This window comes from Grus americana, chromosome 4 (genome assembly GCF_028858705.1).
Source record: "Grus americana isolate bGruAme1 chromosome 4, bGruAme1.mat, whole genome shotgun sequence".
NCBI classification, from domain to species: domain Eukaryota; kingdom Metazoa; phylum Chordata; class Aves; order Gruiformes; family Gruidae; genus Grus; species Grus americana.
Window position 1 is genome coordinate 65,090,693 of NC_072855.1, and position 71,749 is coordinate 65,162,441.

The following is a 71,749-nucleotide window of genomic DNA, read 5'->3' on the forward strand; positions in this document are numbered from 1 at the left end:
GTGAGTGTCCCCACAGCTGCAGTTATTGGGTACGGGTCCAGGCACTACCCTGGCATTCATGTGAGTGCTTTCTTGATGTGGATAACCAGGTATGCTGTAAGGCTAAAACTAACTCTGGCGTTACTTTGGTTTCACATTAACAGCAAAAATATATGGAAATTTAACTGGCATAGCTGGAGCTTTTATACAGTTTCTTTCACTCTATGAGACAAATATATGTACGGTACACCATTGCTGGCTATTGATCTTTAAGCAGCCCCCCATGGAAATCATCAGAGAGAGCTTTGCTTAGAAATTGTTGGCACAAGGTGGTCCAGTGTCAGGGAACTGGAAATCATTAAATTGATGATCTAAATGGGGACGAGAGGGAGAAAGTGGCGGCAGTAGCTATCATTATGTGCATATTTTTATGATTTTTAGAAAATCATATTTCAGCATTTTCCATCACATCAAAGGCTGACAGGGCTGCATTGATTAGCAGATTCAGAGTAAATGATAAGGGAAAATCACTGAGAGCGGTATACTTCGTATCACGACTTTGTTTGAGAAAAGATCTTGCTTGCTTCGTTTCAGTTTCAGTGTAACAACACGTCGAGTGGCATCAGCGGTGTGCGGGCGTAGGGAACGCTCAGGGAGCGGGGTTGGGACACGGCGGGTCCCGGGAAGCCCCAGGCGGTTCCCTAGGAGCGGGCGAGTTCCCGGGGCTGCAGCCGGTCGCCAGCGCGGTGCTCGCTCCGGCAGCTCCACCTAGCGAGGAGCTCTCGCCCCGGCCGGCGGTCCTGGCCCTCCGCCCACTCTCTGGCGCTGGAAACGACAGCGTTGTGTCCATAGGGCAAAGCAGGTCCTCCCTGTCTTCCCCATCCTCCTCAGTTCTGGTCCCACCAACCCAGGCCCGGGGTCTGGCAGAAGCCGGAGTAAGAGTAAGATACCCAGCATTTTTCCCTCTTCTACCTTCAGACATGTTCTCGATGCTTTGCTAATTTGAAATAATTTCTTCCGGTAGTAGCTTTGGTTAGCTGTCATGGTGGCATGAAGGATGCTGTTCAGAAAGCACCTTCTGAGCATGTTAGTACAGCAGCTGGCTGAAAGTGAGTCTTCTTGTATTGGTGAACAGGGAATTTCTTTAGTTTGCAATTGTATGGAAAAACCCGGATCTAAGAGTGAGCCTGAAGATACAGTTCTGGACTTCTTTCTCTTGTTTTGGCTTTGCACTGCAGGCTTCAGGTAAGCAGGCAGCCATCTGGCACAACAGTAGAAGCAGCAGAAAGCCACTTGCTGTGGTTGCTCTCTATTCCCATTTCGGCTCTTGCTCTTCCAGCAGTACATGATTGAGGACCAGCCAGTTTGCTCAGAGCCCCAGAGGGAGCTAAAAACACTAAGCAGCAGAACTGGTGCCTCTTTTGGGCAACCAGTACTCGATCCTTTTGGTGTTACAGAACTCTCCTTCACCATGATCTCAGCATGAGACAGGCAGTCAGCTGAAGGGTTTGGGGGACAGGTAATAGGCTGATTGACCCCAGCTTCCTTGGCCCATTTAGCACACAGAGCATGTCTCCAGAAGCAGCTGTCTGTTCAGGATCAAGTGCTTTTCCAATAAATCTGACACCTCTAGGTAAAAAAAAGAGACATAAGAAGAACTTGCTGACAGCTGCCCCCGTGCGTGCTGGCAACTTAGGGAGAAGTGAGATCAGGAACAGGAGTGCTATGGCATACATCCAGAAGTCACTAGTCAAGATTTGCTGAGACACTTTCAACCACAATCCTGAAAACTTAAAAAAGAGAAGAGGCCTTGAATCTCTGTCTTTTGTACCTCATGTTTTCTTGGCTCTTTTTAGGTGAGGGGAAGACACGTCTCTCAACCTGTATCTGGTGTATTTTTATTACTATACCACTGGAAGACAACTCTCAGAGAATTCACCTAAGTGAATATGTAGGAGCATCTTTGTAAAGCACAAGATGTACTTCAGTCTGAAGACTACCAGAGCAAAATGGCAGCAAACCAGGACTTTACAGGGCAACCTTTCCAGATCGTGACTGTAATACTTGGCTTAATTGCATCCTGCCGACTGCTTGCCACTTATAAAATACACTCTCAGTGTGCCATAATGCTCTGCCTGTCCCTTGAGATAAGATAGCAAGATGGTATTGCTGGCAAAACAGAGTGATATTTCATAAACTGCTAAAAATCAATGGTGATATGCCTGTTCATACCTTAGATGAACTTTTCTTATGAACTGGAAAGTAATAGGGTGGGTAATACTAGAGTTCGATTAAATGAAATGACATAAAACTTCTTGAAAGCAGTATAAAAAGGAAGGGAGCAAATCCAGTGACAGAAAGCAGAAACAAGTGCAAGCTGTGCTCCGTGCCCCACAAATCAAGTAAACAGTAAATACTTCACGTTGAAGTGTTACTCTGACCTGAGAATGGGAGAAGATGTTGCTGAAACTGCAGAACAGCTTTTGCCTCAGCGTAAGAAGATGACAGAATACCCACTGATGGGACTGGGGCTTGGCCTCGTATCTGGCATGTCAGGGAGCACGTGTCTGTTGCAACAGGATGAAATGGGGATTGTTCATAGCGCAGTAGTAAAGCCTCTTCCCTGAGAGCGCAGCCGTCAGAGAGCTTTGTGGTCTGCTCAGTTACATAGAAAGAACCAGAATGACCTGAGACTGAAGAGGGAAAATAAAGTTTGGGCACAAGCAGGGTCCCCTTGAGATCACGCAGAAGGGATTATCTCTTGCAGATGAAGACAGCTGGCTGTTAGATGCAGGCACTTGTGGTGTTAAGGCTGGCGCAAACCATATATATGTTAACATACATGGTCTCCACCTCCAGTGAAACCACTCGGGAGTGCACTGGGCACAATAAGTTTGCTTGGCCAAGTTTCTCCTGCCAAGGAGGTTTTGCCAAACAGAGTGGTAGGGGCTGTGTAGGAGGCAATAGGTCTCCTCTTCCTCCCTCCTGCCGTGCCCACTGCAGGCTGTGGGTTCCCAACCTTGTCCTGTGAGGGACTGCAGGCTGTGTGTCCCAGCACACCTTGAGTCCCTGCCAGGCTGGTACCAATCTGAAGGTGCTGGTGACTCCAGCTGTGGGGTCACCCAAAGGAACTATTGTGTATCTGGTGAGGCCTTTTTAAAAGCATCTTATAAAACTTTATGAAGAGTGGTTTGCTCTTCAGTCCTGCCCAAAACACCCAGAGAGTAAGCTAATTTATCCAAAGGCTTTAGACTGAATTAGGTGAGGAACAGCTGATTCTGTCGGTGCTACATTTCATGGGACTTGTCTAGAACGGAGCCAGCTCCTCTTTTCTCCCTGGCAGTCACTTGCATTTTGACAGAGTGGTGCTGTCAGTCCCTTTAAACAATCCAGTGATTACACCTTCAGCCTTAACCAGCTGCACTTGCAAAGGTAAAGTCTCTACCTGGTCATCATCCAGTCTGTTTCCTCATCAGGCTTCTCCCCGCCTTTTTCCATGCTCACACACTCCTTGCAAAAGGTACCCCTACCAGCAGCGAAGAGTTGCAAGCTGATAAATTATGGTATTCCAAACAGAGGTTTGTATTAAAAGAAAGGATCTGCATGGATAATATAACATACGGTGTGTGTGAAATCACACAGGAAGGGTGTGTTGCAGATTCACGGCATGCTCAGACAGCCGCAACAAGTAAGTTCAAGAATTAATTTCACATCTTATATGAAAACAGCAGCAGCTTGCCAAACACCCACCACATATGAACCCTTTTTTTGGGAAAAAGCAAGAGCATCCCAGGGATTATGGTAGGAGGGAGGGATCAAGAAGAACTCAGTAGCTGTGCACTACTCAGCCGCTTGGACCAAACAGAAGGTGACAGCTGCCTGGGGCAAAGGTTTCTGCAGCCAGAACTTTCACAGTGGTCACTAGATTATGTTTCTCAGACTTTGGTGCTTAATTTGGAAATAATAAGGTCACTTTGTTTTGTTGTTTTGTTTTTTCTGGCATACAAGTGGCCTACTTGATAAAGTTCAAATGTGCAAGTAATAAGCAAATAATTCTCGACCACAAATACCATGGACTATGATGTTTTTATGCCAGACTAGCAAACGTAAACAGATTACATGACATGTTAACTAAACAGAAAAGAACAATTCAATGCTGTCAGTGGATTTAAATTGCTAAAATATAGATATGTATGCTCTATTCAGGATGTCTTGGCAAAGCATCATTGGCTTTTGACCCATGTTAAACCCAGCAAGACAGTATTAGAGCTCATGCTGTATTCATTTAGAGGGGGAAAAGCAGCCTCTTGATTGACTCATACACTCCTATATTCCAGTGTGGCTTTCCTTTTTTTTTCAGCATCTGAGTCTAGTGCTTAGAATTGGAGGAGGATTCATCTCGGAATGCACAGGTTGTGTAATAATGAGCTTCTGACCTGGAATTTCAGCTTCGAGCGTATCCCGAGTACCTGGGCTCCAGCGCCCTGCTCCCACGCGCCGTCTCAAGGCAGCGCCAGGCAGTGTTTTGCAGCTCTCGATTTTGTCAGGGGAGCACAGGGTATTAATAGCTCGCCTTGTGCTTTGGAGAACAAACATTCGGCATGATCTGAGACTGTTCTATCACTGTTCTCTCTGCTTCTTTCTGGCTTGGGGTTATCTTTATAATGATCTAGGGATGCAAAAAGATTATAAATTGATTAAATGCAGCACATTACAATATAATTCATAATTAATACTATCTGAGGGGATACTGAGCTGTTGTGAACACCATTTGGCATTGCTGTCTATGCTGACCAGTAGGTATCGACATTTTCCACTTGTCTTACTTGTTCTGTGCATTAGTAGGAATCCATTTAAAAAACCCAAAAGCTGAAAACAACTTCTGTTTCTGAGACTGCCAGCAATAGGGCTCCTCATTGTTACATCCACACATTTTGAGCTGGGTACCTTCTGTTCCTCAGCCTCTGAGCAGACAGGGGACCAGTTCCTTCCATTTGCTTCTGCTGCAGCAGCATCAAAGCAGCCCCGCTTTGCTTCTCTCCTGCACAAGGGGCTTTCTGTTGGTCAGCAGAGACAACAGCAACTCCTAGCCGGCTGCCTTTCTCTCGGGAGGCTGTATGCGGCTTATGTAAATGCTTTAACGCAGGGCTTATATAACTGTTTTAATGTCAGGGCTTTAGTTTTGCATCCGCCTGAGGAGAACTCCCCCTTCTGTACCTAGGTCCAGGCACAACAGCAGAGAAGCAGCTCCCGGCTAAGCAGGCGAGACATATCTGCCTGCTGTGGATAATTCGGCAGGGAGGAGCATAGCCACGGCAGGTCTTAACTTTGGGTACCTGTGTCTTAACTTTGGGTACCTGGGAGAAGTGCAGAGATGTGCTCGTTAGGGGCTTTCCCGTGCTGCAGAAAATGTTGGGCCAGGTTGCCTTCTGGGTTGTTTGCTAAATTCACTTGGGAATACAAGAGGACAAAGCCAAGACAGAGCAACTAAATCCTCCGAGGCCTCACACATCAGGATACTGAACTTCTGTACAAGAGAGGTGATAACATTTGCATGTCAGAAAAGCCAGCGGCTTACATGCTAATACCTTTGTGCGCAGAGAACATGGAGGTTTCTGCCACGCGTGTTGAAACCAGGCAGGGTCACAACATTTGCAGAAGCAATGTTACGTTCCAGCCAGTGTAATTACTTGCCCCAAAGGAACCTGAGTAACAGGGTGTCTACTTGGAAAATTCCCATCCAACCAGTCTAACCAGCTGCAACTCAAGAGATGCACTGGGCTCCCAAGACTGCAAGGGACTGTGACCGAGAAGCAGGACAGCCACGCTTCCACACTCTGCTTGCTCTCTAAGCCCTCTGCCCCGCAGCTCTTCTGGGAGCCCCTTGCCTCTTTCCTCTGGGCTGGAGAGGCTCGAAACGCTTTCCTGTGATACAGCTGTTTCACTGACCCTCCTTGCATTTCTGAGCACTCTGTGGGTGAAAAGGGCTGTGGCAGCAGCAGGAGCACCCAGCTGGGAGAGAGAAGGAGCAAAGCTGGGGCTGGGTTCCCGCCTGATCCTGCCAGAGCCTGGTCCTTGTTTTTAATTCCCTCTCTCCTGGTGGCCCTGCCCAGAAGATTGCTCAGTCCCTCACCCCACTATCACCTGTTGTTCATTGCTTGTTCTCTTTCTTATTCCCAAAATGCAGTGACTCATCTTCTTGCACTCGCCTTGCCTCAGCTCATTAATATGTTTCAAGTACTTCACCTTTTCCTCCTTTGCCATAATCACTACTTTCTTCCATCACACCATTTCCTAAACAAATAGTTTTCCTCCAAGCTTTTCCAGGTGAATTCTTTTGCCCTTCACTGTTTAGGTTAAGGATGGAGCAAAGATGTAGGAGAAATGGAGGTTCTTACTCCTCTCCTGGATGGGATGTAAAGATCTGCTTAATGATCTTTATGCAGCTATTGAAGCATTGTCTCTGTCTTGCTGGCCACAGAAGGGCCTTTAATAGCATCTAGTCATTCTCAGTGCTGTATTTGTTAGGCCAGGTTTACCAGGAAGGTCTATAACAAGGCATGTACTTCAGCTAGACCCAGCTGCTCTGTGGTGGCTGTAGGGCAGTCAATGTCCAGCCCACCCCAGGATACTGACCCACATGTGGGATCTGCACACTGGGGGAAATAGCCTGGATGTCTGTTCCATGCACCACAGCCACCATGGGTGGTAAAGCTCTGGAGACCAGACAAACTACTTCTTATTTTCTCTGCACAGAGAAAATACATGTTTATGCTTTCCTCTAGACAGCTAGTCCCATTGCAGGGCCAACAGAGTAAATGCACATCTTATGCTTGAAGTAAGGGAAACCATGGTTTCTTCTCAAAGCTTTGCTGGAGAAATGCTTGCAAGAGAAAACTCAACAGTAGAAACATACCGAAAGAGCAGAGAGTGGAAAGGACACCTTGTTACCCATTGGGATACACTCTGTGCCCAGCTCACCCTGTATGGTTTAGGTTTCTTCCCTGCTGGGGAACTGTTTCCCACACTTGCATATTCTGAAGGACAGCTGAGGTTTGACTCCATTTTCTCCCATGATATTTCACTGATGGAGAAAAACATTTAAAATTATACTTAGTAAGAGTGAAGCGTTGGAGGATCCAGGCTATACAGCCACAGCGCTGATCTGCAGTGGGCTGCCGCTGTCACCTTTGTCCATAAAGGACACCACAGTAGAAACTGTGCCTCTGTGGCCTGCCTGGTCTGGCATTGGGTCTCTGGTTTGCCTTCTGCTGGAGCAGCCCTCTCATAGCACATCAGGTTTTTGCACATGCTTGAGGATGCCGCAGCCATGCTACCTCCTGATGCTGTCAGTGGTGCATGGGAAAACATTTCACAGAAATGGCTGTTCTTCCTGAACTCCAGAGGGTCTGCACTTCTCGAAAACGAGATCAGAGTCGGTTTAGCAATGCCATAATCCATGTCTGCTCACAGTGGCTCACTCTAACTTCCTGAACTGTGGCATTGTCATTAAAAACATGCCAAGCATACCTTTGGAGGGACATAATAACAATGTTGTTTACATAATAAAACTAAATCATGAAATAAAACCGATCAAGCTCATTGAAACCGGTCACCATAGGGATAATGTAAATGACAGCAGATGAGGCTAGACGCTGCTTTGCAAGAGGTGCTAGCCCTGTGTTTGCAGACACAGTAAGCCAGCATGTGGACCAAGGTGACATTTAGACTGAGTGTCTTTATGGGAATGCTCTGGGGCAGCCAGCTGTTGCCATGGCCAGACCGTCAGTAGCCATGTAAACATGGTGGAGCGGGACAGGCACTGGTAGCAGGGCAGCCAGAGGAATTCAACAAGCGTTGGGAAGCGAAGGTAGTGCTTGCTCTCCTGATGACCCAGCAGCAGTGTGCTAGAGCTGAGAGGCACTCTGACACGGTCATCTGAACTGGACCAGAGGGCCGGGATGACACCAAATTGTAGCAAGTCTCAGCAAACAAGGGTGATTTCCAGACAGCTGGTGAGGTCACGGTGTTCAGCAGGGTCTGCTTGTCCCGCTTTGCTGCCTACCCAGGCCTGCCCCCAATTTCTCCTGCACAGGTGCAGCTCCGGTGAAGAGGGCCTGTGCATTGTGTGCCTTTCACACCCACCCTCTGCACAGCTCCTGGGGTAGCCTGTCTAGCAAACAGCGGCTATTTTGAGAGGAAATTAGAGCTGACAGCGTAAATCTGTTCCAGAGCACGTGTAACTGCCCTTGCATTTTTCTTGATTGTGAAGTCTTAGGCAGGTGTGTAACATTACTGTCAGGCCGGTGTCACCATGCTTGGCAGGGCACGTGGCATGGTGGGGCAGGAACGGGCCAGGCACCAAACCTGTGTTTTTAAATGGACATACGGGCACAAGTATGCCAGAGGAAAGCAGGGCACTCCACAGACAACCAGCGATGCCCATGTGGACCGCAGCACCGGTCTCCATGGGTGTCCACACAGAGCTGGTACCAAGGCTGCGTGGAGATGCCTGCCTCCGTCTCCCTGGGGCTTTCACCGACGGACTGCAGGCACGCAGCATGCCGGGGCCATTCTGACACCCAGGAGAAAACAACCATGAGATCCACGCCCGTGTTGCGGGGGTTTGCGGGGAGGCACGGGAGAAGGCACGCCAGCGGGTGGCTGCCCGGGCGTGCGCTGCGGTTGTGGGTGCCCACCCACCAGCCATCCGGCCACTGGCCGACGGGAAGCACCGCCGCGGGCGGGGACCGGGCCGGGAGAACCGCCGGCTGGGCCGGGCCGGGCCGGGCCGGTCACTGCCCCCGCCCGCTACCCGCCGTCGGGCACGCCCCGCCCCGCCCCCTGCGCCGGCCGGGGGCGGGGCCAGTGGGGGGGCGGAGCGCCGGGCGCACCTGGGCGACACCGCCCCGCCCTCTCCGCCCCAGCCGCCGCCGCGGGGACGCGGGCGCTTCTCCGCTCCCGGGGCGGTGGGGTCCGGCCGCGCCCCCGAGCCGTGGCGGCGGCGTCCGCAGCGAAAGCGCCCCTCTCCCCGGGGGGGTAGAGCGCCAGGCTCCTCAGAGGAGAAGCAGGAGGCGGAGGCGGCGGCGGCGGCCGGGCTCCGCGGCGCGGCCTCCGCGCCCTCCCCGCCCTCCCCGTCCCGATCGGCCCGGTCCCGCATGCGCCCGCTCGCCGCCGGGTGGGAGTTGGGCTCCCGCGGCGCGATGTCGGCACGGCGGCGGCGGAGGGCGGCCGCCGAGGAGGAGGAGTCGGAGTCGGAGTCGGCGGAGGCGGGTAGCGACAAGGTGAGGGCGCGCGGCCGGGGGCCGTTGGCGGCCGTTGGGGCAGGTGGGCGGGTGAGGGGGGGGCGGGGGCCGGGAAGCGGCGCTGCTTCCCCCCACGGCTCGCCGGGCCCTGGCTGCGACGCGCGTGGGGCGCCACGCTGCGCCCCCTGTCTCGGGAAGAAATCCCCCGCGGCCCCTCCCCGTGCCGTAACGCTGCCGTTCGTTCTCCGTGGCGGGAGCAGGGAGAGGGCGACGTGCCAAGTGGCCTCAGCGCCCGGTGCGCGGGGGTTAGGGGCCCACGCGTGTCCTGCCCCACTGGCATCCCTTTCTCCCCCGGTTTCTCTCCGGGCCCGCAGCCAAAGCTCAACGCCGCTGACCTGTCAGGCTGCGTGTTGTAGTTCAGCCCTTGCCGAAGTAGCTGGGCCAGGCAAAGAGCGCTCTTCGGCATGGTTGGGCCAGTGTGGCAGCGCGGAAGCAAACACGGGATGGTGATCTGCTCCGGTTAAAGGCTGGGTCAGCATTTCCCCAGCAACTGTTTCTGCTTTATGGCCTTTTAAGTGATAGGCATTCACCTCTGGCCCGGAAAGGACTTACAGTATGGTATTTCTGCTAAGGCAAGAGGTTTTCGAAATACTAAGTCTATGCATCAGGTTCATTATAGTGGCAAAACAGCCACAGTGCTGTTCTTTTGTTTGCTGTGGAGTTAAGGCTTATCTCTGTAAAGGCTAAGCACGTCACGGTTGTTAATTGTCTGAATAAAATGAAAGAGATGTTCTCATTTGGGTAACTGGAATTTTAAAAAAAAAAAGCTTTCTGATTGCTAAATGGAGTTTGCAATACGTGGTGGAGGGCTTCCAAATCAGCGACTATGGAAACCTGCATGGATGTTGAAGTTGCAGGGTGTGCAGTCTGCCTTAGGTGTTGTGGCAAGGAATTGGAAAGTGAAACTCAATAGTCAGTTTTTATTCTGTGCTTTGGTTGTGTGAACTTAAAGCCAATGAACCTGAAAATGTGCGGTACTCTGCTGCATTGAGGGCTGTGATCAATTAAGGTAACGTTTAGACTATAGCTGTGCAGAGAGTATTTCTCTGTAGATGAGAATTAACTTTTAGGTGTGATTTATTGTAGCAGTGTGCTCAGAAAGCTGTTTTTCTGTGGAGTTGTTCAGGTTTGCTTTATTTTGTAGGCTAAGTTCATTTCTGAGGGGTGCAGTGAGCTGCCTTCAAGGAATTCTTCCCGTTCAGAGCCTCTGCTCTCTGGACCTCAAAAGGATGCACCTAAAACTTGCTGATATTATTCTTGGTTTACTTGCAGGATTTCCAGAGATGAAAATGCTATTCTTGCCTACTGCGCTTTTACTTTAGCTGCTGGACAGTTTAGTGTTTCATCCAGTTTCAGATGATGTTGAACAGAAAGGACTCTGCTGCTGTGTATGCAGCTAGGATGTTGGTTACAGGAGGTGAATTTCAATATGCATACATTTGTGATGACTGCTTAACTGTTAGATAATGGAAAGCCCTTTCCACACTGCACAGAAGACTTTATGATGGATTATTTGAGGGACCCTCCTTGTTCCCGTTAGAGTTGTTCAAACTACCTGCGATGCGCACAGCACCAGTGATTCTTGCCGTGGCTCATGAGTGCCATTAAGGATTGATTTTTACATATTAAGCTGTCTTTAGTGTCATTGGTAACTGTAAAGATAAACCAGCATTTTGTGCTGAGTTTTCTATTGGTGGGTCACAGTTTGGGTCTCTGTTTTGAATATGATCACACAGGTAAAGTCTGCTGTAGGTGGCTTGATGGGAAGCATCTGGTCATCTGGATTCACAGATGCCACATTATACGCTTTCTTAGATAGTTATCTTTCTCCTCTGCCTCTTGCCTGACCTTTACAACAAGGGATAGCTTATTGTCCTTTGGCTGTTCTGAGATGAACTATTTGGCATGGTAATTGTGTGTTTCAACCCACAACTTGTTCTTTTGTTCATAACTAGTCAGGATTGCTAGATGATCTTTAAGGTCCCTTCCAACCTAAACCAAACGATCAGATGGGCATGATGCAGTGGGTTTCCACTGCTTCCTAGTACGCAGCTCAGAAACATCACCCTCATCCTCACTTGTAATGAAGGAGAAAACTTGGTTGTTTCCTTTCATATGGTAACTGCTTTGTGCTGCTTCTGCTCTTGTTGACCCAATTAATTCAGACTTCCAGATACATAAAGATGACATGCTTTAAAGCACCTTGTTTGCCAAAGTAGAGAAGCGCTCTGTGTTTGCTGAAGAACTCCATGAACACTAAATATGTCTGGAGGGTTTTATCTTTTATACTTTTAGTCCCGTTTTCAGTATGTAATCTGACAGTTTTCCTGTTATGCTTACAATGTCCATAGATGCTAATTTTCTACTGAATTTAAGTGAAGCTGGGTTGTTTTTTTCTCATTTGCATGGATTTTTTTTTTCCACTAACTGGAAACAACTGGTAGCCATTTCTATGTCCATATAATTTCAAATAAAAGTTAACTTTCTTGGTTTTGTATGAAGGAATATGGTATGCCCTTTGTGAAGCTTCGTCCTGAAGTTCCCAAGCTCTGCAAGTCTTGGTGTCTTCACTTGCTCGCTAGCTTGTTGAGCTGATGACTTTTTACAGCGTGAAGATGCCTTTGCCCTGTAGGGGGTTGCAATTTCACAAGTTTATTGTTTCTTTATGTTGTCCTGTGGCATGCAGGAGTGATTTTTCAGTTGTCCCTTTCTTATTTGCTGCTGCTTGCCCTGGACACTCTTTTCCTAACAACATCTTGTCAAAGTGCCTTCAAAAATATTCTGTGGCCCTTGGGAGCAAGAGGAACAATTTGACATTCAAATGCTTAATACGTATGTCAGTTAAAGTTTTACAGATTGATTTGTGTGTGTTCATGCTTCTTTAAAAATTCCAGTTGTTTGCATTCTTTACTAAGAAGCAAGTGACAACGCTTTCAAATGCTTAAAAAAAATTAGTGTATCCTGGAAGTAATCACAATTATTCCTCTTTGTACTGTGCAGAATTGTTGGAGTAGGACAGGGAGGGGGTAATGGAATCATGTTGCATTGCTGGTCGTGGGAACAAGTACTTGTTTGCCTAGGGTCACTGTTAATTATTTGTAACTAAAACAAGCCCGGAATCACTGACCACTGTTTTTCCTACGGTATTGAAAAAGCTGTTTCTGTTCCATGAGAAAGCCCTTCTAGTGAATCAATTGCTAGATAAGTTGCTCAGATCTGTGAAGCTGGGTTTGATGCCCAAACCCTCCCAAACGTGCTTGGAGATAAATGAAATTCCTGATGGCAGTATGGGTTATGGTTGAACAATGGAGTCTGTCATGGATCACTTAGTTACTGCACTTGACTTACGTCTTTTGAAATATTCAGAAAATGGATCTGTTTAATTTTCACAGAGAAGTCTGACCTCTATGCTGTCTGCTACAAGTGTGGTAATAATAATAAGGGCCGACTATTGCCAAACCTTTCTTTTCTTGGAAGTGGTAGTGAGTTAGTACTAATGCAGATAGTAAAGGATCTGTAGGCTTCAGTCTTCGATTCAGTGTGTGCAGTTCTCTTGCTTGTGTTTCTGCATATGTCAGGCTTTAACAGTTTGGAAAAAAAAGTTTCATTATTCAGGATCTTCTGACGCTTTGATATCTTGATGTCAGAGGAAGGTATCAAGGTACATCTAATTAAATATGCTTGTTGTGGTTTAACCTGGCAGGCAGACACACAGTCTTTCGCTCACTCCTCCACACCAGTGGGATGGGGGAAGAGAATCGGGGGAAAAAAAGGTAAAACTCATGGGTTGAGATAAAGACAGTTTAATATGACAGAAAAGGAAGATAATAATAGAATATGCAAACAAGTGATGCACAGCACAATTGCTCACCACCCGCAGACCACTGATTCCCAGCTAGTTCCTGAGCTGCGGACTAAATCCCCAGCTAGCTCCCCTAGTTATATGCTGAGCATGACGTCATATGGTATGGAATATCCCTTTGGCCAGTTTGTCCTGGCTGTGTCCCCTCCTGGCTTCTTGTGCACCCTTAGCCTCCTTACTGGTGCAGCAGTATGAGAAACTGGAAAGTCCTTGACTTAGTGTAAACATGGCCTAGCAATGACCAAAACATCAATGTGTTATCAGCATTATTCTCATCCTAAATCTAAACCACAGCACTATACCAGCTACAAGGAAGAAAATTAACTCAATCCCACCTGAAACCAGGACAATGCTGCAATGTGGTCTAACTGAAGTATGGACTTCATTGTAAAACTTGTGAGAGAGATTACAGAAAGATCAGGAAGAGAAAACTTACTTAAAGTAACACTTACACAGATAAAATGACATAATTAAATTCTTTTGCTTGCTAACTTTTTTCACATAAGCAGTCTTCATTTTCTTAGTTGCTCTTCATGTAGATGCTGCGTTCTCCAAGAAAAACTTGGGAGTTCCTTATTGTGTCCTGGAAAAAATGCAGTACAAGCAAAACATTGCAAGTGCCTTTGTAACTAGAATAATTCTTGTGTGTGGTTCACTCGGCACGTGTTAATTGTAGTGGAGGTTGCGTGGTACAAAACAGCAATTCAGATGCATATGCCCTTTTAGATGATGAAAGGTTGACATGTTCGGGTTTTTTTCTGCATGACACATGGCTGTATTCTGGTAGCTGTTGCGAAGTAGCCAGAAATCCACATAGAAGCTTAATTTGTGGCAAGATGTCACATGTTTTGAACTCCTGTTAGGGAGATTCAGGCTCTTGACTGTTTGAGTTCCTCCTTTGCATGGCCAAGTATTTGTGGTCTTGTACGGGAGATTTAGCTTAAGGATGAAAGTCTTGTTTTTATAACACCAAAATTAAAACAAAACAAAACCCTACAACTAAGCAAACCTTTGTCTCGGGGTACTTTGGAAGTGACAAAAACCAATGAGCATCATAGTGTGTCAGATAGGCATATTTATCATGCACTGAGCTGTTTGTAGTGTGTGAAAAACTGTCATGTTTGCCTTCTTCCCTGTACTTGTTAAGCCTGCATCATCTCAGCCTTGTTGGACTTGCATTTTATGAGCTGATCAGATAGGTTCTCTTGAAGGAACGTGTGTGTTCAAATGAAGAGAAGCAAGGCAACAACATCATTGCAACGTCTATCTGTTGCAGACACTTGGGATGTGAATCAAGGAGATGGGAGTGGCACATTTTCTGCATGTAAAAGACTCTGTCACCTGCAGTTTGAGAACTCTGGGGAAAAAAAAATGAAAACACCTCAGATAAAACATACAATTTGGAATTGGGGATGAAAGGTGTCTTAGTCACTTGGGACAGTACAACTTCTGTTGTTTTCAATTAAGCTTTGAAAACCTTGTAAATACCTGCTCATGGTATGAAACCCATGGCATTTCAATTATTATCCCTCGTGGGTCCTTGTTGTTACTGTGTGTTCAGCTTGGTCAAATCCCAGACCTGAAGAACAGGAGAAGGAAGGGCTGCTTGATTTTATACTGAACTCCAAAACTGCTTCTACAAGGTCAAGCTGAAGTAGCAAGACTCTTGATTTTTTTTTTTTTGGTGGGCTTTGATAGTGATTAACTTAATGTTTCCTTCCATAATGATTGTTGTTATTCATGGCTATAAACTGGAATGTTTATAATCAATCATGTAAAATAATTAAGAAAACAATTAGCAAGAAAGACTTGTCCCCCAGTGATGGGGTTCTCTAAGCACTTCATGATGCACAAGACAATTAACTAGCTTTTAGTGAACAATTTCCTCTTTGGCTTCTGACTTTGCAAATTAAATGCCTTATTCAGGAAATGGTTGTGGCCATTATAGCAATTAACTGGAAAATAAAGTATTCAAGGTCATTTCTGAGGTATGTCACGAAGGGAAGTTGAAGATAGTTGGGGGTTTGTCTCGCACTGGTTATTGTAGCAATGTAAACCTAAAAAATGACCAACTGCACCAGGTTCTCTGCAACTTGGAGGTTGCACCAGCCAAGCTCCCAGTAATGGCAGTATGAACCACGAGCTACAGAAAAATGCATCAGATAAACAGATTCCTTCTTCAAGGTGTTCAGATACTCTGAAAAATGCCATGCACGTGTGAATTCAGATGTTAGAAATAGCAAATCTAAAACATTGCTTCTAACAAGGTGCATAAGTGACAGTTGTGTGTTAAATATCAGAGGGATAAAACTAAATATGAATTTTTAATTGTATTTTTTTAATGTTTAAACACCAGTTGAGTATGGAAACATTTTATGCAGTGCCACAAGCCCAAAAATGGAACAAAAAAGTTTAGGAGTATTCTTAGTTGTGAGTACTTAAAAGAGAGAACATCTCTGCCATGTGCAAGCAGGGATTAATATTAAAGACACTAAGTCGTGGTCTTAGGACCAGGATTACTGCCCGTCATCTGCACAGTGAGTAGTGTCTTCTAGAACTGTACAGATAGCTTGCTGCACTCCAGTGCAGGTCACAGTAGTTGGAACATGGCTTTCGGAAAGTCCTGTGATCCCTCCAGTCACATCTATAGTTATTTTCCTAAGCTGCGGTACACCACTATGAGAAACATCTCTGAATAACAAGGTTGCAATCACAGTAATTTTTTTTATTTATTTGTGTGCTTTTCAGGTGTTCTACAGACTTTCTGAAGTCTGGACCACGGTTACAGTATTTTCTCTTTTTACTTGTATTTATTAGACAGACATTATCTGGAATTATTATTCAACTGTGGGGTTCCAAGGAATAGGAAAAGCATTGATCATGTTTTTCAAAGAAGTAAATGATGTGAAATCCATTCAAGAATTTAATCTTGGACCTATGTGTGGTACATAAAGTGAATGAGAAAAACACAGGTCTAATACGTTAAAAAAGAGAATTGCTCTTCCGCTGTTACCTGTTTCCCTTGTGCATGTGTATAGTGCCACCTCACGGTCTCGATTTCTAAAAAGATAAAAACAAATTAAAAGTGAAAAGGACGGTGTTTTCCTTCGGACCAGCGTCCCTGCAGAGAGCGCCGTGGACGGTGACCGGGGCCTGGGTAGGGTCGGAGGTGAGAGCCCGCTGCAGCACCCTGGTCAGCTCCCCGCCGCCCGGGGGCCGGGGCCGGACCCCAGCCCCTCCCACAGCCGCTGCTGCGCAGCTTCTGGGGATAGGCTTAGTCCTTGGCTTTGAAAAGCCTTATCTTTTCCACCTGTGTTGTTTACAGAGGTCAGTCACTGAGGCAATGGTTACACTGAAGTGTAAATACCTGGGAAAGGCCAAGGGATTGAGAGGAAAAGGCGAGAGTCTATAAGCAGGGTAACCATGCAGTGGCTGGGATTGAAGGCTACCTTAATTCTGTGGTGTCTTATGGAGGGGGTGAGAAGGAGGATATATCTTTGCTGTCTTCCAAACTGCTAAAAATACTCAGAACAAGGGAAGATAATAATGTTATTAAGGAAAAGTAAGAAAGAAAAGCAGTCATGCTCATGGAAATAGATTAAGGAGGAAGAACAGAGTTCAGCAATGAGAAAGTGGGAGGGAGAGAGAGACTCTGAGAAATAGCAGTATAGCGGTGGTGAAAAAAAGTTTCAAGCACAGTTACTTCACAGTTCCCAGAGCTGTTAAGATCTGATGAACCTGAGGCGGCAGGGCAAGCTGGAAGCTGTTTGGGATTGTAAGGAGGTGAGGCAAGTCAGGAAGTTCAGATCTCAAGAGCGCCAGACACTGAGCTAGAGACAGCCTTCTGCCTTACTGCTGTGCCAGACCTGAGTGCAGCCTTCTGACTCTCCAGAGTTGTGGTGTTTGTAACATTAGAACGAGTGAAGTAATTCATCAGCACCTTTAGTGTTGGCTTTAACTGAGGGGAAGAATAGTCTTGGCGGTCTACTTTGGCCGTTGGAGACAATTTGTACATTGTCACCAAAATATGTACTGCCTATTTTGCATTTGGGTTAGACGCACAGTCTGTCTAGATGACGTCTTCCTGAGTGATTGTTAGTGAATACTGAAGAAACAGCTGCAGCGTTGGAGTCATACAATAAATTATTCTGAGTAATAACGTGTCCATAGGACACTTGGTCACTTCACAGTTTGTTTTTGGATCATTCTTTTCAAGTTGGAGGGTTGGAGTCCTACTGTATGTATGTATGAGACTGTGCCAGCAACCTCTTTTCATTGTACAAAGGGACTGTTCTTTTTTCATTTGTTCCATTTCCTTTTTTTTTTTTCTTAATGTGACATTAAACCACCAGAAGACCCTTCTCCTCATTCCATAAAAGGTTAGAGATGTAGGTAAGGGAATGTGTTAGGGGGTTGGGGATTTCTGTTAAAGTCCTGTGTTCTATGTCAGCTGTAGTATTTCTGGAAACATATATCCTCATGCTTATGTATGTGGGTTGAAAAAGTGCCTAGAATGTGAAGTTTCTTGAGCACAGCAGGTAATGTCACAACACCTGAGTACTGGCTTTCCTATAAACTTTTATCGGGATACATTTGTCTCCTACAACATCTACAGTTTCACTAGTACCTTTTTAGAAGGTAATGTAGACATAATTGGTTCCTAAAGTAATGTTTATGACTCTGAATACTGTTTTCTGACATAATAACTAATAATCTTGCATGTTGTGTTGATTTTCTTTCTCTTTCTCTCCCTCCTTTTTTTTTTTTTTTTTTTTTGTCATAGGAAGTGGATTTGGAAGAAAGACTTGGCGAGTTGGATCTTAGAAGTGATTCAGATGTTCCTGATATTCCTCCACCAACAGATAGCACTCCAGAAATCCTCAAAAGGGCTTTGTCAGGCTTGTCTGCCAGGTATAGTAAAACAAACAGGTCTCAAATTTAATAGTTGCTGGCTAAAATTCTGACAAATTATGTTGCAGTTTTAATTCTTACAGATTGTACTGCAGTTTTAAATTCCATATGATACACATGAAAATTCAAGAATAATTTTTTACTGGATATCATTGATTTATTTATGCTTTGATAGTCCCTTCAGTATATTTTTTGCATATACTTGAAGATTGCCCATTGAATGTGTTTCTAAGTAAACTGCTGTAATGTTTGCTACAGTTTACGTAAACATTTGCCATTGCTCAGTCCGAGCATTGCAGTAAAATGCTCTAAAGAATAGTCATTGGGTTTGGTATCCAGAATAACTGTTTCTGGGGGTTATAGTAAACTGATTTCTTACATCCAAGGTTAAGGAGGGGTAGTATTTGTGTGTAAATGAAAAGGGAAGAAGTGTAAATTCTCTGGGTGAGCTTTGCTAGCTTTTTGTGACAGCATTTCCACTTCTAAATATTTTTTCTTTACAGTTAAATACAACATAGCTTTTCTTTTCATACCTTTTAAAGCAGTGTTTAATTTTTTTTTTCCTGCTGTCTCTTTTTCAAACCTAAGTTTCTGTCTCCAACCCCTGTTCACAGCGGCTTAAGGGTTAGCAAATGGAGGGGGAGCGTATGTGGATAGATAGATGATCGCGGGGACCTGCGTATTCATGGAGGCCAACAAATAAAGTTCCTAGTATAATTTTTTATATAGTCCCTTTACAATACTTGATCAGTTAAACCCTTTTGAAGGTGGCAATTCACATTACATTTTTTCACTAACACACTGAAAGAGCATTTAGGTGTGTGATAGATCAGATACCAAAAACTACCTAGTAAAATGAATGTGTGTATCATATATACCTTATGCTCAGCATAACAAACCAGGCAATATACACTGTATATTTTAGATGCAACTTAGGTCTTGCAAGAGTGAGAAGGACATCCAATCCAGACTGACATTAAAAACTTCCAAGTGCTTGTAAAAAACCTGATCTCCAGTAGGTATCTCCAATAGCAGTGTGAAACTACAGTTTGTTGACTTGCTCCTTTTCTAATCTGTTGTCTGTTTCTGTTGTGATGTCTGGGAGCTATAAACAAACGTGTTGTTCTCAGGTTTCAAAAAGCATGTTTCTAAACTGCAGCAACTGCGAGCAGAATGTGATATTCTTTACTGCCATCACACTGCAAGGAGCGTCTAGTTCAGAGTTCTTTTACCATGTTAAATGTTGTGGAAGTCTTAGGTCTCCAAATCATACTTGTTCCAAAGGGCACTTGCATCGTGATACCTCAAAACCTGGAACTAAGAGGCACAGGCGAAACCTTTCCTGTTTCACATGCTTGAAATTGTTTATTGGAGTGTTTGCACAAAGGTGCTTTGAGTGCAAAATTAAATTCTTGGTGCTTTACCAATGCTAGATTCAAAATTACCTGCTAGTTTAGTAACTAGCAATCCCACCAGAGCTGTTGTCATAATAAGTAACATGAAAGAGTTGCATTGTAACTCTCAGAAATATTTTTTCTCTTTGTATTTAGCCTTTAGAGGATATAGTATCTGTAACTTTCCAGTGGAGAGTTAGGATACAACAAACTTGTCAGGTTGCTTCCTGGATTCTGGAGCTTGTCTTACTGAAGCTGTCTTTCCAGTGCTGCGCTTGTCAACACCCTCAAGATGCGATGTGATATTTTAACATTATCCCTAAGGGAAGTTGAATTGTTCTACGAGAGTCGTGCTGGCTATAGATATGTCACTAGGAGCAAGCTGCTACTCTATAGCCCACGCCATAGAGGAACATAAAGCATCTGTTGCGATAAAGCCTGTTGTGCCTTTGTTCTGATACTTAAGGCAAATCCAATTAGTGCCTTTAGCTGCCATTACCCTGCCAATGAATAACATCCTTGAAAATCAAATTAATATAGTTAAAGTTTACATTAAAACTAGAGTATGATGCAAAACTAACAGTGTCTCTTGAATCAGGTGTATCTCCTGATGCAGCTGTGAAACACAACACTGATAAAAAGCAAAACATTAGACAGAATTTCTTTAAGCTATAGTAGGTTTTTTTGTGTTTAGCAGTAACTTGTGATTAGTTGGTTCAGTGTATTTTTAGAGGCAAAATTCCTGAGGGGAAAAACACAGGAAAAAAGAGGAGAAAAACTTACTGAAAAGTAATATGAACAATAAAACATAGACCATTGACAACAAGAAAAATTTTGATGGCAGTAGAGCATGTGATGAGGTTTTTAAAATTATTTTTTAAAATTAACTGGATTCTTGGTTTTTCCTGATACTGGCCTTTGGGCGCAGGGAAGTTGGGAGTAGGGGCTGTGCAGGAAATAACATTTTGGTTGTTCTAGAAATTACAAAAAAACCAAAAACAAACCAGCAAAGACTTCCCAGTTGTTTGTTTGGGTTTTTTTTAAAAAAAACTCTTTTCAAAGAAGACATTCTGCACCTCGAGTACTGTGTTCAGTTTTGGGCCCCTCACTACAGGAAACACATTGAGGTGCTGGAGCATGTCCAAAGAATAGCAACAAAGCTGGTGAAGGGTCTAGAGCACAAGTCCTGTGAGGAGCGGCTGAGGGAACTGGGGTTGTTTAGCCTGGAGAAAAGGAGCCTGAGGGGAGACCTTATCACTCTCTACAACTACCTGAAAGGAGGTCGTAGCCAGGTGGGTGTCCATCTCTTTTCCCAAGTAAGGAGCGATAGGGTGAGAAGAAACATCCTCAAGTTATGCCACGGGAGGTTTGTATTGGATATTAGGAAAAATTTCTTCACTGGAAGGGTTATTAAGCATTGGAACAGGCTGCCCAGGGAAGTTGTTGAGGCACAATCCCTGGAGGTGTTTAAAAGACATGTAGATGTGGCACCTGGGGACATGGTTTAGTGGTTGGTCTTGGCAGTGCTATGTTAACAGTTGGACTCGATGATCTTAAAGATCTTTTCCAAACTAAATGATTCTATGATTTCATGGTAACAGGAATTTCTATTCTGCTTTCCTTAGTTAGCCACAAGCAGCTGCAAAGGTCTGCAAAGGTCTACAAAGGTGAAAGAGTACAGGTAGTTGAACCCATCACCCTTCATTGTCACATGTTTTTCTGTCCTTGTTCCAGTGTTCACAAAAGCATAGGATTGTTTTCAATAGATAACCATCTACCTGGCAAAATAGCTACTTTGCCGCTATGGAAAGTTTTTGGGGTTTTTTTTGCCTGTTACTCATCAAAGATTCATATGCTTTTTACCTGGCAGCCTTCTTTTCATATGTAAGGCATTACATGACTGGGCCCACATCAGTCTTGGTGATTATGTGATGCTTTTTGAGGGTCCTGATGTATTTTCACAGCAGCTTCAATGTGGAGTTGATACATTTAATTGCAAATGATGTTTGGGGAGAGGGGAGAATGGGGGAAGAAGAAAGGTGGCTAGCTTTTATTTCTTGTACTGTGTATCCTGTTTAGTTGGACAGTTGGTTGATTCTCTGATTCTTGCTATGTGCTTTATTAAGCACAAAAATTTCTGGAACTCCCACTGTTTCTAATACACTTTAGTTAGCAAAGGAAGGGACATTTATTTTCATTTATAACTGCTTGCTTTTTATTATTCTTTTCTTTTTTAATAGATGGAAAAATTGGTGGATTCGTGGAATTCTCACTCTAGCTATGATTTCTGTGTTTTTTCTGATCATATACATGGGATCATTTATGCTGATGCTTTTGGTAAGTTTGTTTAAATACATTCTGCCATGCAAGTGTTACTTGATCTCTTTGTTCATCATGCCTAAGACAACCAGAAGCAAAATGCACAAGCGGTTCAGAGCAATTTGTCTCTTATTTGTGCAAATGTAAATACTTTTGAAAAACACTGGACAGAGTCAAAACTGGGCCTTGTGGATTAAGGACTACTTATATACTGTAGTTTGGGGTTTTTTAAAGTAGGAATTAAAGTAACTCTGAGAAGTTGAATGATTGTTGCCTTAAAGTTTTTAGTAAACTATTGTCATCCATTTCCTTGTCCAGTTCCCATCACCTAGTGTTACATTCTTTGAGGTTTGTTTTATTAAAAAAAAAATAAAAAATGAAGACACAAGAGTTTCATTTTTACAGCTGAGAAATGCAGGCAGCTCTGGTCTGTAGTCTGTGACTAGCACTGAAAGGCTTTCCTCAGGCATGTTCCATTAATTCCCTACTTCTCTAGAGGCCTGCCTTGTGGCCTTGGGTTTATCTGTAGAATGGAGCTAGATCCCTTTTCAAGGTACAGAGATAAAGTGCATTTTTAAGTCACAAAGTGAAATAATAATATTCCTACACCCTGCATACCCAGTCAACCTTTACTGCTTCTTTCTATCTTTTTTTTATTGCTGGTATTATTGAATAATGGTTTAACCATCTTTCCCAGTCATGGCAAGTAACAGGCAGGGATGTGGCTTCCAAAATACTGAAATTAGTACTTGTGGGTAACTGCTTTGATTTTTGACTCTAAGTTTGTTTAACTGTCAAAATGTTCTTTTACTTTTTTCATGGCCTCCTGTGAAACGTCTTTTGGAGTGTATTCATAGAATCATTTAGTTTGGAAAAGACCCTTAAGATCATCAAGTCCAACTGTTAACATAGCACTGCCAAGACCAACCACTAAACCATGTCCCCAAGCGCCACATCTACATGTCTTTTAAACACCTCCAGGGATGGTGACCCAACCACTTACCTGGGCAGCCTGTTCCAATGCTTGGAAATTCTTTCAGTGAAGAAATTTTTCCTATTATCCAATACAAACCTCCCGTGGCATAACTTGAGGATGTTTCTTCTCACCCTATCGCTCCTTACTTGGGAAAAGAGACGGACACCCACCTGGCTACGACCTCCTTTCAGGTAGTTGTAGAGAGTGATAAGGTCTCCCCTCAGCCTCCTTTTCTCCAGGCTAAACAACCCCAGTTCCCTCAGCCGCTCCTCATAGGACTTGTGCTCTAGACCCTTCACCAGCTTTGTTGCCCTTCTTTGGGCACGCTCCAGCACCTCAATGTGTTTCCTGTAGTGAGGGGCCCAAAACTGAACACAGAACTCGAGGTGCAGCTTCACCAGTGCTGAGTACAGGGAGATGATCACTTCCCTAATCCTGCTGGCCATGCTATTTCTGAGACAAGCCAGAATGCTGGTGACCTTCTTTGCCACCTGGGCACACTGTTGGCTCATATTCAGCCAGCTATTGACCAACACTCCCAGGTCCTTTTCCGCCAGGCAGCTTTCCATCCTCTCTTCCCCAAGCCTGAGGCATTGCATAGGGTTGTTGTGACCCAAGTGCAGGACTCGGCACTGAGCCTTGTTGAACCTCATACAGTTGGCCTCAGCCCAAGGATCCAGCCTGTCCAGATCCCTCTGCAGAGCCTTCCTACCCTCAGGCAGATCAACTTGGTGTCGTCTGCAAATTTAACTGAGGGTTCACTTGATCCCCTCATCCAGATCACTGATAAAGATATTAATCAGAACTGGCCCCAGTACTGAGCCCTGGGGAGCACACCTTGTGACCAGTCACCAACTGGATTTAACTCCATTCACCACAACTCTTTGGGCCCGGCCATCCAGCCAGTTTTTAACCCAGTGAAGAGTATGCCCCTCCAAGCCATGAGCAGCCAGTTTCTCCAGGAAAATGCTGTCGGAAACGATGTCAAAGGCTTTACTAAATGTCCAGGTAGACGACATCCACAGCCTTTCCCTTGCCCACTAAGCGGGTCACCTTGTCATAGAAGGAGATCAGGTTAGTCAAGCAGGACCAGCCTTTCATGAACCCATGCTGACTGGGTCTGATCACCTGGTTGTCCTGCACATGCTGCGTGATGTCACTCAAGATGATCTGCTCCATAACCTTTCCTGGCACCAAGGTCAGGCTGTAGTTCCCTGGATCCACCTTTTTGTGGGTGGGCATCACATTTGCTAACCTCCAGTCAACTGGGACCTCCCTGGTTAGCCAGGGCTGCTGATAAATGATGGGAAGTGGCTTGGTGAGCACTTCTGCCAGCTCCTTCAGCACCCTTGGGTGGATCCCACCCAGCTTCATACACTTGTGTGTGTCTAAGTGGTGTAGCAGGTTGCTAACCATTTCCCCTCAGATTATGGGGCCTTCACTCTGCTCCCTGTCTCCATCTTCCAGCTGAGAGGATTGTGTACCCAGAAAACAACTGGTCTTACTGCTAAAGACTGAGGCAAAGGCGGCAGCCTTTTCCTCATCCTTTGTCACTATGTTTCCTACTGCATCCAATAAAAGATGGAGATTCTCCTTAGCCCTCCTTTTGTTGCTAATGTATTTATAGAAACATTTATTATGGTCTTTTATGGCAGTAGCCAGATTAAGTTCTAGTTGATCTTTGGCCCTTCTAACTTCCTCCCTGCATAACCTCTCAGCATCCTTGTAGTCCTCCTGAGTTTCCTGCCCCTTCTTCCAATGGTCATAAACTCTCCTCTTTTTTCCTGTATTGTCTTGAGAGACTGGAATGCTGTTTCACCAGTGTTATGGTCTTCATTACAGTCTCTACATCTGAATTATTATGGTTTATATTTCCTGTTTTTATGTAAATGACATAACAAACTAGTAATTCATTATTTCCTTGGTTGAGGATTTTCTTTTTTCTTTGTGAAGAAACAACAAAAAAAGCCCCTTTGAAGTGCAGGTCATTTTAGAGATTTTTTTTTTTTCAATCCTTCCTTTAGTAGTCTGTTACATTTGAGAATGAAGAAAAAGGAACTAATCAATTTGCAGTGTGATTTGGTATACTCTGAGATTGCAATCATAGGCAAAGCTATCAAAAAATAACTAAAGTTAGTATAGAATTAGAGTAGAGGTCTTCCTCTGTTGTACCATAAAGCAAAAACTCTGTCTTCTAGTATAATGAACTCTTCATAAAGTTGACATCTGAGAATACATAAAAAGAAAAATGGAGGGGAAAAACAGTTTTGTTCATGAATTACTTCAGTTCACTGGAATCAAATAACTTACACTTAAACAAGAGTTGTGCTAAAACCAAATCTTAATGCTGAGACTGAAAATGCCCAGAGACTTGTAGGAAGGGTAATTCAGTGAAGTTTGGAGTCCTGAGACTGCTCTAAAAAGTTGGGAGGCATGTTTTACGTTTGCCTGCTACTAAGGTAACGGGCACAAACTTCCATGCCTTTGGACCCCAGTGTCCTTTTCCACTGTAAGGTGCAATCCTTTAACGTTGGTCTTGCATATAGCATTTAAATTTTATAACACAGGCCAAACAAAAGAAAGAGCATGAGATAGGGGAGCTTCAAAATTAACTCACTGGGGTGGTATAAGACTGCTTTAATCTGTGCTTACACGTTGAGCAAGATAAAATTTAGTCATGAATGCAGGTGGTAAGAGAATACTGCAAAACCTAGCATGCTGACATGCGCAATCGGTGTGGGTAGGTTCTTACTCCTGCCTCTGCGCGGGATTACTGATGACCTGTGTTTGGCAATACTTGATATCTGGGCAGGACAATCTGCTTGGTGACTGTGGATTAGACAAAACTGGCAGAGTCCTTTGGAGCCCAAAGACTGACAGGACGTACTGCCAAACTTGCACGGGCAAGTACTGAAATAGTGAGATCAGCAAAACAAAACGAAGGCTGTGGAGGGTGTGACATTCAGACCTGGGTTAGACGAGCTTTGCTTCCAATCATCAATGCTAATTGCCCTTAATGAGACACTTGCAAGTGGAAGACCTGGGTGTCCAAGTTGTGTTGCACAGCTAGTTTTTTCTATTGGGCCTAGAAAATATTTCTTAAACTAAATATAAAGATAAAACTTAGTCAAAAGAAATAGAAGAGCCTGCTTTACAGGAAGTACTTGTGACCTGCTGCTGCCAAACTGTTTTAATGAAGAAAAGTCAGGAGCTTTCCCTTGCGTCACAAACATATTCTTGCAGCTAGCCCATTGTGGTTTTTTTCAGCATGCCTCGTGGTTTTGAGTTTTTTTTGGGGGTCTTAAATGGAGCTTTAGTTTTCCTCAGACTTGCTTTAAAGCTGTCTATTTTCTGTGTGGAATTTGAATTCAGAATAATTTCTCCCCTTAATGCAGGTTGCAGTACTACTTACTGCCTTTAAGAAACAATTGCAGCGTATTTACACAGTTTTTATTTTTCTTATTTTAGGTCTTAAGCATCCAAGTGAAGTGTTACCACGAAATCATTACTATAGGTTACAGAGTCTACCACTCGTATGATTTACCATGGTTTAGATCCCTCAGCTGGTGAGTAGCAAGCAAGAACATCAATAAGTAGTGATGTGAAACTTAAATCTTCATGTTCTTCATATCCTGTCATGGTGGAATGATAGCTTTGTAGGTCATGTGCAGACATAAAACTTGACATCTGTCTCTAATACAGGATTCTGTAGTTGTCTTCCACCTGTGAACTTGGACAAGTCAGTTTTATTACTTCATTTTTTTCTTGTTATAAATATATATACATGTACAAATATATGTATGCATGCATATATGCTTTAAGTCAGAACTGAGCATGTGTAAGCTATCTAAAATGTGCATAGCAAAATAATCACCTGATACGTATTACCTGAACTGATTTTTTTTGGGGGGGGGCTGTTAACCTTGCACAAGAAATAAGTAGAACAGGTACCTTAAAGGCTCCTCTTCACACACACAGAGAATTAAAATAATAACTTACAAGTTTGAAATCTTTTCCAATCATGCACTTAATTGTGGGACTGCATCAATATAGTGTTGAGGGATCTTCTGAAAGTCAAAAGATGAGATTAATTTTTCTGGCAAATCCTGAATACTTGTGGCAATGTCCAGTGTATATAGGGCTGGATAGAACTGGGGAAATCAACTCTTCTGAGTTCTGGGAGGGAAAATAAAGACTTTTGATTAGGATCAGCACTATGGCAAGGTGTTGGGCACATGTAGTCTCTAAGGTGCTTAAGGACATAACTGTTCAGACATGACCTATGTTGTGTTATTTTAATTTTGTGTTGAGTTTGGTTTTTTAAGGATTTGAAATATCTAGGCTATTCCCTGTCTCTTGTCATATTGCTTCTTCACTTCCAGAAGCAACTTCACTGTGTAATGTGATGGATTTCTGCTGTTGGCTCTTCTGTAAATGCTAATGAGTTCCTCTCTGGTCACTCATGGATTATCCAGGGGACTGATCTATTGTCTGCTTTATTCCATGGCTTCTGGATGTACAGCGACAGCAGACTCATACGTGAATGATTGTGCGGTCTTACCAAAATTTTTAGAGGAGATGTGCACTCTACCACTTACTCCACTTTGGCAGTTGACCACTGTCACTTTCATATGTGGAGGTCAAAATGAACTCCTCTGCACTGCCGCACTAGTTAACATCACAGCTCCTTTCAGTCTAACGTCTTGCCACTGAGACTAAATATTAAGACATTTCAATGAGATGAGAGAATTCTGTTAGTATGCTGAACATCAACTATTTGGCTTATTTAGAGATGTGAAGCCTTGCAAAGCGAGCGTTAATATCTGTTGAGGGGAAGAGAATGAGTACAGATCGCTCTGAGACTATCTGGAGATCCAGCCTTGAATCACAATTTTTTTTTATCTTCTGTGGCTGACTTTGGTAATAAGCCGAAGAGTATGTTGCCTAGAGATAGTGGTTTTGGATTTGCTATTTATTGTTTTTCATTGAGTGCTGCCTTGGCATTTGAGGATCCCATTGTGACTTAACTCTAGAAAGCTGAGTAACTGAATTTATATGAAAACCTGTGACAGAATTACTTATGTACTGACTCTTGACTGAAAGGAATTTATTTGAAGATCCTTCAAAAAGAGACGGCTGAAGGTGATATTTCACCTCAGTTCAACCTCAGGTGTGGACATACTCCCACAGAATTGTTTTGAAAAAGTTGTAGTAATAGCTGCATTTACTAGTTAGCTGATGCATTAAACCCTGTAAGATTATTGCTCAGTCAAGAAAGTTAAAAAGCAAAGTGTGTGGTGGAGTGGAGAGGAGATGCAGTAGTAACTCTTTCAGATGAGAATCTTCAGGCCGGATGGCAAAAGTATAGTTACGTTCAGATCCTCAAGCCCCATGTCAGATTCGCGGTCCTGTAACCTCAAAGGATTTGTCATGCAGATACCTTTTTTCCTGTTTGTAAGGCAAAAATCACAAACTACCCTTATTAGGATACAGGAAAAGAAGATGCAGAATTGTTTGTGTCGATACAGATGATAGCAGACATTTGTTCTGTACTTTTAGAATATCTGTGTTGGGTTTGCGTGGCAGGGTTTTGGTAGCGGGGGGGCTACAGGGGTGGCTTCTGTGAGAAGCTGCTAGAAGCTCCCCCTGTGTCTGACAGAGCCAATGCCAGCCGGCTCCAAGACGGGCCCGCCGCTGGCCAAGGCCAAGCCAATCAGCGCCTCTGTGATAACTTATTTAAGAAGTAGAAAAACACTTAGAGGGGGAGAGCTTTTGCAGCCGGAGAGAGGAGTGAGAAGATGTAAGAAACTCTGCAGACACCAAGGTCAGTGCAGATGGAGGGGGAGGAGGAGCTCCAGGCGCCGGAGCAGAGATCCCCCTGCAGCCCGTGGTGAAGGCCATGGTGAAGCAGGCTGTCCCCCTGCAGCCCATGGAGGAAGGATGAGGGGGTGTAGCGATTCCACCTGCAGCCCGTGGAGGACCCCACGCCGGAGCAGGTGGAGACACCTGAAGGAGGCTGCGGCCCGTGGGAAGCCCACGCTGGAGCAAGTTCCTGGCCGGACCGGTGGACCCGTGAAGAGGGGAGCCCACGCCAGGGCAGGTTTGCTGGCAGGACTTGTGGCCCCGTGGGGGACCCCACGCTGGAGCAGTTTGCTCCTGAAGGTCTGCACCCCGTGAGAGGGACTCCATGCTGGAGCAGGGGAACGATGAGAGGAGTCCTCCCCCTGAGGATGAAGAAGCGGCAGAAACACCGTGAGATGAACTGACCGTAACCCCCATTCCCCGTCCCCCTGTGCCGCTGAGGGGGGGAAGGTTGAAGCCGGGAGTGAAGTTGAGCCCGGGAAGATGGGAGGGGTGGGGGCAAGTGTTTTAAGAGTTGATTTTATTTTCTCATTCCTCTACTCTGTTTTGCCTAGTAATAAATTAGATGAATTCCCTCTCTAAGTTTGGTCTGTTTTGCTCGTGCCAATAATTAGTGAGTGATCTCTCCCTGTCCTTATCTCAACCTGCAAGCATTTCGTTATGCTTTTTCTCCCCTGTTTGGTGAATGAGGGGAGTGAGAGAGTGGCTCTGGTGGGCACCTGGCCCCCAGCCAGGCTCAACCCACCACAATATCTGAAAAGGACTTGCATTGATGTGGAGTATTCAATACTGGAGTTAAAGATGAAATTAATTTTCCAACTGTATCCTGCAAAATGTGTTTGTTTTCTAGTGTGATTGCTTTAGAAGAAATAAATTACAAAAATTGGCTTGTCAGAGGAGACACTGACCCAGAAGTATAAGACTGGATTTTTACTTGAATTTTATTTTTATTACATGTGTTTTCTACCCTTCTGGTTTTCCTTTTGTGTGGTGCTTTTTGTTGTGGTTTTTTGTTTGGTTTGTTTTTAAGAATGACAATATATATTATCTTATTAAAATAACCACTAGCTGTTGTATGTTGTAGGTACTTTTTGCTGTGTGTGAACTACTTCTTTTATGGAGAGACCGTAGCTGATTACTTCGCTACATTTGTTCAGAGAAGAGAACAGCTTCAATTCCTAATTCGTTACCACAGGTTTATATCTTTTGCACTCTATTTAACAGGTAAGTGTAGGAATTGCAAAAATGAAAGAGCTTTATGCTGCATTTGTTTCTGTGCTTATTTCTTTTTTTAAAAGAAATTAATTGCTTCCCAGTTTTATGCACTTTCAGTTTCTTTTTCCTCTTGATGTTTGAGGAAATGAGGTATTCGAATGGTCCGTTTTTCCTGTGAAAAGATGAATATAAATTTTGCGTTCACTGAGAAGAAGAAAGCAGCCTAAACAAGTAGATGATCTTGAGAAGGTTGAGCTAAAAGCACTTAGAAGGAATTGGCATGAATTAGTTTTGATCACTGAAGAACTGGGGCTCAATACCTGAATACATGAACACTATTTTGGCAGTCTGTGGAGATGACTTGTATGTGTAATTGCTGTGCTCGGTTGATGCTTTATTGTGCAAGTGTTCTGCTAGGTCTACAACGATAAGATTTACCAATATGTTTTTAACTGATTATTCAAAGATGCCTGAGGCTTTATTTTGTCTGCAAGATACTCAGATGCTTGCGTCATGGATAGATTTTCTTCCCTATCCAAAGAAAGACTTTTTAAGAGCCTCTTTTCTAGGAAGAAGAGACATAAGCTGACAGTCTTGTGGGGTATTGCTTTGTGAACATGTAAATATAGTCCATGGTGTTTTCAGCACTGCAGTTAATATTACTTTAGCCTAAAATTAAATCAATTGAAGACTCAAACTGGCCTAAGGGACAGGAGACTGCTATGCTACAGATACTTGTAAAATATATTAAAAAACATGTTCTTCATGATGAACTGTCAGTCTGTCTACTGTTGTGGGGTTTTTTTAAAACAGATAAAAATTCTACTCGGTGCTTAGATCACAAATTTGAAACCAGCTTTTTCAGCTGGCTTTAGCTTGAAGAAACTAACTTAACTAATGCCTCTGCTGAAGGGTGGTGAGAGGAGAGATGAGACAAACCAGTCACGAGCAAAACCAGGAGGCAGAGTGTAGCCGAGCCCCTTGGCAGCTGTCACATTGGGATCGTGGGGTCACCAAGGGGCTGTCCCCAGGGTTAAGGGTCTTTTGAGGGCCTCTGACCCCTGCTGGCACGGGAAGCTGCCCTCGGGGAGAAGAGGTGCTCTGTTAGCCACCCAGAACGTGTCTTTCAGTCAGTTGGATTCTATAGCGCCTGCACTTCACACTTGCATTGCATGCAGCCATATGCCTGTCTGGGGAAAAGGGGCAAGCTGTTCTTTTTTCTTTCAATTATTTCTGTTAATTATTCAAAACCAGCTTGTTGACCTGTTTGAGTGGTTTTTAAAAGTGATGGTCTCCTCCCCTAAAAATCGATGTCTACGATGAGGCCTTGTAAGTAATGAAATGGATGCTCTTTACTGATGTTAAATAAATCTTGTGCTCTAATGAAAATAATTCAGTATGTACACTTAACTGAATACAAGGAAATGCTCTTAGCAGCAGAGGGATTAAAACCGTCTTCAAGGGAAGAGAATTACTGGTATATCACAGTTCAGTGTAATTAAATGTAAGATGGTACAAACTACACTTGCTTTGTTTTACAGGCTTCTGCATGTTTGTTTTGAGTTTAGTGAAGAAACATTATCGTCTGCAGTTTTACATGGTGTGTATTACCCACTTTGCTGTGGTCACTCACATTATGAATGTCACTAGAAACAGTCATGTCCCTGTGGTCATAAAATAGCTTGGAAGAGGGGTGTGGAAAATGTGCTTAAACTGACAGTAGCATGAAATCAAGTGGCGTTGGGCTGTTCGGTGTCTGTTTACCTTGCAGCTTAGTATTATTATATCATGGAATGTGGTCTTTCAGTCAATATAAGCTGTCATTGGTGAGGCCTTGTGCATATACAATGTGATACGTTTCCCTTAGTGACAGACTGATAAGAAAGATTCCTGGAGAAAGGGGCGTGCGTCTCCCTCCCAGATCTGCAGCCAAATAGTTCAGCATAGCATGGGGAAGTGGTTCTTGTGACTCAAGTGTTACTTCATAGAGGCCCGACTGAAGTACTATGGAGGAAACTTGAGCTTAACTCCTATGTGGAAGATTTATTCTGTGACACTTGTATTTGTCCACCTAATAAACAGCATAGTAGCTAATCAAGAGCATGAACCTTTTTCTTATATGTATCTTATAGGTTGAAAACTAATTTTGTAACATCACAGGTTAAAAAACCCACCCAAACCAAATCAAACCCCCAAAACCCCCCTGAACCCCTCACTTCTATATAGGAATGTTTAGAAGCAACAGTCAAACAGTAATGCAGTACAACTCCTGTCTTTAAAGAACTTGAGCAGTCAGGGTATTGTGCAACCTTAAAGATTTCCTAAAGCTCTGGGGATGCAGTTAGCCCCTCTGTTTCTACAGTGCTTTAGGTAGCACTTTACCATTGAGAATCCCTAATTTTAGACTAGGAGCTGAGCCCTGTATGAGCATGTTAAAAAATCTTTTCCTAAAAAATTTACCCTGTTTGTGGGAGAACTTGCCTGACAGGGAGATGCAGTTTTTCTAGGACAGGTGATTTTTATTTTCTAATCTGAAAAAAAAAAAAAGTCCCCATCTTCAGATTGGCACAAAGTAAATATATTAAGTTTCCATGATATTTTTCCTTTTTGCCCTTCTGGAAAGAACTCAGAATAAGTGTGGTGTCAGTCATATGACTTGGTGCCCGCCCAGAAAACATTAAGGTGTGACTACCTAAGAATTGCAGTAAAACAGAGAGAAGCCGTGTAGCCACTGTGTGGCAACACAGTGTTTGGCCAGACAAGGAGAGTTCCCATTTGGTTTTAGGTGGTATTCCAATATCACTGTACGAATACTAAAATTTTGCTACAGAGATGCTTTAATTAACCAGCAGGTAATATTTTCAGAAACCTTTGATCAGTTCTTGCAACCCCCCTTTCAGCCTTCTTGTGTTTTAACTGGAAGTAGATGCTGGCTGCCATAGGAAAACACATGTGATAAGAGAATTAAAGAAGTAGGATATCCTGAGTGTTAAATCACCCAGACATTTAGAGTGCTTAAATTTTTTGTGTTTCATGGAAAAACTGCCAGGTCTTGATTTAAAAGGTTTTGGAAAATAAAATCTATTGTAGAATCTTTATTGGTAAATTGTTTGGAAACCACTTTATTGTTCACTGGTGCTACAGAATAAACATCAAGCACGTACAGTAATATTGAGGAAAATGACTGTTTAAATGACCATGTGCATAAAAATTAACACTTTGTTTTCACTAATCCTGAGAATTTTCATGTTTCATAAGAGGACTGGTATTCTGTTATAAGAGATATCCACATCTGTGTAACATGACTCTTTCATGAGTAGTTCATTACCATTTTATTGTTACAGTTCTAACATGTCTGTTATATGTATATACAGAATATCACATTGCTTACATTTCTTTGCTGCTTTCATGCTGAAGGTGTACGTCTTATTAAATCAGATGTTAAACTGCATGTTAAAAATTTCTGGGTGGAGGTAAGTGATGGGGAAACCTGTTAAAGTTTCAGTAGTTGCTTCAGAAAGCCAGCTAACTTGTGATATACTGTACGCACACATCTCTTGCATTATCACTAGAACTGGTCTTTCCGGCCAGTGTATCAAGGTGTATGGATCAGTGTTTTCACTAACTGTTGTGTTGTTGCATTGTTAACAGTTCGCATGGACTCATGTCACTTTGCTGATCACTGTAACTCAATCTCATCTTGTCATCCAAAATCTCTTTGAAGGCATGATCTGGTAAGGGGACAGTAATAAACTGATTTGTAACTCTATTGCATTGAAAGGTTGGTTCTTTTACATAGATCTGGTTAGGAAATAATTGTGGGAACAGTTAAAGCAGCACAAATTAAAGGAGCATTAATGTCTAGTTGGAAGGGGAGTCAGAGGAATTGGGAGCGATGAGGTAAAGGATACAGGAGAGGAAGCAGAAGCCTCTTTAATTAGATTGGCAGCCACAAGTATGATAGTTTTGAACAACCACTTCATTTACTTGCAAGGAATAGGATTGCTTGCATGCTTGGCGAAATAGTTTCCATAGCATTTTGCTGAATGGATGAATGTGCAGCAATTCTTTTCCAATTACTTGGGAGTTTCAGGTTGCTCAGAGCTATTGAAGTTGGACCATTTAATTTGAAAGCCCCAATCTGGCTGCCTTCCCTGTTCAGATAAATTTGGATTACTTAAAATATTTTGAGTTCAAATCTTGGATATTCTTGGGTCATCTTAATGCCCCATTTCCAATGATATATTAAATTCTGATGATGCAGTTAAACTTGATTACTTAAAACTGCTCCTCAAAGAGAGGGAGTGTTTTCCCACTCCCCACTTCTTTAGAGACAGAGTAAATTACAAGTTGAGAAAGGAGGAAGAAGCACGTGGAAGATGATTTGCGTTCTTCTAAGGACACAATACTGCATGTTCTCCTTTTTCTTTTCCTGATATATGTACAGCTGGGGACGTTACTGCAGACAAGATGTGCTCATAGTTAAAAAGAAAACCAAAAGCCTTTGACAAACTTTGTATAAACAAATTCTTTTCATAGTGATCAGCCAAAAGCTGAACCTAGTTGCCTTCCTTGTCTACTATTTTGTATTTCCACTTGTCATAAGCAATTTGGCAGATGGTCAGAAAATCTGACTTTTAGCTTATTAATACATCTCTGCTTTGAAAAGGGAAAAAAAGAAGTTAACAGGCTGGAGTAACAAATTCAGATGCTGTCTGCATGCAAAGAACACTTAGAAAGCTAACACAGGCTGCTCCAAACTGACAAGAGGAAAAAAAAGGAAAAATTTTTTTTAAAAAAATTTATGTATCATTAAACTTTACAAGGAATTTGTTTGCTTTGATGTTACCAATAACATTAACATGTTTATATCTATTGATTTTTTTTCTTAACTGTGGTACCAGTCTTCAAGCCTGATAGGAAAAAGCCAGCCTGTTCATGTTTTAAGCTCATGCACCAGAAATCATATTTTAACTTGGACTAACATGGATCTGTAACGGTCTTGATTGTCTGAAGACTAAAACCAGTATAGCTAAACATGCTGTTCATGGGGGAACTAGGTGAACACATTACGAAATCCTAAATTCCTTCTAAAGACTACAGAAAAATTTCCCAGAAAGAAATGCTTCTGTTTCAATTTGTCCTGTGTTTAGGTTTGGGCAGCTTTTCTTTTTCTCCGTGAAACTTTTAATGTCTTTCTCTAGGTTTCTGGTTCCAATTTCAAGTGTTATCTGCAATGATATTACCGCTTACATTTTTGGATTCTTCTTTGGCAGAACTCCATTAATTAAGGTATGTACTTAGGCACTTCCTCAGTAACAAGCTTTTACAATTTATAGCATTTTAATGGAAAAAATACTTTCAGCTGTACTGCATGATACACATCTTTGCTAAAAATACAAATTGACTATTCTGTTTCTGAAGATTTGTAAGTGGAAAATAGGATTAATGTGAAAGTAATATTGACATTGCAGTATAAAATAGTTCGAGCCTATTGCATCATCATTTATAATCGCTTCCTTTTTTGATTTCATAGGCAGGTTTAACTGTATGCTAACTGTGCAGAAACTAATTTGAAATAAGCCACTAGTTCATACATACCTATTCCTTATTGGGTCTCATTGATGTAGCACTGAGAAGGGCTCAAGTCTTCCTGTTCTGGTAGAATATGCAAGACCCCACAGAAAGCCATGAATTAGTAGTTTCATGATGTTGCCATGTTAACTTTTGGGTATTTACTTGGTTCTGATATTAAACTGCTCCTAAATTGAAAGCTTAATAGAACTTGATGAAGAAAATAGCTTGCTACACTAGTCTCTCTAGGCCTGCCGTTATTTGCTGTATTAATTTGTCAGTCTGTATGTAGGAAGCTAGTGTCTCCTGAGGAGCATCCCTAGCAGCAGTTGTGTAACACTCAGGCTTCTGTTGCTATCTAAATGTGCACTTGCTAGCAGAGGTCTCCAACAGAGCCATAGTGCACTTGTACAGGTTTCCAAGTCTTCTGCTTGAAGGAGCCTCCAGACGGCAGCAGCAGATGGGAAGGGAGCGCTCCTTTCCCTCAAGCTGCCCAGTAGCGCCAACCAAACTGTGGCTCTTTGCCTGGATATGTCCTAGCCATACTCCTCTACTTATCATGTTCAGTAGCTGCAGCTGCTGACATTCAGTGTTTCACACATTTCTTTGAAAAACCAAGTGGGAGCTTAATTGTTACAAACAAGGTCCAGAAATAGAGTAAAAAAAGGGTTCAGTGATGCAACTGATGAGGCTAATGCTATCTCTTTTGTGTGTAGCTGTCTCCCAAGAAGACCTGGGAAGGGTTCATTGGAGGCTTCTTTTCCACAGTTGTATTTGGATTTATTGTAAGTAACCACAGGACTTTCCTTGTATAGGTTCAGTCTTCAACTTCCTGTTTTTACCTGAAGTAAAATTACTGACAAATTTGGTCATCTCAAACTGCTGAAATCCTAAGAGTTGCTGGGGGGGGATGGTTTGGCTAGAGAATTCTGCCAATTTGTAACTAGCTGGAGAGGCTAGGCAAGGCTTGCACCTGTCCTGAATTGGTTATATTGACCATTTTTGCTATTACTATATCTGGAATTGTTCTATCTATTAGTTGCATCCCTATTTTGAAATTTAAGTTTATTGATAGCATTACTTATGCTTTGTAAAGTAGTAGTTTTGTATTTTGTACTTTATAATGACATTTTTCCTGAGAAGTAGTTTACACTGTTGATGTGTGTAGAAGATAATAACAGCGTACAGTAACTTCTCTGATAAGTAATTTATCGCCAAGGTCAGCAGAACACATAACTACCAAACTTGGTAGAAGCGATAGTTCAAATTTTGGTGGTGAAGTGAACTGCAAAGAAATGATGAGTGGCTAACGTTTTGGGATTTTATAATGCAAAAATGTCCAGTAGATAAGAATCTGAGAGATATGAAAAGGAGAACAAGTAGGAAATCATCACTAAGCACATTGAACGTCCACATTTGTCTGCCTTGTTAAGGCATTCTCCAACTTAAACAGGCCGATTTTACTCTATTCTGGGTCTCTTTGTTATTAAAAATATTTTCATTTTCCTCAGCTTGCAATGACAAAGCCATCCATTATAGTATGATTTTTGACTGTAACAACAAATGCATATTTCAGGAGTCCTTGTTTTGCTTTTCAGTTTTCCTATTTTTTGGCTCAACATCAGTACTTTGTCTGCCCCGTGGAATATAACAGTGAAACCAACAGATTTGTGACAGAGTGTGAACCTTCAGAGCTCTTTCAGATGAAGAAGTACTCTGTGCCACCATTGCTTCAGGCCGTGTTGGGATGGGTAAGGAAAAAAACAAGGCTTCGGCTAAAATTGAAATCATAATTCCCAGCTTGGATTGTTTTCTAAACCTTTTAGAAAGGCATAAGAATGCTGGTAAGGCTTGAAGGGTAAGGACTGGATGGATACCATGAGCCCCTCTCTTGCTCAGACAGGGGAGGTGGTCACCCAAGCAGAATTGAAATGCATTGCTGGAGTCGCCTGAGGAAACCCACTTGTGTTCTTGTGGCCTGTATTCTCTTTGTGCTTGAAATGGATGTCACTTAAGCGTTTTGCAGGCAAACCTATTTTTGAAGAGCAACCTTTTACATTTTTGTGGAAAGCGGACAAAGGCTTGTTAGGGCCTGAATTAGTAGCAAGCTTAAGTAATCTTGTAGAACCTCATCTGTTTTCAGCTAGTGTGTAACTGCTGTTAGGATTGGACTCGTACTTTCTTCACCACATAGCATCTTGTGTGTTAGTGCCATTTACTTCCATGCTGAGTGAAAAAGGAGTACCAGTAATAGTTCCGTGTAAGGTAGTTACCAATCCTTTTCCTCGCGCCCAACCTGCATATTCTCTTCAGTGAGCTCTTGTATCTTTACCTGTCACGAAATAGGTCACCAATTATCCTACTATACAAAGCAGTACTTACTAAGTCACAGGGTCCAGAGGCACTCCAACAGGAAGAGAATACCAAATAGAAACAAAGCAGTCTGTCATTGTCTTTCCTTTAGGGCAAGGAGGAGGTGACTGGGACAAATGCAGAAGAAGAGGGTTCTGCAGCACTCCCCTCGCCTGTGCAGTGGCTCAGTACAGAGAGTGAGTGCGCAGCACTAGGGAAGGCAGTGGGTTTTTACCTGTGGTTACGTGGGTGTGACACTGAAGGAGAAAAGTTGATGTGGTTACAGGAAGAAAGCACAAACTGGAAACTGTAGCAACCAAACCTAAGACTAAAAGTAACTCGTGTCTACAGTTGGTACTTAGAAAAGCAAGATTACATCTAGAAGGAGCTCTGACATTTTCATACCAAATGAACGTACTGTTGCTTCAGGGACTGTGGGGTTGATTGCAAATTTAATAAGGATTTTTCTGCACAAAACCATAATGTGCACTGAACAGAGACACATCTTATTGTGTCTAGCTATATTGTATATTTTGATAAAGGGCAAGGAGATGGGAACGCCCAGCTCTGTGCCAATCTGAGAGAGAGCTATCAGTTAACCATAAAAAGAGATGGTAGTTCCACGTGCACTTCTGGAGTACTTTTGCCAGGCTCTCACAAGCCTTTTGAGGAGACAATTAGTTTCAGCACTCTTAAGTCAAATTGAATCTACTTGTTTGGGCAACAGCCTGTTTTTGGTTTTCCCTCTGGTACTCAATTCCTGATGTTCTCTTTCAGAAATATGACCAGATGTCATGTTTGGAAGACATTTTGCTTTGTGTCAAAAGACATCGAGCCCAACAAAATTGACTTAATTCCAACTCAAACTTTTCTGCTTGACTAATTGAATAGTTTAGCCTAAAGGTGCCTTAAGATAACTGCACAAAGTCAATAAGTTAATTGGTGTTGCCCAGCTGTGATGCAAATCAGAAATACAAGATACAGGAGTTTTCAGGTACAGATGGTGTTTATCGAGACTTGCCAGATGAGGTGTGCTCTGCTGTCAGGGATGAGGCTAGCATAACGTTCCCTCAAAGGCTGGAGCTTCTACAATTAACTTGAAAGGGCTCAAAGTTAAGTTACAAAAAAAAAAAAAACAAAACAACCAACCCTAAACCCCCCAAAACCAGAAAGCCCAAACAAACCAAAGAACCCCAATCAAAAAACCTATCAAACCCAAACCACCTCAACCAACAACCCACCCACCCCCCTTTTCTCTAATCTGTGTCAGGAAGGAAAACAAGTATCTGTTGCCAATGAAGTCTGTCTTATCTGTAAGAAGTTGAATGGAACAAAACAGATTTCAAGCCTGTGAACAGGCTGAGGGGAACGATATCTGTTTAAATGCAAACCAAAAAGTATTAATGGGGGTAAACTTTCCATCTCCCATTATTGCCATATGTACACAAACGTGACCATATGGTGGACTAGTGCAAAATTCATATCTATCTTGTGAGAGCACTTGAAAGAAGTGACAGTGAATTGCATGAACGTGACAAGTTTGTGGAGAGCATTGGGCCACTTACTAGAGCAATACTAGGAATTTGTGGAAACCTCCTTTGTTTACAGGAAATGGAGCTGGAAATCCAGAGCCAGGAAAGACTAGAGATTCCTGTTGTACATTATGGAATCAGCAGTAACTTTCCTTATGATCAGCTAAGGGATTGGCTGAAAACCACACTGTGTACAGGTGCCTCTGTACAACAGGTATGAGGCTCTGGCTGTGGAAGGCCAGTCAATGGATGATGGTCCGTCTACAACAGAGATGTTGCCAAGGTCAGAGAGGCTGACCCCCCCGGTATCATGACCACGTCCACGAGGAAGAAAAGATGGGTTATAGTTGTAGGCGACTCCCTTCTGAGGGGAACAGAGGGACCAATATGCCAGACAGACCCTGCTTTTAGGGAAGTCTGCTGCCTCCCTGGGGCCTGGGTTAAGGACATTACTGGGAAATTTCCTAGCCTGGTACGGCCCTTGGACTATTACCCATTACTACTCTTCCCTGTGGGTGGCAATGGAGCTGCAATGCATAGTCCAAGAGTGATCAAAAGAGACTTTGGGGCCTTGGGATGGTTCGTGAGGGAATCTGGTGCACAGGTTATTTTTTCCTCTCTCCTTGCAGTTGTGGGCAGTGATGTTGGGAGAAACAGACAGACTCAGTCTATCAATTCATAGCTCCATGGCTGGTGTTACTACCACAATTTTGGGTTTTTTTTTTTTTTGATAATGGGATGGCCTACATGGTACCAGGCTTGCTGGCATCAGATGGGATTCACCTTTCTCCAAGGGGGAAGAGAGTCTTTGCCCAGGAGATTGCGGGGCTCATTGACAGCTTTAAACTAGGCTGTTTGAAGGGGGAGGGGGATAATATCAGGCTTGCCCATGACAAGCTGTGGGATGACACACCAAGATCAGAGGGATGGCATGCCAGTGAGGGCCCTCAGCCTGTTGCTCAGAGATGTGCCGGATACACTGCAGCACACTTGAAGTCTCTACAGAGATGAGCCAGGGGCTCCTGAGGTAATAGAAGCCAACAGGGAAACACCAGTGAAATACCTCAAAGGAATTCCAGCCACTCCAGCCAGTCAGTCAGCTTCATCAGGGGCCCAGCTTAAATGCCTCCATGGAAACGCATGTAGCATGGGGAATAAACAAGAGGAGCTAGACACGTGCACACACCTGCAGGGCTATGATCTCACTGCCATCACGGAGATGATGGTGCGATGGCTGCTATGACTGGAGTGTTGGAATGGAAGGGTACAGGCTCTTTAGGAAGGACAAGCAGGGGAGATGAGGAGGGGGTGTTGCCCTCTATGTCAATGACCAGCTGGAGTGCATGGGAGATCCACCTGGGGATGGATGAGGAGCTGACTGAGAGCTTATGGGGCAGGATTAAAGGGAGGGCAGGGACAGGGGACACTATAGTGGGGGTCTGCTACAGGCCACCTGACCAGGGAGACCGAGTGGATGAGGCCCTCTATAGACAGATAGGAGCAGCCTCACGTTCACAAGCCCTGGTCCTCATGGGGGACTTCAATCACTCTGATATCTGTTGGAGGCACAACACAGCAGGGCATAAGCAATCCAGGAAGTTCCTGGAATGTATCAGTGATAACTTCCTTCTCCAAATGATGGAGGAGCCAACAAGGACAGGTGCCATGCAGGACCTTGTTCTCACCAACAAGGAGAGGCTCATGTGGAATGTGAAGCTCAAGGGCAGCCTTGGCTGCAGTGACCATGAAACAGTGGAGTTCGGGATCCTCAGGGCAGTGAGAAGAGCGCACAGCAGGCTCACTATCCTGGACTTCAGGAGAGCAGACTTTGGCCTCTTCAGGGATCTGCTTGGTAGAATACCATGGGACAAAGCCCTGGAGGGAAGAGGGGCCCGAGACAGCTAGCTAATATTCAAGGGTCACCTCCTCCAAGCTCAGGAGCGATGCATCCCAGCAAAGAGGAAGTCAGACAAAAACACCAAGAGGCCCCCACGGATGAACAAGGAGCTCCTGGGCAAAGTCAAACACCAAAAGGAAGCCTACAGAGGGTGGAAGCAAGGGCAGGTAGCCTGGGAGGAATACAGAGAAACTGTCTGACCTGATGAGATGCATCCACAGGTCTTGAGGCAACTGGTGGATGAAGTGGCCAGGCCGCTCTCCATCATATTTGAGAAGTCCTGGCAGTCCAGCGAAGTTCCCACTGACTGGAAAAGGGGAAACATAACCCCCCGCTTTTAAGAAGAGAAAAAAGGAAGACCCAGGGAACTACAGGCTGGTCAGTCTCACCTCTGTGCCTGGCAAGATCATGGAGCAGATGCTCCTGGAGACTGTGCTCAGGCACATGGAAAATAAGGAGGTGATTGGTGACAGCCAACGTGGCTTCACTAAGGATAAATCATGCCTGACAAATTTGGTGGCCTTCTATGATGGCGTTACGGTGTTGGTAGATAAGGGCAGAGCAACTGATGTCATCTACCTGGACTTGTGCAAGGCATCTGACACTGTCCCACATGACATCCTTGTCTCTAAATTGGAGAGACATGGATTCCATGGATGGACCACTCGGTGCATAAGGAATTGGCGGGATGGTCACGCTTAAAAAGCGTTGCGGTCAACGGCTCAATGTCCAAGTGGAGAACAGTGACGAGTGACGTCCCTCAGGGGTCGGTGCTGGGACCGGCACTGTTTAACATCTTTGTTGGCAACATGGACAGTGGGATTGAGTGCACCCTCAGCAAGTTTGCTGACGACACCAGTCTGTGTGGTGCAGTCAACACGCTGGAGGGAAGGGATGCCATCCAGAGGGACCTTGACAGGCTTGAGAGGTGGGCCCGTGCAAACCGCTTGAAGTTCAACAAGGCCAAGTGTAAGGTCCTGCACGTGGGTTGGCACAATCCCAAGCACAACTACAGGCTGGGCAGAGAATGGATTGAGAACAGCCTTGAGGAGAAGGACTTGGGAGTGTTGGCTGATGAGAAGCTCAACATGAGCTGGCAATGTGTGCTTGCAGCCCAGAAAGCTAACTGTGTCCTGGGCTCCACCAAAAGAGGCGTGACCAAGAGGTCGAGGGAGGTGATCCTGCCCCTCTGCTCTGCTCTTGTGAGACCCCACCTGGAGTACTGCATCCAGCTCTGGGGGCCCCGGTACAAGAAAGACATCAACCTGTTGGAGTGAGTCCAGAGGAGGGCCACGAAGCTGATCAGAGGGCTGGAGCACCTCTCCTATGAGGACAGGCTGAGAGAGTTGGGGTTGTTCAGCCTGGAGAAGGGAAGGCTCTGGGGACACCTTATAGCAGCCTTGCAGTACCTGAAGGGGCCTACAGAAAATCTGGAGAGGGACTGTTTACAAGGGCATGGAGCAATAGGATGAGGGGTAATGGCCTTAAACTGAAAGAGGGTGGATTTAGATTAGATATCAGGAAGAAATTCTTCATTATGAGGGTGGTGAGACAGTGGAACAGGTTGCCCAGAGAAGTTGTGGATGCCCCCTCCCTGGAAGTGTTCAAGGCCAGGTTGGATGGGGCTTTGGGCAACGTGGCCTAGTGGAGGGTGTCCCTGCCCACGTCAGGGGGGTTGGAACTAGATGATCTTGAAGGTCCCTTCCACCCCAAACTATTCTATGATTCTATGTTTTGTTAAAGTTTGCGGTTGCTATAGCAGTAAATACTTCATCCTGTTCACGTGCCCAGACCTTTCAGCAGCTTTCTACAGTGTGTCTACTTTTCCTTTCTTTACAGTATTACTTTGTGTCAGGAAAACTGGAGCTTTGTAGAAATTTGTTCTGTGATAGACCCATTTTAAAATATTTAAGCTTAAAATGCCTACGGTCAAAGATATTGAAATATATTGCTAATTATTTTTCTTGTAGGAAACAGTGAATATGTACCCATTTCAGATGCACAGCATTGCACTGTCAACATTTGCCTCATTAATTGGGCCATTTGGAGGATTCTTTGCCAGCGGATTTAAAAGAGCTTTCAAAATCAAGGTGCGTAATGACTCCTGTAAGCTGGTTTTGGTTTGATTTTCTCTGTGAATTAGATAAATTGATGGGTTGTGTTTGTTTATTTTTTAATTGTTCATTGTAGTACCTAGTGTTTCTCCTAGGGTGCAATGATGTTTGAGCCGTATTTAGCATCAGCAGCAGTACTTAGTTTTATGAGATATATGTATGTGTTATTCTTAAAACTTTGCATAATCAACATGTGACTTTAGTGTTGGAAATCTAAGAATAATTTGGGTTCATATTTTGGTTGATAATTACTCTTCCAAGTCATGTTGCAGAAGTGGTTTAGACAAGCAAGATGTGAGATACTTTACGTGACATGAAAGGCAATCTGTAGATGCCTAAGGAGCACCGACAGTGGTTTACCCTTCAGATTGTGGCTGGCTGTGTTTTACCAATAGTATTTGTGTCGTACACAGATGCTGACGTGCCAGGTTCACCAAAGCATGAGATGTCTGGCTGCCTTTGCCAATACAGTGCCGCCTTGTAACAAGAGTGTGTATTGGCAAATGATGTGACGTGCTAACCTCTGTTTATTGCAAGGTGTGCGCTGTCGCTTGTGGCAGTGTTGTCCCTGGCTGGTATTAAGTGGCAGAAGGAGTGTGGGAAGAGGGCAGCCCCAAATTTTCTCCTGACCTTCTTTATGTCTTGGTAGGATTGCTGTAATTCTTATCCTGTTGCTTGTTGTTATTGTTGTTGTTGTTCTTCCCTATGTCCACCAGTTCTGGCATGTGCTTTGCACAGAAGCATATAAACCTCTCTCTTTGTGCTGAACTCCCATACATGTGCTTGTACTTACCCCTCTTTCTTATGCCGGTCCGAGCAGCTTGTCCGGCACTTTGCTAGCTACAGCCTCATGTGCTGTCATACCTGTATGTCCAGGTCGCAAAAGACTGTTTGTGTGAAGAAGGGCTTTTGGCAGAAAAAAGTGCTTCTGAAAAGCAGAACTTATTCTTAAAGTAGAATATTAAAAAGTAGATTTTTTTTTTTTTTAATACTTCTGGGCCCCAAGGTGGTGACAAAAGTACTGTCAGGAACAGGGACATTGTGGAATTGTTACTGAAGGCAGCATGTAGGTTAGGTTAGACACTCCACGCCTGCCCTGCGCTGGAGGGCTGGAGTGGCACCGGCACAGGACTGGTTTAACTTGTTGGCAGTCACCCCACATAACTAAGGTCAGAGTTTTCACCCAGCAAGTACACAAGTAAGCGTGGATGACAAAAAGGATATATTAGGGTAGTTTGACTGATAAAGATAAATTTGACTGTTCCACAGACAAAATCAGGTAACACAAAGGTAGTGTATCAAGCTCTTTTTGCATCAGAAATATTTTTTTAAGTAGTGATAATGTTTTCACTACAGGGTTTTTTGATTCTGTTAAATATACTTATATTGTATGCACACATTATGGTTTTTAATTATGGTTACCAAGAACCCAGTGAAAAAGAAAATGGCAGGTGAATGGGCAGTACAACTTGCAAAGCCAGTGTTAGACAGTGGAAGGAGTCCTCAGGGTACTGCTTCTCTTGTAGCAAATATATATTCCTCGGTAACAAGTGCTTCAGCAGCAGCTTCCAGTAGAGGATAAAGCAATAAAAGTATTAAAGAGGAGAACTAGATTCTGCAGAGGCAAGAAACGACAGCCATTAGCTTAAGAGGCTTGCTACAAAATGATGTATAGGCACACAAGTGTACTCAGTACTGGCAAACGTGCACCTGACCTACCGCTGTCCTCTTGTGTGATACTGTGGACAAGTTGCTTCATCTCTTCTTTTTCTTCTCACCCTTTGACTCACCTTTGCAGTTAAAAACTCCTTTAGCAAAGGAGGCTCTTGCTAACTTTTGGCTCAGTGCAGTGAAACTGTAACTTAATTGCGGCCTTAATGTGCTGCTGTCAAGTGATACATCGTTAGTGTGCTTCATCAGAATCGCTGATGATGATTTTCTTTTTTTTTTTTTTCTTCCCCTCCCCATCCTTCACACCCAAAAGGATTTTGCAGACACAATCCCTGGGCATGGTGGAATAATGGATCGCTTTGATTGTCAGTACTTGATGGCCACTTTTGTTCATGTGTATATCACCAGTTTCATAAGGTATGGGCTTTTTACAATATTAACTACTTAAGCTTGCATAGGAGCTGTACCATGGTTACTTCATACGAGTTATGTTCCGCACTGTTACCATAGTGGAGATTGTACGTTTCTACATCTGATTTATGCAATGATTTCAAATACAGAACTATTAAGAAAACATATGTCACTGCCTAGGATTTGTGTCAGGTTCAAGCTATGCCTCAATGCTTCTGTGACTGCTGTTAAAGGTAACCTGTGCACCCTAAATACCAGAAAGTTTTGTGTAGCAGCCTCTTAGAAGTTTTACTCAACTTTACTGATTACAGGGAGGTACGAGGATGGGCTTTGGGCAGGAGGGTTGCTGCAGCATCAGCTTTCCCTGTGTGGCTCCTGAAGAGCCTGTAGGTTGCGAGACTGCAGTTCTTACTGTAAGTTTCTGTATTTCTCAGTGGCTTGACTTGGGATTTTCTGTTTAAGATGAAAACACTATGGGTAAAGAGAGGAGACGACATCTTAAAAATACTGCTCATCTTCCCTGACCTACACCAGCTTTCAAGAAGAAATCATGGGAATGACAATTCTCTTAGAGTTGGTCATTTTAGTTCCTGGGGCTGGGGAGGATCAAGGGGCTGTAGGTGTCCAAACTGATACATGTCCTTTGTTTTGTAAATGCACATCACTAAATAATTATTAGGTACCTAATCAGCAACAGATTCTTTGCCTTGTATCCCATCCATCTTAGAAGTAGACTGTAAACAAGAGACGAGTTAAAAATGAGGCTGTTATTTAAAAAAGCTTGGTTTAATTTGCGGTTTTCTTTACCGACTTGGCCAACTTCCCATTTAGTTCAATAGTACACAGCTTATCTGGCAACAAATACTAAACTAAAAAAGATCTGTTGATGAAAACTGTTCATTACAGTGATTAAGGATGAATCAGTGAATCTTATTTGTCATAAGTCTTCTTAATATCCCCATTCGACAGCAAATACAAGAAATGCTTTTTAGTTTCTCTTCAGATTGAGCTAAGGAGTAGGCTTTGCCAGTAATGCTCGCCCATGCACCCTGAGGAGATAGACTGGGAGAAATCCATAACTTGGTGTCCCTAAAAAAGGGAAGGCATTTTTTGTGCAGCAAGCGGAAAATGGAAAGCTGTTGAAAAGTTTCTTTAGAGCTGCTGCTCACAAAATTTTTTTTCTTTTTTCATTGACAGGGGTCCAAATCCCAGCAAATTACTGAAACAGCTGTTGATACTTCAGCCTGAGCAACAACTAAGTGTGTATAAAACCTTGAAATCTCACCTCGTCGAAAAAGGGATCCTGCAGCCATCTCTGAGAGGGTAGTTTGTCAAAACAGAGGACTAGAAGAAACCTCCACAGCCTGTGGAAATGCATTGCAAACGTGCACATAGATAATAGTGAAAGGAAGAGCAGTTTGTGGTCTGGAAGAGGTGAATGTTTCCTGAAATTAATGTGAATGCCATGGCTTCCTAGTAGGACACAGAAGACCTCTTACTCCTAAGATAATTAAAATGCTTGCAAAGTAACAGTGCACTTGCTGTTTATTTTAGCTCCTGAAGTGGGTGGCAGCAGTCTCCTTCAGCACCCAGCCTGACAGGCTTTGTATTTATATAAAAAAAAATTAAAATTCACCTTTAGTTTTTAATGAGTTATTTAATATTGTACTTCTTAGCAATACTTTTTTGGTCTCCAGTGGTTACTGAAGAGTAAACAGATGAGACAGGCGGTCACTGTTATGTAGCCCAGTGCTGAAAATACTTGTTAGCCCAGTCAAAGAGGTACTTACAGCCTGCTGTATCAGACTACCTGTACTTACTAAACTGCTATGAAGGTTAAACTTAGCTCTGTTTTCAATAAAACAGATTTCTTACTAAACTATTTCATGCTTTCAAGAGAAAAGTACCTTAACTGAAGTATAGCTGGGCTGTTTGGGTTGTGTTGGAGCTGGTTTTTTTGTTGATGTTGCAGATTATAAACAAGCATCTACATCCAAGAGTAGAGATTACCTGAGAAAATGGGATTCTGCAACCCAGTAAATAGATTAGGAAGAATCTGGAGTTTAAGCCCTTGGTTTCCATGGCCTGGGCTGTGCCTGAAGACAGTAATTCAAGCCTTATTCCTTGTGCCTCTCAACTACCGCATAGAATGGGGGTATTTCCTTCTTTTTAAAAGCACTTTGAGGTCCTGAGTAAAAAGTGAAATTTAAGCACTGTTTTATTAACATGTTACTCAGTGAAGGCTCAGAAACTTTTCTCTCATGAATGTGCACAGTGCAAGACAGGATGCATGGTTCTTCTGCTGTGTGTTGTTATTTATTAAGAAGATCCTCAAGCAAGCTTGGGTAACCACATAGGTGTTGGAATGGAGAATTTTTATAGAAAGCACCTATTCTGTAGACTTAGTGGGGCATATGAAGAAAGCTGATGCTCTGTAATTCTCAATCCTAGCTGTTTTCTAACTTTTTTCATCATGTGATGTGTCTTGATGCAAATAAAAATATAAACTTTTTTTGAAATGACAAAAATTACTCCTGTACAAACAGAAAGCACAAATGCCAATGTTGTTTTAGTATACTGTAACTTGATACAATTTAATTTTTCCAACTAATTGTAAATAACTTTCTCCTGCAGTGAATATACTGATGCTGTGTGTGTGTATATATATAAAAAATATTAAAAGGTGTGTGTGTATATATATATTAAAGGTGAAAATTTTAAATGGTTGGTGCTACTTGAGGATAAAACCATGGAGAAAATCACTAGGGTGGGTGATAAGCTGTATGTGTAAAATTCAGACTGCTTTTTGTTGAACACAGTGCAGCTGAGACCACCATGCACTCTGTTTTGCCCTTAGGCCATGGTAGCATGTGTACAGCTTGTGTATGGAAAAGCACCCCTGTACATGGCAATGAAACAAAATCCAGGACTAAAGTAATTCCTGTTGACGTCAGGTATTTGAATTAAATTATGTCTGACCTGGAGATTGCAGTACGGTATTGAAGCAACACTCCAAGAGGTGAAAAATGTCGTCAGCTGCTTGTCCATCAGTGGCCGTGTGACTTGGCTTATTAATTGGAGGGGACCAAATTTCAGCCCTTCCACTGGAAGGGCAGCGTAGCCTGAGGTTAAAAGGTAGCACAGCCAGGGAGTGAGACATGTGGAAAGTGCTTTAAAAAGAAGGGAATGGAAAATGAGAGGGTGACCAAAGTAGCATACCTGGAAAACTGACTTTTAGATGAGGCTTTGGTTAAGTACAGAACTTCGGTAGATACTTATGAAAAAACAAATCTGTACCAGAGCCGGTATATCTTTATTGTGGGTATTTAAGAAAAATAATTAAAAATTATACATAGAATTATATATATGAAAGGTAATTGTTACTTTGGAAACTTGAACTTTTTAGTGTAATTTTATAGCATGTATAATAATGAAGTTAAAATATATTTTAGCATTTAATAAAACAGAGCATTTGGAATTAATTGCTATCGATTTGCACAATAGAAAGTTCAACACTGCGATTCTACTGTTCAATGTTAAAATGAAGAAGGGATCACTTGTGAACTCACTCATCAATTTTCTGGATAGAGAAATAGCTTCCTGCTGATTTAAGCTTGGTGTAAATAAAGCTCAGCAGGACCTGTCACTGTGAAGTGACAACTGCACTTGCTTACTATGAAGTACATTTACTCCACTTGTTACTTCTGTTAGTTCAAGCATTGCAATATGATCAACAGGGAAGTTTAACTTTTTACACCAGTGATTTTCACTTGCACTTTTGTTCCAAGTTGCTATAATTACCTGTTAAGCAAAAAAAAAAAAAAAAGTATATTATGTAAATATTGTAAATGGTATGAGCATATGATGTCTGTTTTAGTTTGACTGTTTCAATCTTTCATTGAAACAGACATTGTAAAAAAAAAAAAAAAATAAAACTGGGACAGAAATCCTCCTGTCTTGTATTTCCTATAGCATGCACGGTAGGTGGAGATTTCTTAACAAAAGTTTACATTCCTTTATATTATTCCTTAAAGTTGTGTTCTTAATAGCAAAGCCTGCTATTAATTTCCTACCTTTTGCCCCTCAAGACTTCGGGTCATTCTTGACTGCTGTGCAAGCAACTTGTATGATGTGCCTCATCTCCAAAGACAGGTAAAGGGTGCACACTTCAGCATCGTGTGCTTTCCCCCCGCAAACGGATGGTGCACAGTGTGCAATGCAGCGTGGCTACTGCCGTTACCTGGAGCTGACAGAATGGAAAAGCGACGCTTTCATTGCCCCCTGCAATTACTTCCTCAACAGCACACCAGTGAGAGGCATCAAGGCCCAGTCCTGGCTCTCTTGGTTCTCCCAGTGGTCCACGACCAGTAAGAGAGGCTAGACCGAACAACCAGAAGTGCTGCGGTGAGTGCGGCGCTTGCTCCAGGGGCAAGCTCCGTTGCAGCGGCACTTCTGGGATGGCCAGGCGGGACTTCCTCTGGTGGCTGGGCCCCTGCTGTGTCATGAGGATGGCACTGCTGCTCCCGGCCACCACCGGTCCCTCTTGCTTCCATTCCAGGTAGGAAGGGCAGAGAGGGCAGGGTGCGGCGTGCCAAGACTAAAGCTGCTGCTCACAGAGGATTCAGTGACTCCTCTTCCCACCCTGCCACATTCTGCCTCTGGAAACTCAAGTAATCTTTCCATTTTCTTGGTGCTGGGGGTTGTGAAATTTTCTAGTTTTGGAACCCCACTTCCTGTTTGTTATTCCTGGCGCTGTTGGCGCAGGCCTGTCACTATTCACCATGCGTGGGGTGATGGGGTGGCAGCTGCCTCTCCCCTGCTTTCCTGTTCCTTCCATTTTAAGTTTTGGATCCAATGCCCTTCAACCTCCTACAGCCTCAAACAAGCTGGGTAACAAATGCATCTTGTTTCTAAATTACAAAGACGGTAACATCTGTTAAACGCTCACTATCAGCAAATCATGTCTGCGCTGCACACCTCTGCAGACTTTGGACAACTGCTGGAGAAGCACAGAGGAAGCTTTCCCGTGGCCTGCACCTGCTTCCTGATGCTCTTCTGAGGAAAGGAGGGGAAAGGTAGTGGTGAGTTTTCTCCTGCTAGACAGATAACATTTTGGACTGTTAATTGCACAGAAACAGGAAATTTTTACCTTCAGCAGACAAAACCCTTTCAAGGCATGCTTGCTGAGGCAGCTGGAAGGACCTGCTTTCAGGGATACTAGTGTAGCAGTGGACTGGCCTGACAGCCAAAGTAATCTTTGTGCAGTCACAGCAGAGAGAATTAGTGACTCTTATTTTCTTTTTAAACGTTGACTTCAATTGTCCTACATAACGTTTAAGCCACACTGTGTAAAGTCCCTTTGTCCAGCTTGTACTAGAACCTGCACATAGCTAAGGTGCAATTGCTTTTTGTTTTGCAAATAGTTTCTCAGTTATAAAATGGATATTCAATTCCATGGTTTAGCAATTTCAAATTGCACAAACTCAGACACAAGTCCTGTCTCTGACAGGATTACAGAAACAGGCAGTAATGTGTCATTATTTAGGTTGGAAAAGACCCTTGAGATCATCAAGTCCAACCATTAATCTAACACTACCAAGTCCACCATTAATGTACTGCTGAATACTACAGACACTATGATTTGTTCATTGCATACATATTGCATCCTGACTTCCCAATACTGGTGCTTGTTCTGCAAATTACAGGGACACGTTTTGATCTCTAAAGGAACGGGTGAGAAAGACAGGTATTACTCAGATTCCATTAGCACAGGCATCTCCTTTGCAAGTGAGTACAAAAAGGCAACATATTCTCAATAGGGAAGTCAAGGTATAAAGCTTCAGCCCCGTTTAATTGCCACCAGTTCCCTTGCACTTGCCTAAGTCGAGGTGCAATAGCAGCTGTTTGCTTCCTCAAGCGGTTGCTGCTTCCGTGCAAAGCGACCAGGGCAGCTGCCCCCACCTCAGCAGGGACTCAAGTTTTGTGCTAATCCCATGCACAGCTTTCAGAGCAAGAGGATAGGTTTTCACTTCTGTTGTTAGGACCCTGCTCTTTGATCACAGGAAATTAAATACTTGTCCTATCTGGAAGAATCGTACACACCTCTAAAGAAAACATAGCGAGAGCTCTAATTGCCCAATAGTGCCTTATATTAACTACTTCACTGTGGCTAATTATTGAGGTTTGTATGTACTTGAAGGGTGTGTGTAGCTCTGAGTACTCTGACCTTGTTTCTAGTGTAACAAACTATCATACCCGCCACATGTAGGCTATCCTGAGACAGTGAGAAACAAGCTCTGCCAGACTCCATGCCGCGTCATATCCCGCTGCACCAAAATTTGAAGTTTCTGACTTCAAATTCAGATGGAAGCTCTGTAAAACTATAGCTGAGGTCTTTTCTTCTGGCAGTGACTAAGATGCAGGCAAGCCTTTGGACAGTTGACTCATAATTGTTTTGAAGAAGAAAATAAATCTGAAAAACCACGTGTCCACATTTAATCTAATTGTGCCTAACTGTGCACAACCTTTTCTCTGTGCAGCGTCCTTTCAGTCCCTGCACAACTAGCACTAGCAATGCTTTGAAGTATCTCATCTACCACATTGCAATCTACCTGTGTTATACCTGAGCCCAGCAGACAGCGTCCTACCTGCTGCCTGGTTTTCTCAGACACCTGCCCCAGAACATTTAAGGCCTGGCAGGGGACGCCTGATCCCTCTCGCTGCCTCTCTTGTCTCAGCATGGGTCTGGTCATGAGCTGCCCGCCTGTGCTGAGTCACTGGAGAAGTCAGGGCTTTCCCTCGGTACATGTCTTCCTAAGCCCCCACCTGGGTAAGTGACCAGGCTCTAACCCTGGCTGGACCTCAGCCTTCTAGTCAAGGAGGGGTTTTTTTCTGGAATTGTTGCGTTTTTTCTGGAATTGTTGCACCTGGGGAGCTCGTAGCATACACCAGGAAAATTAACTTGGTTTTCATGTACTGGAAGAGAAAAACACGTTTATCTTGAACACAGCCACAGAGATCCACTCTAATAGACACCTAAGACGAATATGAAGGGGGAGGGCTGCTGTTCCAGAGCAAGTCCTTGCCAGGGCTGGGGTGAAACCCTGAACACCAAGTTCATTCAGTGCATGGGTGGCAACACAAAGCAACCAGCAGGCAGACTCCATCCCCTTGTGCCTTCTGTCCCTCTGAACAAGGCAACGTGCTGGGGGGGGGGTGGCGAAAAGGCCGAGTCCTGTGACATAGGGAGACTCCTGGGTGGCCCAGAGGACACATGAGAGGGGATGGCTTGGGCTGAGCGGACATGAATCAGGGTGTCCCTGCCATGTGGCCAGGTAGCGAGTCTCTCAAGGCACAATGGCTTTTGAGGAGATGGCTTCTCAGTCAACTGACAGCAAACCTCCAGGACTTCTTGCCAAAGGAGCTTCTGGATACATTGTATTTACATGGGTTTGAGGCAAGTCTGGACAACACTGAGGTTTGTTAAATAGGTAACACGGGTATGTGGCCTAGGATGAGCTGAAAATTATGGGAGGCCAGAAGAGTACTTGGAGTATCCTAAATACCTGCTCTGACCTTATGCTTTTGTTGCCATCTGCTTGTGGCCAGTGTGGGACACAGGACAGTCAGGTGAACCTTTGTTCAGACCGAGTACAGCCCTTCTTCTCATTGACCTTCCTTTTCCTGTCTAACTGTCAGTCTCTCTTTTTAGCCTCAGTTTGTAAGACTCAAACATCCCAAATAAGGTCAGGTGTGTCTCTCACCTGCAAACAGCCTCGCTTTGTGGACCCAACCGCACAGGTTTGCAGCCAGCGCTCCCTCCGCAATACACTGACATCACTCCCGCTGAACTTGGTTTTTCCCTCTTAAAGGAGATCGCGTAGGCCGAAGAAACAGACTTGCCTTTTTCCACGACCATTTCACCGAGTGTCTTCGCGGAGCAGCAGGACCGGGCTCAGGCCTGGGCTCGGCGCGCTGCTCCGGCGGTGCCAGCCGTGCCGCCACTAGAGGTCCCCGCTGTCCGCTGCATCGCGCCCGGGACCCCCGCCCGGGACCGCCGCTGGGCTGGCAGCTCCTGCTCCGGCCTGGCACGGCGGGAGGCTTTAGGGAGGAAAAGCCTTGTGCCCGGGGGCACTTCCCAGAGCCGAGACCGGGCTCGGTCACGGCGAGGTGATGGAGGAGCGCAGCATCGCTGCATCTGCGACACAAGCACGGTGGGGGCTGCCAGCACCCCAGCATGACGCAGAACTTATTGGGGACAATTCAGCAAGGAGAAGGAGCCACGCTTAAGCAGGGTGTAGCTGGCATATAACTACTTCTTCTGCCCTTTTTCTGAGGGCCAGTGAGATCACAAGCTTGCTGTCAGTAGGCCAAATCACGGTACTGGTTTTCGGGTTTTGTTTTGTTTTGGTTGTTCCAGCTGCAGCAGCTAGAGCAGGCTGCCTGGTTTCTAAGGGTAGGAAGGAATGCACAGGATACACAAAATAACCCCTCTGCTCTACTCAGCTTGTTTGGAGTGGCCAGTCCATGCTGAAGCACGGTACGATAAGACACACGCTGACCAGACTGAGCGTTTTTTCACGGGAACAGAACGATCAGAGGAAAGTTTAGACACACAGCCTAGAAGGGATGCCTGGATCACACCAACAGAGTCAGTCTGGGGAAGAGATGACTTGCAAGAAGGGACACAAGAAATTAGTGAAAGGCCATTACAAAGAGGAAGGTACTAGATGAGAAGGGATGTGATTGGATGAGGGAAAGGCTGTGGATGTTGGTTACCTAGACTACAGTAAAGCCTTTGACACCGTTTCCCACAGCATTCTCCTGGAGAAACTGGCTGCTCATGGCTTGGAGGGGCATACTCTTCACTGGGTAAAAAAACTGGCTGGATGGCCGGGCCCAAAGAGTTGTGGTGAACGGAGTTAAATCCAGTTGGCGGCTGGTCACAAGGTGTGCTCCCCAGGGCTCAGTACTGGGGCCAGTTCTGATTAATATCTTTATCAATGATCTGGACGAGGGGATCAAGGGCACCCTCAGTCAATTTGCAGATGACACCAAGTTGGGCAGGAGTGTTGATCTGCCTGAGGGTAGGAAGGCTCTGCAGAGGGATCTGGACAGGCTGGATCCTTGGGCTAAGGCCAACTGTATGAGGTTCAACAAGGCTCAGTGCTGGGTCCCGCGCTTGGGTCACAACAACCCTATGCAATGCTACAGGCTTGGGGAAGAGTGGGTGGAAAGCTGCCTGGTGGAAAAGGCCTGGTTTTGGGCCCCTCACTACAGGAAACACATTGAGGTGCTGGAGCGTGTCCAAAGAAAGGCAATGAAGCTGGAGAAGGGTCTAGAGCACAAGTATGATGAGGAGCAGCTGAGGGAACTGGGGTTGTTTAGCCTGGAGAAAAGGAGCCTGAGGGGAGACCTTATCTCTCTCTCTACAACTACCTGAAAGGAGGTTGTAGCCAGGTGGGTGTCAGTCTCTTCTCCCAAGTAACAAACGCTTGAGGTCTTCAGGAAAAGGACATATTTGACTTTGTGGGGATTAAACACAGAGGTTGCTAATGTAAATGCGAAGATTTCAGGAAACAAAGCCCTTCTATTAATAACCCCTATGATTTTACAAGGCACAAATTAGTACCTCTGCAGGTGACTCCTGCAATGAGTGACAAAAGCAATACTATGCCCTGTCATGCTTCCAACCACCCATTTCTTTTCCTCCTCCTCCTCCATACCCTCCCTTCAGCCTCCACCTCCAGCCTCCTTGCAAATGGACACACCTGGAAGGACCAGCTCTGTAGAGACACCTGCTGCAAAGCACTGACCCCTTGCAGAGAGCACCTCCCTGTCTAGCTAATAGCGTGCTCATCAGGGTATGACAAAATTCACATTTCTAGTAGGTGAAGTGGTTATGGTCAGAGAAAAGATGATTTATTGCACTGAAGCCTCCTGAAGTTTCAATAGCCAAAAAGCAAGCAGCTGGTGAACATCAGGGAAGACCAGGGAGAATACATCAGGTGTGAGCCAGCTCTGCAGAGCACTGTGGCTTCCAGGCAGACACAGGGCCCTCCCCTGCCAGGGGACATGGAAACGCTGAGGGCTGGGACTGCACAACCAAGGGTGACCCTAAGAGAGACACAGCAGTCTCCTGATGCTCAGTGCTGAAGAGAGCTACAGTCCTTTAGCTGAGGCAATCTTAGATTATGATCGCCCTGATGGAAAAAAAAAAAACCCAAACACCCAACCCTCATATAACCAGCTTAAAAATAGAGAAGCTGTAACAGTCTGGAGAGTTGTGGCATCTGTCATCCCAGCCAGTCTCCTATTAATACCAACAGGAACAAGGACTGCTTGGTCAGCTAGCTGACCATGCAGCTGAATTGCAGAGCATGGGAACGAGTACTCTAGCTGATGCTTGGTGCTGCTCATTGCAAAGCTTGCCCTGAGTAACCTGTGATTTAATTTTACTCCACATTTTCTTACTGATTTATTACCTGGAGTTAAGAGTTAAGATTGAACCAGTTTGCAACAGCACATTCTGCTACCATTTATTTTTTCTGGGTGTGGGCTTCAGGAAAAACCCAAGACAAGAAGGTACACCATTACAACAGGCAGTGTTCCAGAAACTTTAATTCAGAGTAAGCCACTAAAAGCTAGTCAGCAGTTTCCATGATCTGAAAAGAGGTGACGCTGACAGTCTGTGCATTAGCAGGTATGCTTAGACTGACATTTCTATCGCTGTTGCAATCTTTCTCCCTCATGCCCTTCTGCACACCTTGTGCTGGAGCCACTGACTGCCAGGTCTAGGACCTTCAGCCAGTTCTTGCTGCCAATACTATGCATGTTGACCTTGAAAAACCTGCTCCTTGCGTAGCTGCCTTTCAACCCTAAGACCTGAACAGAACAAGGTTTCACTCAGATTTTTTCCCATTACATTTTTGTAGTTGCCCATGAGGTTTCTGCCTTGTTTAAGCAAAGGAAGAGGTGCAAAAAGATTGGTGAAAGGGGATGTGCTGACAGGATTTGCCCATTTAACTGTCCACTGTCCTCCAGACATGCAAGCTCGTGGTGGAAACCCTGCTGTAAGTCCTGGAGAACGTGCAGAGCCCTGCACTGCACATTTTTGTAATGCTCAAATGTGTGTGATATCCTTTCCCTGCTTCCCGTGTCATGTCTTCACACAACTGTAGCTTGTGGTGCAAGCTGCAGTGAACATAGGGTCACCTGCAAAGCTGGACAGGAAGACCATACCAGAACGCTGTGGTCACAGCAGGAGGGGAAGCAGGAGGTCGGAGTTAGTAAGGAGACACATTATCTAGTTTGGTTTTCTGTAAGGAAAATACTTGTAAGGTTTTAATATTTTTAAGGCCTTTGGAGTGTCAAGTTTGTGCCTTGGTTAAATGCGGGAGACACTGCTCCTCATCAGCCAGCCTGCTCCGAGTGCTGTGTGCATGAGGTGACTTGATCATAAACCCTCTAGCAGCAAGTAGCTTTACTAATACCCTGGTTTCAGCTGAGACAGAGATAATTTTTCTTTCTAGAAGCTGGTATAAGCAATTGCTTATAATGATTTAGTTCTCGTGAGGCAGTTTTTCAAATCAAATTTAAAGAAATAGTAGCTTTCTGGAAAGAGGACACGCACATGGAGTTGAATAAATATCCAAGGCTGAGCTCCTTCACAGAAGAAAAGCTCCTGGCATTGGATGGTGTCTGCGTGAGGCCTGTTTGCTGTTCATTATGTGACCACTCAGTTTTACTTCATTGATATGAGCAGCAAAAAGCACCTGAGCTGTGCTCTAAAAGAGCAGCTTCCCTATCACCCGTGTTTGACTGGGAGGGGAGGTGCTAACACATCAGTCTTTTGAGGATTAGAGGGCTTGCTTCAGGAATTCCAACCACTGGATTTTCAAAACAGTGAGTAGGGTGGCATTTGAAGCTAGCTGAAACTCAGATCGAAGACAAGTCTTTTACTGTACTTCCAAGAGTGTATTTAACCCTCTCTCATCAGAAGAAATAATTTATAAAACTCGAGGCTGGCTCAATTACATGCTCTTAATTTTATTCCCAGACCTGATGTGGAACAGCTGCAAACATCAACAAAGTGAGCCACATGTCAATTTTTTTGTTAATGCTCAAAGTCTTGAGCCAGATGTTGCAGCAGCAGCAGAGGGAAAAACAAGTTCAATTTCCTGGCAGGGATATAAGCCTTTGTGTCATGGGATCTTCTGTCCTTTAAGCCATCATTTGTACAGCTTTCCCCAGTGCTTTTCTCAAAACAAACAGGAGAACCTGGAAGCTGAAGAATGGCTATCCCATGGAGGAAACCAGAGCAGATAAAAAGGGCTGACCAGGTGTGCTGGCTTTAGCAGATATGCAGATCATCTGGGCTGGAGGGTCCACACCCAGTCAAACGAGCCCTGCTGAAGTTCAGTATCTCCACCCAGGTTGCTTCCCTGGTGCTTGCTTCCCCAGGAGACCAGCCTTCCCTGGGAGAGAAGGCTGCCCTGCAGTGGGCTCTCCTTGGCAAGCACAGCGAGGGACAACCAGCTGTGGCACAGGTCACAGGCAGGAAGGACAGCTTCTGCTGGGCAAAGACATGTCTCAACAGACTCCCAGTTTCACCAGGGGTACCACACTTTGGAGCTAGAAGGCCGGATGTTCAGATGTATCTGGGAGCTTTGGGATAATCTTGGCATCAGGTAATTTTTGAAATGTTTGTAAGAATTAGGCATTTCAGAATGGGGGGCTGGCAAAGCCAGCTGTGGAAAATTTTCTTTACATCCTAGAGACCCTTCAGTTTCTGGTCAGAATACAGTGTCTTTTGATACCGTGATTTATAGTAAGGTACCTGTTGCTGAAGAGAAAGAACGAATTCCTCTCTCCTGAGAGCCAAGCAAAGACCATCATTCTCCCCACACCCAGAAGAGGGGCAGGGGTGCAGCTATAGTAAATAGAAGGGAAAAATTTAGGTTTTCAACTTGAGCTCAAAGTGATCTGACACCTTGTTATTAAACAGCTTTTCCCATGCTTGAATGACCCTCTTCTCTCCAGCAAAGACACATTTCCAAACCAGTCCCAAGCTAGCTAATTTCAGCCTCGAACAAAAACTAGAGAGGCCACTCAGCAATGTGAGTGGAGGTGAGGGGGAAGCTTTTCCTTCAGCTTGTAGCATCCTCACCTCTTCTAATGCCAGATGTACTTTCAAAAGCAGAATGTAAATTTGACCTTAGCCTGCTCTGTTGTAAACTGATAAATTCTAGTCATCACACAACCAAAGTAATTTCACATTGCAAAAATACATGTTTACAAACACTTCCTATCCAAAGAGAAACAGAAGGCATAGCTATAAAAGAAACCCAGAGACTGACATTCATAGCAGCTCTTAAGGCCAAGAATGTCACTGAGCAGGACACAAGTCTCCACTGCACTAACCGCTAAACCAAAAGATCTTTGCTAATCTAATAAATCACTGTAAGACTCAGTAGATAACCCTGCATCTGCTCGAGTGGCATCAAAAAGAGTGCTAGGTGGTATATTTGACCTCACTTCAAACCATGGACAATGTTGTCCAAAGCTTTGGCTGGAAAACAACATGGTATTTGTCTTCCACATTCTTCTAAATAATTTGTCGGCATCAGGGTTACCATATTTATCTCATCTGGTATACATCAAATGTAATACCACCCCTTTTGAGCAGAGGCTGTGAGACAGAAAAAATAGCTTGTAGACTTCTGCTGCTTAGGGAGCTTTTTTCTGCAAAGACTCGCATACAACAGGACAACAGAATGGCCTGTCTGCTGTAGGTAGTATCGTCTTTAGCCACCAGATCACAAGCTGTAAATCTCTAGGAGAAAGCCTTAAATGCTTTTTTAAAAATTTATTTACAGTCTGTAGAAACTCACATGCTGCAAAAGTTCAGAAGGGAGCATTTGTCAGAATCAGACAAGGTCCCTTTGTGGACTTCATGGTTGCTTTTTAATTTGTGCAGAGATTCGGTGTGTCTTTAACACAAGGATGATTTATTCACAGTGGCTTAATAACACTAACTTCAGACAAATTCTTCTGGATTGTGGTTGTTTGGTTTGATTTTGTGGCTGGAGCATCTGTATACTCCCACTATGTAGAAAAGGTCCAAATTGCCTGATAATTTGAATGTTCCTAGGCTAAAAGCTTTGAAAACTTCCTTGTAAAACAGATTTAATTGGGAGCAATTTTATCTATTCTCTTCCACTCCTGTTCCTTCCCTTTTTGAAGGGCTCGTTTAAAAACAAATAAAAGGAAAGCTCCCCAAGAAATGTAGGGGTTTTTTTTTCTTAATTGCTTAACTCGGGAGTCTTTTAACTGTGCAGTAGCCAGAAATTACTTCCAATTTGCAAACTTCTATGCTTGAAAACTTCCTCAGGCAAAATTTGTGCTCCGTTGTAGTTACGATGCCCAAGTATGACTGGTCACTGGAGACCCGGTCTGCACTTTACATCCATCAAGGAAAACCAGCTGATGCCCTTTGCTACTGCCTTTGAGCTTGTTACACTAGTAAGTTTGAGTAAGCAGTGACTGCGAATCGCCAACGTCGTGGTGAAAGCTAGCAACATAGTTAATGTGTTTTTCCAGATTTAAAAGTTTGAGGACTTGCAGTTGCTTTAAGTTCAGTGTGATGAGCCATGAGCAAAAGCATAAAGGAAGGCTGCAGTGATTTTTGTTTTCATGCCATTGCCAGACAAAGGTATTTGGAAGGTGAGGACTTTGAAAGCCTCCCTGGAAGAAGTTTAAAGAGATAGGAAGCCAAGGTATCTGAACAATGTTTTGCTGTTTGGGGTTTTCGGGTGGTTTTGTTTTTTGTGTGGTGTTTTGTTTTGTGGGGTTTTTTTAATCATCTGGTTCTTCCGTGTTAAACTTTAAGGCAGGCTTCACTGTAAGTAAGTGGCAGAAAGCTTTAATTCGCTGCTTTTAGTCTAAGGGGTCAGATGATGATCTTTACATCAGTACACCAAAGGAAATAATTTAAACATAATTAACTTGAGCTAACAGTGGAACTCTTGGGAACATGACTGTGTTCGATGTAAGGGTTTTTTAAGTTGCTCTTTATCAGGGATGTGATATTACTGTTTGAATTAAGACAAGTCTTAATTAAACTTGGCCTAAGTGAGAATACATTTGGGTTAATAACAATATGTTTGCTCAGACTCTGGTTCTAGTATACTTTTAGAGTGAAGACAGACTAAACTATTGTTTTATTGAGGATTTAATATAGCAACTTATTCTTAAAAATGCTGTACAGCCTCTCCATTGCTTATGCCTGGTTCTCACATTCTTGTCTCAGTAATTTTCTTAGGAATATGCATTATAAAACAACCCTACCAGTATTAATCTTTGTTCTCTATCTAACAATCAGTAAACGGGTTATTTTATATTTCTATGCCTTTTCAGATAGGCTGTAAAGATAGTTGTCTGTGTTTTGTTTGGGTTTTTTAAAAATTTATTTTAAAAAACCCACAAAACACTAAAGCAAAAGTCCCTACAGCAAGACTTCTGAAATACAAGTTAAGGAGAAATTTAGAAATGAGGTGCATTCACATGGATCCTGAGAGACTGACAGCTGGATGCAATATTTTGAAAAAACAGTACTTTTGCCTGGGACTAACAAATTAGAAGATATTTAGGTTTCATTTGAACTGCCAATCTCCTTTTGTCTGAGTGAAAGAACCAAGCTAGATGCTATGCCTCTTCCCAGTGTCTTTAGAGTATGGCCCTTCATTCTGCAAAACCCAGGCTAGTTTTTTTAAATGCTGCCTGATTCTTCCAGTGCAAGAAGAGATAAGAGGAGGGAGTTTGGTTCTGCAGCTGCCTCCAGAAGAAGCTACTGATTCCCTCCTCCTATATGTGGTCAGCTTCCCCCTTGCAAATGGTCTGCAACCTGCAGTCCTGCTGCAGGATCCACCTGCTAGTTGTGAAACACAGACCGTGCAGGCAAGGCAACCTCTGCAAGACTTTGTTTAAAAAAAAAAAAAAAAGGAGGAGGAGCCAGTAGCTCAAAAATAGCTTTTTGGTTTTTGTTTTTTTTCCCTAGGGTCTTAGGTGCTGGAGGTGCCACTTTTGGGTTCCAGCCACCCTGAAGGCAAGCCTGCAGCCCGTGGCACAGAGGGTGGCCTTGCAGAGTATACCCACCTGGTGGTACTGCAGAGCCACGAGCACCTGATCCAGTACCCACCCAGTCAAGAGACTGAAGTGTAATGTCTAAATTAGCTGTAGTCACAGACCAAAACCCCAAACCTGAGGGAAAGATGATATTTTCCAAGAAATAGCCACTTAAAATGCCAAGTAAATTTCTAACTTATGACTTCTCTAGGTGCAACAACTTGAAAATCAAGTAATCTATCCGGGTGCCACATCTTTTTCACAATAGAATGCAAATGTCTCCTCCAATTTTGGGCAGATCATCTTTCTGAATTGGCCACTTCTGCTTCTCACCTGCCCATTAAGACCAAAAAAATAGTCTTTTGTGTATTTTGGGAAGGGGGTGAGGGAAGAAGCAGACAAAGGTTTTTTCTATATGCATTGAGACGATCCAAAATGAAAGCAGTTGTGAGCTGTCCTCCTCTCAGAAAAGTCTGCTGCTTCCCTGGGGCCTGTGTTAAGGACATCACTAACAAACTACCCAGCCTGGTACTGCCCTCTGACTATTACCCACTGCTGCTCCTCCATGTGGATGGGGATGAAACAGACACGTAGCACAAAAGTGATCAAAAGGGACTTCGGGCTCTTGGGACAGTCACTGAAGGATTCAGGAGCGCAGGTAATAGTGTCCTCCCTCCTTCCAGTTGAGGGCAGCAACCTTGGGAGGAACAGGCGGACGCAGTCACATGGCTCTGTGGCTGGTGCCAACACCACAGCTTTGGGTTCTTTGACAATGGGATGGCCTGCACGGCACCAGGCTTGATGAACTCTGATGGGATTCATCTCTTTCAAAGACGGAAGAGGATCCTTGCCCAGGAACTAGTGGGGCTCATCGACAGAGCTTTAAACTAGGCTCGAAGGGGGAGGGGGATGACATCAGGCTTGCCAGCGATGTGTTGTGGGACGACGTGCCCAGGTTGGAGGGACAAGGTGCTAGTGAGGGCCCTCAGCCTATTGCTGAGAGGTGTGCTGGATGCACTGCAGCATACTCAAAGCCTAGAGGAGATGAGCCAGGGGCTCCAGACGCAACAGGAATCAACAGGGAAACACTGGGAAGATACATCAAAGAATTTCAGCCAATACGTCAGCCTCATCGGGAGCACAACTGAAATGCCTCTACGCAAACGCACAGAGCACGGGGAATAAACAAGAGGAGCTGGAGACGTGTGTGCACCTTATTGGCATTACAGAGACGTGGTGGGATGGCTCCTATGACTGGACTGTTGGCATGGAAGGGTACAGGCTCTTTAGGAAGGACAAGCAGGGGAGATGAGGAGGAGGTGTTGCCCTCTATGTCAATGACCAGCTGGAGTGCATGGGAGATCCACCTGGGGATGGATGAGGAGCTGACTGAGAGCTTATGGGGCAGGATTAAAGGGAGGGCAGGGACAGGGGACACTATAGTGGGGGTCTGCTGCAGGCCACCTGACCAGGGAGACCGAGTGGATGAGGCCCTCTATAGACAGATAGGAGCAGCCTCACGTTCACAAGCCCTGGTCCTCATGGGGGACTTCAATCACTCTGATATCTGTTGGAGGCACAACACAGCAGGGCATAAGCAAGCCAGAAAGTTCCTGGAATGTATCAGTGATAACTTCCTTCTCCAAATGATAGAGGAGCCAACAAGGAGAGGTGCCATGCAGGACCTTGTTCTCACCAACAAGGAGAGGCTCATGTGGAATGTGAAGCTCAAGGGCAGCCTTGGCTGCAGTGACCATGAAACAGTGGAGTTCGGGATCCTCAGGGCAGTGAGAAGAGCGCACAGCAGGCTCACTATCCTGGACTTCAGGAGAGCAGACTTTGGCCTCTTCAGGGATCTGCTTGGTAGAATACCATGGGACAAAGCCCTGGAGGGAAGAGGGGCCCGAGACAGCTAGCTAATATTCAAGGGTCACCTCCTCCAAGCTCAGGAGCGATGCATCCCAGCAAAGAGGAAGTCAGACAAAAACACCAAGAGGCCCCCACGGATGAACAAGGAGCTCCTGGGCAAAGTCAAACACCAAAAGGAAGCCTACAGAGGGTGGAAGCAAGGGCAGGTAGCCTGGGAGGAATACAGAGAAACTGTCTGAGCAGCCAGGGATCAGGTTAGGAAAGCCAAAGCCCTGACAGAATTAAATCTGGCCAGGGATGTTAAGGACAACAAGAAAAGCTTCTATATAGGTATGTTAGTGATAAAAGGAGGACAGGGGAAAATGTGGGTCCCCTCTGGAATGAAACAGGCGACCTGGTTACCCAGGATATGGAGAAGGCTGAGGTACTCAACGACTTCTTTGCCTCAGTCTTGACTGACAAGTGCTTGAGCCACACTGCCCAGGTCACAGAAGGCAAAGGCAGGGACTGGGAGAATGCAGAACCACCCACTGGTTTGAGACCATCTAAGGAACTTGAAGGTGCACAAGTCCATGGGACCTGATGAGATGCATCCACAGGTCTTGAGGCAACTGGCGGATGAAGTGGCCAAGCCACTCTCCATCATATTTGAGAAGTCCTGACAGTCCGGTGAAGTTCCCACTGACTTCATGGGGAAACATAACCCCCATTTTTAAGACGAGAAAAAAAGAAGACCCAGGGAACTACAGGCTGGTCAGTCTCACCTCTGTGCCTGGCAAGATCATGGAGCAGATGCTCCTGGAGACTGTGCTCAGGCACATGGAAAATAAGGAGGTGATTGGTGACAGCCAACGTGGCTTCACTAAGGATAAATCATGCCTGACAAATTTGGTGGCCTTCTATGATGGCGTTACGGTGTTGGTAGATAAGGGCAGAGCAACTGATGTCATCTACCTGGACTTGTGCAAGGCATCTGACACTGTCCCACATGACATCCTTGTCTCTAAATTGGAGAGACATGGATTCCATGGATGGACCACTCGGTGCATAAGGAATTGGCGGGATGGTCACGCTTAAAAAGCGTTGCGGTCAACGGCTCAATGTCCAAGTGGAGAACAGTGACGAGTGACGTCCCTCAGGGGTCGGTGCTGGGACCGGCACTGTTTAACATCTTTGTTGGCAACATGGACAGTGGGATTGAGTGCACCCTCAGCAAGTTTGCTGACGACACCAGTCTGTGTGGTGCAGTCAACACGCTGGAGGGAAGGGATGCCATCCAGAGGGACCTTGACAGGCTTGAGAGGTGGGCCCGTGCAAACCGCTTGAAGTTCAACAAGGCCAAGTGTAAGGTCCTGCACGTGGGTTGGCGCAATCCCAAGCACAACTACAGGCTGGGCAGAGAATGGATTGAGAACAGCCTTGAGGAGAAGGACTTGGGAGTGTTGGCTGATGAGAAGCTCAACATGAGCTGGCAATGTGTGCTTGCAACCCAGAAAGCTAACTGTGTCCTGGGCTGCATCAAAAGAGGCGTGACCAAGAGGTCGAGGGAGGTGATCCTGCCCCTCTGCTCTGCTCTTGTGAGACCCCACCTGGAGTTCTGCATCCAGCTCTGGGGGCCCCAGTACAGGAGAGACATGGAGCTGTTGGAGCGAGTCCAGAGGAGGGCCATGAAGCTGATCAGAGGGATGGAGCACCTCTCCTATGGCTGAGACAGTTGGGATTGTTCAGCCTGGAGAAAAGGCGGCTCCGGGGAGATCTAATTGCAGCTTACCAGTACCTGAAGGGGGCCTACAGGAAAGATGGTGAGGGACTGTTTATCCGGGAGTGTAGTGACAGGACAAGGGGTAATGGGTTCAAGCTGAAGGAGGGTCGATTGAGATTAGATGTTAGGAAGAAATTCTTTACTGTTAGAGTGGTGAGGTACTGGAACAGGTTGCCCAGAGAGGTGGTGGATGCCCCCTCCCTGGAAGTGTTCAAGGCCAGGTTGGATGGGGCTTTGGGCAACCTGGCCTAGTGGAGGGCGTCCCTGCCCACGTCAGGGGGATTGGAACTAGATGATCTTTAAGGTCCCTTCCAACCCAAACCATTCTATGATTCTATGAAAATAGGCACCTCGGAGATCTGTTCCCCTGACCTATGCTGTTCACATGCACCAGCGTGTTGTGTCTGGCCCTGGGAAGGAGCACAGAGCTTTTCCCCCGAAGCTGTCTAGCCCAGTTGGACCTATTCAAGCACACAAATGATACTCTTCAGGCCATCTCCATTTTTTTCTCAACTTATAAAACATTCCCGTCCCCTAAAAGCTCTGTGCCCTTCCCTGCACCTACCTCTTTCAAGCAGCTCTCCTCCCTTGCAACCTACCTCCAAAAAATCCCCTCTGTAGCCTGTTATGCACAACTCCTCTTGCTCTGAATCACTGTTTCTGTGCAGAAAAAAACATAAGCTGGAGTGCATGTGCAGCAGCAGGGCACTCCCACCCCTATAGCACCTGCAGGAGGGCAATTAGGGAAAGCCTTTCCAGGAGTGGTGTGTGTGTGATTGCCTGCTGCTGCCGGGGAGCAGGGCAGACACAGCTCTGAAAATCCTGGTAGGGTACCAGGAAAGGCTGAATTTGCCGAATGGATGGGCAAAAGGCAGAAAAGCATGGTGTGACTGTAAATCAGAAACCAAGCAGCCTTTTGCAATTAAAGCAAGATGAGCCTGGCCTGAGTTTAGCCTTCTGGCTGGTGGTGAGAAGGTGCTGAGATGCTGCCTAGGCTGGATATGGTGTTATGGTGTCCTGGGGCTATGATGTGGCCATGTTGGCATTGCCCTGGAAACAGTGAGAAAACCCTGTTCTGGAGGCTGCTAGTGGCAATAGGACATCTGGAAACCACATGAAAGCTGCAGATGGTGGAAATGTGGTACGTGGGAAGCATATGAATTGCTCAGTAAGCCTCTAGGAACAGTGATGGAAACTCCTACATGGTAGAGATCTTCCTTGGGTGTCTCAGGAAGGAGTTTATCATCACAGTGCAAGCTAGAGCTCACACTCATGCAAAAAATATCAATGTTATTTCTGGATAGGGAGATTGAGTCACCTTTCAATTTTAGGTAGATCTGATGGGCAGTTTGTGTGACAGAGAAATGGGAATGGAATGGCATTCATAGGTCACATAATACAATCTGCTACAGCAGGTACAACTATACCATTAAGTCCTGTTGACAAAGCAATCTCGCCTTGAATTTAGAAGCTATTCTACTACTGGAAAGTTGTCACAGAAATGTGATTCCTTTCTCAGAGTATTAGGAGGGATGTAAGCCAACAATTTGAGTTTTTTGTTTGGTCTTTTCTTCCCCAGTCTTTAGGCAGTCATGGAGGAAAAGACAAATCCTGTAACTTAAAATTATATTGATTTTTTTCCCAATTAATATTTCTTGTTTAAGGTTGCATCACTTATAAAGGTAAATATCCTCTAAATTAATTCAGTACTGCCAGTCTAAACAGTTCTTAGCATGGATTGTGCTGTGAACTGAGGATGTTCTATGCTTTAGTCCTGGTATTTGTTTAAATTTGCTTCATTTTTCTTTTGCACTAGTTGTTCTAGTAGAATCTAGACCTCAAATCTGTAATAGGTATGTCTGAGAACCAGCTTTGATTCCCGGATGAGGGGAATGAGAAGATAAGCATCTGTAACTGGTGAGTCTGTATCAGAGAGGCTGAAGTCCTGGCATGTTTTCTCCTGCAGTCCTTATCTCTGATCTAAAGTGACTTATTTTGGTAATAATTCATTATTGTGCCACAAATCATAGAAAAGGTTAGATTGAAGACCTCCATATGAGGGATAATTGAGGCTCTGGGTGGCCAAAAGATTGGTACCTCTCATGCTGGAGAATGCAATTACCTCAGCAATTGTTTCTGCAAGCATTACCTCTTAGGCTTCGACATGAAGCACTAAGCAAGGCAGTCCTCTTCTCCTAAATATGTGGTTTGTAGCTTTCCTTCAAATGGGGAAGAAAAATCTCCCAGAATGACCTCTCATTAGGTGTCATGAAGAAGGAACAGCTGAAGTGTTGCCTGCACTGTCCATCTCTGTAACATTTAGAAGCAATTGAACGTGACGTTCATTATTTTCCTTATAGATATCACTCCCTTACCTCCTGTAGCATCTACTGGAAAATCTAACATTTTAGACACATGTAGTGAATATTCCTATTAACCAGCTAAGAGAGGTTTTCAAGCTCTGTTGGCTACTTCCCAGTACACAGATTTTGCAGAAACTGCTCTCTCTTTGCTCAGTTGTGATAGTCAGCGTTTTCTCCTGCTGACAGCTTGACAAGAGGATATCCCCACACCTTTCTGATCGGTGCCTGAAAGCAGAAATAAAATCAGTTGCAGGGTTTGTGGTTTATCTCTTCAGAGGGGACAAGAGGAAATGATGGGGAGAGAAAGCTGATCTGTTGAGAGGAAAGATTTACACTCCAAATGAGGGAACACCAGCAAGAGGAGTTTGTGGGAGGGGACTGTTTTCCAGAAGCCTTCATCAGATGTTTTGAGAGAAGAGGGTGACTCATGCAGTGGCAGCGAGTGTGTAATAACACCCAGGACTGTCCTTGGTCAGAGGCCCATCAAATTCCAGAGAGTCCTGCACTTGGTTTCTTACTGCTGACAAGGTACAAAACTAACTGGTGTTTTGAGGAAGAAAGGATCATGTGATGGAGGAGAAGGAGGCTGGAAAATAGATGAGAGGATTAAAATGAATATGCAAGCTAGTTTGTGTGCTTTTTGATCAGTTGATTTAAGGAAAAAAAATTAAGCTTAAAATCATGCTGGGAAACTGCTGCCTTTCATACCCAAGTCTTATTTTCATACATGTTATCCATTAGCAATAAAATAAATCCACATGTTAGCTACAAACATCATTGGGGTAAATCCACATCTGGCAACGTAGTGTTCAAATCCCATCCCGACTGACCTGTGTGGCTGGCTTGAACTTCAGAAGTGGATTACATCAAACTGCGATCACTTCTCCTGCCTCAGGAGGTACAGTTATGGACTCTGCAGCTGGGGCTCCACTTCATTTTCAGAAACCTACATTTTACATCTGATAGTGGCAATTGGGTGTTGAGAGAAGAACAACCCATTCTTTTAAGCAGTATTTATGTATGAGAAATTTGAATAAAGAGCCTAAGGAAGCTGACACCCAACTACTGAGCTGGTGATAGTTTTGCCATGGGACATTCGTACATGGCTTCTTCCAGAACTTTTGGTTAAGCATTCATTTTGTCTATCAAAAAACCTTTTTTGCAAAAGTCAGTTGGCCAAAATGATGAAACCATACAAAGCCAGGAGTTGCTTCTTTCCTCTTGTGACTCAAGGTAAAGTGTCATTTTTACATGTTTAAAGTAGTGTACGCTAATGTACAGATGGACAGTGTTGCTGGCAGATAATTATCAGTACCAGTCTGCATAAATCAATGAAAAGCTAAGACGCATTAAATCTATTTCTTGACCGTGGAATAAAGGTTTTGCAATGCACGTGTACACTGAGCAACAATTGTAGGCTGATAGCTAGAATATTCTGGGAAACTGATTGGGGTTGTAAGGAAGTCGCATGGTATTATGGTAACATGGGCTGGGAGACTAACACATCTAGCCATTTGAAAAGCACAGGGTAACTTCTGATTATAGATAGCACGAACTGTGTTTTGTTATCTTCAAGACCGCATAAATTTACCAAGGCTGTAGCTTATCTCTACTACAATTTCACCTTTCTGGACACTGGATATCATGCTTATTTTAACCTGGTGTTTTTCCACTTTGCTCAATGAGGAAATTCCTAAAGAATGATCCAGTGGAGATGTGGACCCTGTATACTGGGTTTAAGCCTACTGACAAGGCATGGGCTTTTTCCAGTCATGTTTCACATGGCTTGCTCAGAAGTAGCCCTTAGCCACCTAGCAATCTACCACAGAAAATTCGCATCATTTACTTTTGGAATAGTGAAAAGTTTGACTAATAAGAAATCTCTTTGGATCACCTAGCCAATGTAATAAAATTATTCTACTTGGAGATGGAGGACACATGGAAAATGTTTTTATGTTTGAAGTGAAATGCCCTTCCCAGACTGTAACTTGAAGGGAGACTGACGATGTAAGTTGCTGTTAACAAGACTGCCACAGGCACTGACAAGATTTTTTGTTGTTTCTTAAAACTAGTTGTATATGACATGGCTAATTAATATTAGAAGGGCTTCAAGTTGCCTGATTTGCTCGTGGGCAAGGGACTGTCAAAGAAATTACTCCTTCTCTATAGTAAGCTACGTACACATCTAAAAGCTTCAGACTCCCTCCATATACCCACAAGCAATCCTAATGACGTTGAAGAGGAAGGGACTCCACGATCTTCTAGTGCAAATTAGTCATAGGAGGATCTATCTCAGTTTTGAATGAAAATGTAGGGTTTTGAGGAACAAATGTGTATAAAGTGGCTGTAAATACATTAAGGCTAGAAATTAAATGGAAGAAGTATCTTACCATGGAAACAGTAAGTTTTTGGAACAGCCTTTCTGAAGTGACATCAAGCTTCATATAGCCATCTACTAACTCTTCCTTTTTTCCACTTTAGTAGAAACTTTAGTAATTTAGCCAAAGGGTTAACCTGGCTTGTTGTTTTCAAAGGGCATGGTAAATAATAATAAACAGCAAGTAATAATAAATATTTTAAACTAACATATTCCTTGTTAATTACCTGTCCATTCTTTGAAAGCTGGAATAAAAGCAGTCCCCTAGTGATTTAGGAAATGAGGGTGTTCTAAATTTATTTCGTCTCAGTTTTTCTGTACTTACTGAAGTCTGTGCGATGACAGACTCAGGTTGTCTGCAGGTATTCATAACAGAAACCTGCAGCGGCAAACGTTTCATTTGGTTGCATCAGTTGCTCACTGGAAGAAAGTTGTGATCGGATTTGCATCTTGATAGATACTTTAGTTGAAATGGGAAAGTTAAGTCAGTTATCAGAAAGCCCTTTTAGTTATAGCTTTACAAAACCCTTTTCTTTGCTTGTAAATATGTTCCTTCTCTTTGATGCTCTGCAGAGTTGTACAAGAAACCCTTTGGAAGAGTCTTTGGTCCTTAGATTATCCCATGAACTTGAAGCTGTTCTTGGATTAGAGTATCTTCCTGGGAAATCAATGGTGGTGCGGTTCATTTATCTGCAAGAGTGGATTGCATGCCTGAGGTTTTGTGACTGCTTTGTTCCAAAAATGACATGTTTATAAATAAATGAGGTACTAACCCACTTCACTCAGTTTTCTTCCGTTGGGAAGCTGACCTGAGGGCCTCAGATTTTTCCTGTGTCTTGGTCAAGGGACAAACAAATGTAAGTACACAGAAAGAGCTATCTTTATTACTGCTACATCTAAAATAGAGCAATGTATGGGTTTTTATTTGATCAGTCATTTCAATCTCTCCTAGCTACCGTTATGGCTTTCTGTGAAAGCCTGTAAAAATAAAAATATCTTGGATGAAAATAACACTCCCTCATTCTAACACCATGGAGTGTCTCAGTACATATTTGGCACATCCTCTGAGGCTGTATCAACAACAATCTGAAATAGGCTGCTGTAAAAGGCAAATCATAAAAATAAGCAGTGTTTAGTGCCTTGTCCTGTATCCTCTGAGGCTTCTGATATGTACTGACTGAAGTATAATCTGCAATTCTCACAGGATAAAATAGTGGGCATTAGAGGTTCTGCAGTGACTGTCAAGGTCAAAGTCAGTTCTGCAAAAGAAACACCTTAAATCCTTGTTCTGTTAAACTTTTTCACAAAACCTGATAGCAAGGAGCAGCTTCTTGGTTCGTTTTCAGATGTACTGTGCAGATTTTAAGTTTCTTCTGATACACAGTAGTAAAAAAGGTACATATAGGATTTGTGATAGAAAAGCATTTTGCAATCTCTTGGTGTGAATATGCATAACTTCATCAAAATAAACAAGTTGTATGTTATTCTTAGACATAAGGGACTTTGTTTAAAACAGTCTAAAATCTAAAATCACCTGCCTTAAAGACTACATTAATATTTAAAGATATTTCTCTTCTGGGCAGACCACCGTGAAATTCGCTTTTCCAGCCTGTTTGTTTTGAGATTGAACATATGCCTTCACAAGGTAGTCCTTCACATGCCGTGCAGAACGGTAACACCTTTGAACAACAAAAACACAACCAGAGGTCTGTCGGACTGAACCGGCAGCACTGACACCACTACAGGTGAAGCATGCCACCAAGATAACTCTTTTTTTTTTAAATTCTTTTTTTTTTTTTTTTTAATTTCTCCAGAGACACCAGATGGCAGCATTTTCTCTCACTCCGACTGTGATCTCATCCTCTCGGATTCACTCCTG

General features: G+C 44.0%; 1 protein-coding gene across 1 annotated transcript; it reads left to right on the forward strand.

Annotated features, from left to right (window-relative positions):
- Positions 1 to 8,868: 8,868 nt before the first annotated feature.
- Positions 8,869 to 49,283, forward strand: CDS1 (CDP-diacylglycerol synthase 1). Its single transcript, XM_054825393.1, has 13 exons — positions 8,869 to 9,263; positions 17,930 to 18,057; positions 21,692 to 21,788; positions 26,215 to 26,312; positions 29,693 to 29,832; positions 31,365 to 31,423; positions 33,475 to 33,557; positions 35,028 to 35,115; positions 36,114 to 36,182; positions 36,996 to 37,148; positions 43,149 to 43,268; positions 45,277 to 45,380; positions 46,572 to 49,283. Exons 1-13 carry the CDS (start codon positions 9,138 to 9,140, stop codon positions 46,699 to 46,701), a joined length of 1,395 nt encoding a protein of 464 aa, XP_054681368.1. The 5' UTR covers positions 8,869 to 9,137; the 3' UTR covers positions 46,702 to 49,283.
- The last annotated feature ends 22,466 nt before the right edge of the window (positions 49,284 to 71,749 follow it).

Bases quoted from the DNA above. Each gene is read 5' to 3' on its own strand.
- CDS1 (XM_054825393.1), top strand. From the start codon at position 9,138: ATGCGCCCGCTCGCCGCCGGGTGGGAGTTGGGCTCCCGCGGCGCGATG. The intron at 18,058-21,691 runs GTATAGTAAAAC...CTTTTTTAATAG, and splicing joins TTGTCAGGCTTGTCTGCCAG to ATGGAAAAATTGGTGGATTC. The intron at 33,558-35,027 runs GTAAGGGGACAG...GTCTTTCTCTAG, and splicing joins CTCTTTGAAGGCATGATCTG to GTTTCTGGTTCCAATTTCAA.